Source organism: Clarias gariepinus, chromosome 15 (genome assembly GCF_024256425.1).
Source record: "Clarias gariepinus isolate MV-2021 ecotype Netherlands chromosome 15, CGAR_prim_01v2, whole genome shotgun sequence".
NCBI classification, from domain to species: Eukaryota; Metazoa; Chordata; class Actinopteri; order Siluriformes; family Clariidae; genus Clarias; species Clarias gariepinus.
Window position 1 is genome coordinate 26,754,184 of NC_071114.1, and position 72,089 is coordinate 26,826,272.

Genomic DNA, 72,089 nt, shown 5'->3' on the forward strand with positions numbered 1-72,089 from the left:
CGCTATCAAATATTATATTAGAACATAAATTCATAGGCTTATTATTATCAAATATGATATTACTATTATAATAAACCCTAGGCATGAGACAGCCATCAAAACCATTAATACAAATTCTTGTATAATGTTTATTTTGTAACACATTAATTTTTAGGGGTTTGTCATAAATATACAAATAAATATTTATATATAATAAAAATAAATATTTTTTATAATTGTAAGGACCTGTGAAAATGTAATACGGAGAATTGCATATTTTGTTTTTGTAATTCCATTGTGCTGTATTTTTTTTAAGATGTTACTGTATTGTATACTGGGACTACATTACCCAGAATGCCTTGGTAAGAGTTGCCGCGTTTTTGTTATAATGTGTTGGCCAATAATTTTCATCCATGTTGATTGGTTTGCTAATGAGACGTGAATGGACCAATGAGAAGATGAGTGACTAAATATTGGGGGAAGTTTTTTTCTTTGGGGGGGGAAAGCAGGAAAGAAAAAAAAAGAAAAAGAGAGGAAGAGAGCGCGGAAGGAGAGCGCGAGAGCAACGTGCGGAGATTCGGAGCAGTTTTCTCTTTCTGAAGAGTGTTGTTTGGAGTTTTTGCTGCTTTATTCCACTGCCGGACGGGAAACCCGACCACAGAGGAGAGTGACCGATACGCCAGGACTTGGAAGTGTTCGGCTGCGAGTTTGTCTGCACCGTGACGCTGCGCAAACAGTGAGACGTGCTGAAAGAAATCCCTCCTCGGCAGAACTTGCTCGCGGGCGCCTCGCGGCATTGAGTTTCTACCCTGAACAAGGTTGCGGGTGACTTACATCTACACTGATACTGACCCACACGCACACACACCCTCGACTTGGTTGCGAGAACGTACTGTGGTAACGTTTTTTTCCCTTGGTACGGCCAAAAGTGCACCAACGAACGGGCCCCAACGTCCTGCGCCGAGCAACTGGTTCTTTTATTATTTTCTCTCCATGTTTTCCTGGCGCTGCAGTGAAGGGTAAATGTAAATTTACAGTTTAACTGTACTCTGCTCTTTATTTCTTTTTATTTATTATTATTTTGTTTACTTAGGTTACCTAACAAATTTTGGTAGTTTTCCCTGGGTTTAATAAATTGCCCTGGTTATGTATATGTATTGTTGAATGTGTTTTATTGGGGATGTGATAATCTGTTTTTTTTCTTCTTAGTATTCTGGGGAAATATGGTATATACTGAATAGCTTCATTTCAGTTTAATATTTCCACAGTGGAGGCACCGCGCTACTCTTTCTGTTAGATGCATATTTAAAATTTTGTTTGAGCGGGTAAATAGGGAATTGCAGCCACCGTTATTAAGAACTTGGAACCCAGGATCTTGTTTGGATTAACTTTAATTAATGTATAGTTGAGTGTACACCCTTTGGTGGCTGAAAGGGGGGGGTTACATTTTGGAGGCACCGCTGGGATCTTTATCTCCTGTTTACCCAAATTCAGTCCTTTCTCTGATTTATTTAATTCCATATTGAGGTCTGTTCATTTTATTTTAAATTGTCTTTGGTGTGTAATATGGATATTAGTCAGGCAGTCGAGTGGACCCGGGAAGAAAATGTGGATTTGGCTCGTGCCATTGTGATTAGTGGAGTACCACTGGATGTTAGTGATGGCGTGCTTAGCCGTGTTTTGAATACTGTGAAAGTCTTTGGTCAAACACGTATCTGTGGACGGCGGGGTGATGTGACTGGAAGGCAACTTTTCATTTTAGTGGAGTCTTCTGCTGAGTTGGCGCCAAGCCTTGGTGTACCTCCTGAAGTTGGGATTGAGGGTGAAGTCGGGCCTTGGCCTGTTCATGTAGTGAGTAGCCTGGTAACCCCTAACCCGGCTGTCGTTGCAGGTGATGATTTTGAGGCCAAGCTGCTGGCATTGTTACAGCAGGAAGGTAAATCTATGGGTGATGTGAGGGCTGTTGTGGGAGATAAGTCTACCAAGCCTGTCGTTAATGTTGATTTAGTGGATGCCATAGGCAAGCTAGTAGATCGCTGCACTCAGTCATCTAATGATGGACCAAGCTATAGAAAACTGAGGTTGTTTTCTGGTTTAAAGCCTGTTCCGCCAGGGGAGGAAGAGTATGATGCCTGGATGGAGCAAGCCACTCAGATGGTCAGTGAATGGCAATGCGCCGATGCGGCAAAACGACAACGCATTGTTGAGAGTTTGCGAGGGCCTGCTGCAGACATTGTGAGGTTCCTCAAAGTTGGTAATCCTTCTGCTACAGCTACTGAATACTTATGTGCTCTTGACACAGCTTATGGATCTACTGAAAGCGGAGCAGATCTTATGGCCATATTTCGTCACACTTTTCAGGACGATGGTGAAAAACTTTCTGCTTATTTGTATAGATTGGACAAACTTCTCCATCGGGCTCTCCTGAAGGGTGGCATTGATACTGTGGGTGTAAATCGTGCACGAATGGAACAACTGTTTAAAGGGGCACTCCCCAGTGACATGGTGGCTTTGCGGGTGCGTGTGACTCACACTTTACAAGACCCACCTTCTTTCTCCCAGCTGATGCGGGAGGTGAGAGAGGAAGAGCATTGGTTAAGTGCTAGAACAAATGCAAAAGTCTCAGTCGCCATGACTGCTGTTCCGTCAGTTCCGTCCGGTCCTGTGATGTCTGAATTGGACAGCTTAAGGAAGGAAGTTAAGGAGCTTGCAACTCAGATGAAGCTTTTGAGTGCAGCTCCAGTGATTTCCCCAGCCGATCGTGTCGCCCAGAATGCTGGTAATCTGGGAGCTGTGAACCCTATTCCAGAGGGTCTCCAGAGGGTTAAAATGCCACAGTTTTCATTGTCTTCTAGTTTGCCTGGCATTTTCTGCTACAAGTGTGGGGAGGATGGCCATACAAAGCGAAATTGTGCAAATTCTGAGAATCTTAGATTGGTAAATCAGAAGCTCATTAAAGGGGCTAGGCCGCAGGGAAACTGGCTGGGAGCTCAGTGAGGGAACGGCATGGGGCTCCCAATAAAAGAACGCGTTCCATTCATTGTACGTCCTCAATTAAAGTCAGTCCTCCGCAGTTACCTGTTGGATTGGTGGGACCTTCAGCTCAGGTGCCTGTTCAGATAGAGGGGATTTATGCTAAAGCTCTTCTCGATAGTGGCTCTCAGGTTACCATTTTGTACCGTAGTTTTTATGATGCCTATCTGAAACATTTGCCCATACAGCCTTTGGAGAATCTAGAAATTTGGGGTCTAAGTTCACATAGATACCCGTATGATGGATATTTGTCACTCAAGCTTGAGTTTACGGAAGCTGTTGCAGGCGTGCATCAGGTGGTGGACACGTTAGCTCTTGTGTGTCCTGACCCGCTGGCTAAAGGTGGAATAGCTATTCTGGTGGGTACAAACACACAGTTAGTGAAGAAGTTGTTTGAGTGTTGTCAGGAACATGGAGGAGAGGGGTTTATCAGTACTCTCCAGGTACATCCTCTGATCCGAGAAGCTTTTGAGTCTTGTAAAGCATCAGTGGTTGCACCTAAAGATCTGGAGAAGCATGGAACTGTGTGGTACACTAAGCGTAAACCAGCCATCTTAAAACCAGGACAGGTGTTGCAGGTGCCAGGGTTGCCCAAGTTCCCAGGGCCCATTAAGGATTCTTTAGTGCTCGTAGATCAAGTGTGTGCCGATGATGATGTGTCTTCATTAGAGTTGCAGGTGAGACCTGAGGTTCATCCAGTTGCTGCTGTTTTCAGTCGGCACATAACTGTCACAATGCAGAATATTTCCTCCAGAGATGTTGTGGTGAAGCGTGGCAGTCCTCTTGCTCACATATTCCCGGTGGATGTGGTGTCACAGATTCCCCTCTCTGGTAGCATGAGAAGTGTAGGCGAGCTTTCTCCTGCAGCTTTTGATTTTGGAGCCTCGCCCATGCCAGAGGAGGCTAAACTGCGCTTGTGTGAGAAAATGATGCAGAGAAAGGAAGTGTTTTCTTGTCATGAGTGGGATTTGGGCTGTTCAAAGAGCACTTTGCATGAAATTAGGTTGACAGATCCTCGCCCTTTTCGGGAGAGATCTCGTCGCTTGGCTCCTGCTGATTGGGAGGACGTTCGTCAACATTTACAAGATCTTCAGAGAAATGGCATTATCGCTGAATCCAGGAGTCCATATGCATCACCCATTGTTGTTGTGCGTAAGAAGTCAGGAAAGGTCAGAATGTGTGTTGACTATCGGACGCTCAATCAGCGGACGATCCCTGATCAGTACACTGTGCCTCGGATTGAAGATGCCCTTCATTGTCTCTCTGGTAGCAAGTGGTTTACGGTTTTAGATTTGAGGAGTGGTTACTATCAGGTTCCTATGAGTGATGCTGATAAGGAGAAAACCGCATTCATTTGCCCTTTAGGGTTTTACCAGTTCGAACGCATGCCTCAGGGTATCTGCGGAGCACCTGCCACCTTTCAGAGAGTCATGGAGAGGACAGTGGGAGACATGAATTTTTTGGAGGCTTTAGTGTACTTGGATGATCTGATTGTGTTTGGGCATACTCTGGAGGAGCACGAAGAGCGGCTTTTGAAGGTCTTGGATAGATTGAGAGCTGAAGGTCTCAAAATATCTTTAGACAAGTGCCAGTTTGGTCAGGCATCTGTGAACTATGTTGGGCACATTGTCTCCCAAGATGGAGTAGCCACTGACCCCTCCAAGATAGAGGCTGTTGTTTCTTGGCCCCGACCCCAAACTGTGACTGAGCTCAGATCATTCCTGGGTTTTTGCGGGTACTACCGCCGTTTTGTGAAGGGTTTTTCGACACTGTGCCGACCTTTGAATGAGCTGCTGAAAGGCTCGTTGCGCCCTGGGGTGAAACCCTCTGAGCCTTTTGGTTCCCAGTGGAGTGAGCAGTGTGAGGCTGCATTTCAGGAGCTTAAAGGAAAGCTGACTCAGGCACCTGTACTCGCTTTTGCTGATGCCCAAAAACCATATGTGTTACATGTTGATGCCAGTTATGATGGGTTAGGTGGTGTTCTGTATCAGGAGCATGATGGTGACTTGCGTCCTGTTGCTTTTGTTAGCCGCAGTCTCTCTCCATCGGAGAGGAATTATCCAGCTCACAAACTGGAATTTTTGGCTCTGAAGTGGGCGATTGTGGACCGCTTGCATGATTACCTCTATGGTGTAAATTTTGAGGTGAGAACTGACAACAATCCCCTCACATACATTACGAAGTCAGCAAAGTTGGATGCTACTGGTCACCGTTGGCTGTCTGCATTGTCCACCTACACATTCAGTCTGAAGTACAGGCCAGGGCGGAAAAATGTTGATGCTGATGCACTGTCTAGGCGTCCTCATTCCAGTCATCCTTCAGATGATGAGTGGTTAGAAATTCCTGCACCAGGTGTGCGAGCTCTTTGTCAGGCTGTGTCTGTTAAGGGGGTGGGTTCTGGTTCTCCATGCTTCGTAGAGATGGTTGGTTGCAATGTGTCTGCTGTCCCTGAAGCATACTGTCATGCTACTACACTAGTGACTGAGCAGTTACCTGTGTTTAACATTGATGAGATTCAAGATGCTCAGAAGAAAGATCCGTACATAGGTGAGATATGGGAAGTGATCAGTCAAAAGAGACCTGTTAACAGCATCCGACTGGGGAATGCAGAAACTCGAGTCCTGAAAAGGGAGTGGGAAAAATTGTCTGTTGACAAGGGGCTGCTATATCGGACAGTAAAGTTTGGTGACCGTCAGGTCCGACAATTGGTGCTGCCTAAACAGTTTCACCACTTTGTTCTGAAGTCACTACATGATGATATTGGCCATTTGGGGTTTGACAAGTCCTACAGTTTGGTTCGTGACAGGTTTTTCTGGCCTCGAATGAAGCTTGATGTTGAGAAATACTGTAAGACTTGTGAACGCTGCATTAAAAGAAAAACACTGCCTCAAAAAGCTGCTCCCCTTTCACACATGCAGAGTTCGGGACCCTTAGACTTAGTCTGTATAGATTTTCTTTCTATAGAGCCTGATTCGCGGAATGTCGGCAATGTGTTGGTCGTCACTGACCATTTTACTCGCTACGCCCAAGCGTTTCCCACACCAGACCAAAAAGCTTGCACAGTGGCAAAGACCCTATGGGACAAGTATTTCATACATTATGGTTTGCCTTCTCGCATACACTCAGACCAGGGCAGGGATTTTGAGAGTAAGCTGGTGACTGAGATGTTGACAGTGCTGGGGGTGAAGAAGTCTAGGACATCTCCGTATCATCCTCAGGGTGATCCACAACCTGAGAGGTTCAACAGAACTCTGTTAGACATGTTGGGTACTCTTGATTCATTGCAGAAATCAAAATGGAGCCAGCACATTACCCATCTGGTACATGCATATAACTGTACTCCTAATGAAGCCACCGGGTATTCACCATATTACTTAATGTTTGGTAGGGAAGCCCGGCTCCCCATAGACGTTTGTTTTGGTGCATCCGCAGATGACACCTCCTCATCCTCGCACCTAAAATATGTGACAAGGTTGAAGCAGTCATTGCATGCAGCGTATCAGTTAGCCAAAGCATCTGCTGACAAGATGAATCAAAGCAATAAGGAAAGGTATGACCAGAAGGTTCGCTATCATAGGTTAAGCCCAGGAGATCGGGTCTTAATTCGCAATTTGGGTCTGACAGGTAAGCACAAGCTTGCGGACAGATGGGGCTCTTGTCCTTATATAGTTGACAGTCAACTGTCTGACCTCCCTGTGTACAGATTGAAGTCTATGGATAGTCCTGGACGGGTCAAGGTGATGCATCGTAACCATATTTTGCCTTTGGCACAGGATGTGAGACTGAGTCCTGTGGTTGAGCATACAGATGTTCCCCGACCCCGAGCTATAAGGCCTAGGAAGGAAAAAGGGAAATGTCAGGTTTCTGAACCGGAACCACTTCATCCTCAGGTGAATGCTCAAAATGACGGTGATGTTTCAGAGTCAGAGTCTGAGTTTGGGTGTTATGTTGAGGACCAGCCTCCCCCTCAGCCCAACAAGGCTGTGCCCAGTACCTCCATTCCATGTCACTTACCCACTCCTGCACAAACTGATCATATAGAGACTGAAATCCCTGTTGATTTGCCAGAGACTGTAGAGATTGTAGAGGATTCTGTACCTGTAAATCAGGATGTGTGCATTTCTGATGGTCAACCTGTAGCTAGCACGGTATCTTCCTCAGAAGTTGTACGCAGGTCGAACAGAGAGAGAAAACCCCCTGCTCGTCTAACTTTTGATGAACCCGGTGGGCCAGCTAAGGATTATTTAGTAGGTTCTAAATGTTGTGGCGTTCATCTCATGACTGCTACGAATTTCAGTTTCCCTGCCAAGTATAATAGGTCACATGCTTGGTGGTGTAATTTCCATGCACTTTGTAATACATGCATGCAGAAGGGTTTCTCCTGTCCCTTGCCTTACATCCATTGTCCTGGGTAAATGTCAGATTGTGATTTGTTTAGATGTCTATTTTTTTTATTTGTTTATTTCTCTTTCCTCTATCCCTCAGCCTGGGGGCATGCTGTTATTTGGTGGGGGGAGAGTGTAAGGACCTGTGAAAATGTAATACGGAGAATTGCATATTTTGTTTTTGTAATTCCATTGTGCTGTATTTTTTTTAAGATGTTACTGTATTGTATACTGGGACTACATTACCCAGAATGCCTTGGTAAGAGTTGCCGCGTTTTTGTTATAATGTGTTGGCCAATAATTTTCATCCATGTTGATTGGTTTGCTAATGAGACGTGAATGGACCAATGAGAAGATGAGTGACTAAATATTGGGGGAAGTTTTTTTCTTTGGGGGGGGAAAGCAGGAAAGAAAAAAAAAGAAAAAGAGAGGAAGAGAGCGCGGAAGGAGAGCGCGAGAGCAACGTGCGGAGATTCGGAGCAGTTTTCTCTTTCTGAAGAGTGTTGTTTGGAGTTTTTGCTGCTTTATTCCACTGCCGGACGGGAAACCCGACCACAGAGGAGAGTGACCGATACGCCAGGACTTGGAAGTGTTCGGCTGCGAGTTTGTCTGCACCGTGACGCTGCGCAAACAGTGAGACGTGCTGAAAGAAATCCCTCCTCGGCAGAACTTGCTCGCGGGCGCCTCGCGGCATTGAGTTTCTACCCTGAACAAGGTTGCGGGTGACTTACATCTACACTGATACTGACCCACACGCACACACACCCTCGACTTGGTTGCGAGAACGTACTGTGGTAACGTTTTTTTCCCTTGGTACGGCCAAAAGTGCACCAACGAACGGGCCCCAACGTCCTGCGCCGAGCAACTGGTTCTTTTATTATTTTCTCTCCATGTTTTCCTGGCGCTGCAGTGAAGGGTAAATGTAAATTTACAGTTTAACTGTACTCTGCTCTTTATTTCTTTTTATTTATTATTATTTTGTTTACTTAGGTTACCTAACAAATTTTGGTAGTTTTCCCTGGGTTTAATAAATTGCCCTGGTTATGTATATGTATTGTTGAATGTGTTTTATTGGGGATGTGATAATCTGTTTTTTTTCTTCTTAGTATTCTGGGGAAATATGGTATATACTGAATAGCTTCATTTCAGTTTAATATTTCCACAGTGGAGGCACCGCGCTACTCTTTCTGTTAGATGCATATTTAAAATTTTGTTTGAGCGGGTAAATAGGGAATTGCAGCCACCGTTATTAAGAACTTGGAACCCAGGATCTTGTTTGGATTAACTTTAATTAATGTATAGTTGAGTGTACACCCTTTGGTGGCTGAAAGGGGGGGGTTACATAATGAAAAATTGGACAAAACTCATTTTAATTTTAAAATAAACAACATAAAAGTATACATGTTGTTCGTGTTTCTATTTTTTCATATACAACATATTTATTTTATATTGCTTATTTTATTTTATTGTCTCATGTAATTTGTAAATTGTAAAACATTAACCTATGAATTTATGTTCAAATATAATATTTGATAGCAATTATGTTGGGGGGCAATCCATGGCATTAGTATTAGAATATATTGTATTAGTTCAAACCTGGTGTGTTAATTTAAGCTGTTATACAGAGACTCTGAGAGCTGAGCATTATACCAGAAGCAAAGTACATACAGTAAGATGTAGCAACAACTCATACATGTTACATTTTATACATACATTCTATAGTTTTAAACTATGTACTTAATTACAAACTAAATAAAAAAACAATGAAATTTATGCAGATGAAAATAAAATAACAATACGAACTAATGATGCAGCTTCAGCCATGAATTCAAACTAGAAGCGAAGGACTGTGGAGCTAATCAGATCAAATCTGCCTGTCTCCAGTTCCTGATTGGCTGATATTGCCCCTATTCCAGTCTTTGTTTGGCTGGAAAAGTTGCAGAGTTCTAACAGAGTTCTACTGTAGTTCTGCATTTTTATCTATTGTTATGGCAAAACAAACTAGGAATATGACAACTGCAGAAATATCCACACCACTAGCTAATAATGTTTTTCAGTGACAATGTCAGACGAACCATTCTGACTTTACATTTAGAGCCAGACCAGAGGCGATTCTAGGTTCAGAGCTTTGGGGGTGCTGAGCACCCAGAGAGCTGCCCAGCAAGGCAAGATACACTTTACTCGTCACAATGAGAATTTTTCCCTGCCTCTTTCAGTCCCCACATCCTTAAATGTCTCCAGTTGTCCCGAGTTCTATCTGACTGTCTCCTTTGTGCATTTAAACCCCTGTTTCTCCCTGTCCTTTTCGTCTGTTGTCTTTGTCTCCGTCATCAGTCATCATTTTACCATCTCTGTGCAAGTCTGCAAATTTCTTTATTAAATCCTAAGAGTTTCTCTGTGCCTGGGACTGGGTCCTTGTCAAAAAACATGACATGACTGTTTTGTACATTTTAACAATTTAATTCCAACATTTGGGAGAGCTTAACATTTTCTCAGGTGGTACACACTGTAAAAAGTTTGAGAAACACTGATAAGGCAAGTTTATGTGCTTTTGGAAAACATTTAAAGCTGTTGTACAGAATCTGTGAAATAAACTAGCTTAAAACATTCTTAGTATATATATATATATAAACTGAGCACTCTGCTTCTCTTTACAACTCCTCACTCCACCAGGACCACTGCTTGGCACTTTCTGATAGTACGTAAATGTGGGGGGCAGTCATACAGACTAGACGGTCCAAAAGTTGACCTACCTACTATTGGCTGAGGTTTTGTAGATTTGTGGCTGAACCACATAAAAATATATCATTAATTTTATTCTGCCCAATTAATGATAATAATGTTATGTTGGAATATTGTTAAAGAGGGGCAAAAACTGCTTTAACACAGTTTGTTTTGCAGATTCTGTATAGGAGCTATAATATAGAGAGAACACAACTTCCAGATTGTATGAGTAAAATTAGGATCTTTTTCTGTCAGTTTAACAGTTTCTGTTTTGCCTGTCACTGACTATTCCCTGTTTGTTTTCTTACCTGGTTCTTCCTGACTTTGTACTTTCTCCTCATGGTCTGCTCTTTCCTCTTTCAACTGACAATCATACACAAATAGATTGTATTCAATTAGATAAAGATTTACATTAATATAAAAATACTATTAACATCACTAATAAAAAACTCTTCTCTCAGTGTCCTTTCAATCAAAAGGCAAATAATCAAACCATATGTACATTTAATAAAATATATGACTATTGAAACACTGATCCAACATTATTCTTGATTGACAGATCATGATCTACTTTTACCTGAATGTCCGTCATTTTTTAGGAAAAATTTCCTTATATCCATTATGAACCTGTGCAAAATACACACACACACCAAAAGTTATAAAGTTAATGGGCATCCAAGTAGCTACCTATGCGCGTGCTTAATCTGCGGTTCGGTTCTGGTTTCGGTCTGTTCTCATGAGTTGTGAAGAGAAAGGAACAAATTATAAATGTTGTTCATTTGCTAAATTAAATATCATGAATTTTAATTAATAATCTATCTCTGTATTTTTTCACAGGAATTTGTGACTGAAAAGTGTCCTGTCTGCATCTGACTTCAAGAGTTTTCTGACCAACCATATCTAACTGTCATATTTAAAAGTCATAACGTACAGTTATAAAGTACAAAACGTTTCTGTCGGTCTTTAATTTTTTCTATGATTAATACTTATTCGTGTTGTTTTATGTTTTGTACATCTTTTCAAATTAAGACCTCATTTGTAAGTTGCTGCTGGTGTAAAATAAAAATCTCCATTTTATCCCGTTTGTCTTATGCTTGAAATTTAAATTTACTTGAGTTGGATCAACTTAATTTACAACTGAAAAATTTGTTGTACCAACCCTATTCATTTATGTTAACAGTATTAAATTATGTTGGACGCAGCTGTAGTAAATAAGTTAAAGGAACCTAATAAAATTAATTTGACTGATTATTTTTTTTTATAAAATTACATTAAACATTTTAATAATGTAAGCAATAAGAAATTGTTAGACTTTTTAATGATAATGGTGTATCATAGACATAATTCAATTACCCTACAATTGCACAATCAATTACTATTACAGTAAATGATAAAGATTATGGTAAATCAACATAATTCTTTTACACAAGTTTAACATGAATGAAATACTTTGGTTTAGCAGGCAAAAATTGTGTAATTTGGCTACATTTTGATGATGTGGGACAGATGTACACATTTAAATCAAATAAATTCAAAGGATTATTTTTCTCAGTGTACTGGACAGAATTTAATGAAACTTTTACAGTACTTAGATATCTAACTGAAGTTTATCATGCATTATAAGTGAAATATAAATATTAAGTTAAAGCACTGATACGTGCCGGATTTAGAAGACAGGCATAATTAGTCACTGCACCTCATTGGAGCGCAAAAAAGATACATAAATTTCATGCACCAATCATTATTATCAAGGGTGACAAAATATTGATTATTACTCAATAATGTTGTTGTTGGGCTTTTGGCTGCTTCCATTAAGGGGTTGCCACAGTGGACCATCCGATCCACACAGAACTTAGGACAGGTTCACGCCAGATTTCCTTCCTGATGCAACCCTCCCATTTTATCTGGGCTTGGGACTAGCACCGCATTCAGTGACTGGGGTTTGGGTATTGAGTGGGAACTGAACCTGGGCCTTCCCCATGGCAGGTGACAATCCTACTACTAAGCATTTTAATAAATGTCACCAAACATTGTGTTCTTTTCTGCACCATTTTAAATCCTCTGCATGTCTGGAGTTTGACAGGGTTAAAAATCTTTGAGCTCGCATATCGCTCCACCCATGACCACGCGGACGACATGACTTCCATGACGAATTTCAAATTGCTCAGTAAATGATTTATAATCATCCTTTAATTGATTAATTATTTATACAATTCGGGTATTACTGTAGGTATTGGGTGATATTTTGATAGGATAACCAGTGCTTGCTTTAAGATCTACTAACATTATGATCTAATGAGAGGTCACAATTACAACGCAGAAAAGTGATTTTGATCTGTATGACTGATTTGCATGACTGTCAAGCTGACCAATCAGGGCAGAGCTTGACAGAAGTGCTGTGTTTCCATAGCCTTGTAGTGCCCTGTGAAGTGGACTGCGCAGGGTGTTCAGCCCTCTTAAGAATGGTTCATAATTTTACCGGAAGGGGACATGCAAAAGTCATTATACTGTAAGTGCTTGTGCTTGCTGGAGCCCAAAAAATGATACATCGATTTCAAGCATCAATCATTACTATTAAGGATGGCATGATATTGATATCACTCAATAATAGTCATTATGTATGTAATCTACATATATTTTAAGCAATATGTTAATATTACTTTGCCTATTAATCTACATAATAATAACCTCTAATTAATCTACATAATATTAATCTCTAATTAATCTCTAATACAACACCTATTTTGTTGGCTTGAGAAACGAGCAACTTGATATATGATACCAAATATCATGGAGTTTTATGTGGCATATGCGCTTCTTGCGAGCTGTGTTTCTGTTAGTGTGTGTGTGTGTGTCTGTGTGTGTGTGAGAGAGAGAGAGAGAGAGAGAGAGAGAGAGAGAGAGTGTCGTCCCACACAGTAGCACAAACACAAAACAAAACGGAAACACCTATCTTTTTTCAAAAGTAAAGCGCAGGTTAATTAAATTTTTTTTTACTTATATTTTGTATTAATTATTTTTATAGATTTATTTTTTTGGGTTGGGTCTCAGTTTTCATTATTTCTTATGAGGGAAATTTGCTGTAACAAGCACACTTCTGGAATGAATTATGCTTGCAATCCAAGGTTCCACTGTACTTTTTTTCAGTAGTTTGATAGTAGCAGCAACAAGTATTCAAGATGCTTAGGTGACAAGTGTAACTCACAGAGGAAGTGATGTCTGCATTTGTGACGTTGCAGGCTGTTCCGGAAGGATTAATTTTGGCCAAGCAATTTCCACATAAGCACCTGAAGTGCACTGTGGAATGGAACACAGCACCAACTTAAGGGACAGAGCATAATTTCATGAAAAGGGCAAACACAATTCGAAACACAAAGATCAATATCATACAGGCACATGTTGACTCCCACACCTTAGATGTTTAGGCAAAAATATGTCATAAATCACAAAGATCATCCACACAAAACAACCATCATTACATCAAAAATACTATATAGAAAACAGTAATATATAAACTTGCCCAAGTTGTATTTTAGACATTTATTGCTTCAGGACCTTTGTATTTAATGTTGGATCATTTTATGCTTCTCATTATTAGAGACAGCTTATTAATTTTTATACCAGCTACAGAGTCCACTTTAGTTTATTAACTTGTGTAAGATAAGGATGTTATTAATGATGCGCCATTATCCATGAAGTACATGTGGATCGAGTTAATTTTAGTTTAACTTAAACCACCGACCAGAATTTTTTCTAACCTGGATTATTATTATTATTGTTGTTGTTGTTGTTGTTTGTTTAATCTTTGTCAGCTATTTCACTTCCTCTGTGTATCCATCCATGAGAGGATTGGCTTATTTGAATTAATTGCTGCCACTTAATTGGACAAACTACTGACTGCAGTCTGCTAAAATACCAACTGACAGAAGCCTGTGGTCTCTCTCACCTCCAAACTTGCATTCCATGTAACTTCCACTGAATTTGTGAGTAGTTTAGAAAAATGTGAATGAGGACTTCGTGACTTGAGTACCCGCTGGAATTTAGAGAAGTTAAATTTTCGGAAATTTGTTACAATAATCCACTGTTTTTGGAGCACTTGGTAGTAGTGATGGCTAGATGAATCCCCTTATACTGTAGGTGTCAAGGCTTCCCCCAGCCAATAGTTTCAACAACAGGTTCATTCATGAGGCTTTATTCAAGGGCTCATTGTACTGCCATCTAGTGGACAAAGTTTGTGTAGCAACTAGATCGTAACATTGCAAGCAGCACAGTTAATATGTACAGTACATGCAGCTGCACTGTTCAAGGAAATGTTTATTTATGCACATATTAGACATCTCTGAATCTTTGAAAATTAACTAAAGAGTGCACGAGCCCTTAAGCCATAAGCGCCAAACGAGTCGGTCACGCGATTCCGGCAAACGCGGAGGCTTCGTTTGTCATTGGTCACGCTACTCTCAGGAAACTCTCACCTCCAGGCGAGGTTTTATTTGGACACGCCCCATTTTGCTCGATACAAGCTTCGGAGCTTCTGTGTCATAGGCTGTGTTACATTCCGAAGTGTACTTTACAGAGTACTTCAGGCCGAATGGAACGCACCTGCAGTAACATCACTACTTGGTAGTCTTAATGAGGAGTCCTAACCCTTTGTTTTCTCTTTTCAGTTGGAGGGAAAGTAGGTAATGTTAACAATAATCAGAGAACTGAAAGTTGTTAGAAGTTGAAAATTTATTATATATTAATTGTTGAATATTATATTACATTTAAAACATTATTTTACATTACATTTCTAATAAGATCATATTTACAAATATGGGTATAATTAAAAATGTATTCAAATAAATGTATACTTTTATTATTTTTAAAGCATGGAATTGGCATGGGAATAGAATCCCATGTAGTTTTAAGCTGTGATCAAAGTAATGGTGGAACCAATGGGATCTAATTGTGTTTGAATAAAGTCGTAAATTTTTGTTGGGGTAAAGCAATTAATAAGTTAACTTTCGATAATGCAGCATAGTGGTAGTGGTCAACTTTAACTCTTCTCGCAAGTACTTTGGCTGATTGAACCTAAATAGTTTTTGTTGATTTAACTTGATTTAATTCAGTTGCAGCCACAGCAAAAGGTCTGCTTCTTGCTCAGAGACAAATTGCTTATTTTTATAAGTAGCTCACTCATTTATGGCAATATTTGTTAGTTTGTTTACAATAGCTTGCTGCATAGTGCACTGATTAAGCAATTAGTGAACTAATCTCTGGAAAGTTCCTAGAAGTTTCTTGCAAGTGAAAAAAAAAATAGTGTGGATGTTTCTGTGATGGTCTTATTCCTAGTTAAATTTGCTACAACATTAGACATGAAACTTCGGACTCTTTGTTATGGAGAAAATCTCCATTGATGTGGCAGGACTAAGCTGTTCTATGTTCTTCTTCCATGCTGTTTGTAATACAACAGATTTAGTTTGACGCCATTTACATTCTAAGGGTGACTAACCATTTAAAGCATGGCGAAAGCACATGTGCTTGTCGTTAACAAAAGATAAAAAGATAAATAACAGAATCCTTATCTTGTGAGTAAGCTTCATTTGATAGTGTAATTCAGTTCCTGCTCCAGCACTGGTATATAGTACATATACTACTTTGCCAAAAGTATTTGCTTGTCTGCCTTTACATGCATATGAGAAACAGCTTAAACAACTTGAGAAACAGCCAATTCTTAATCCATTGGGTTTAATATGATGTTGGCTATAACAGCTTTAACTCTTCTCGGAAGGCTTTCCACAAGGTTTATTTTTATTTTTATGGGAATTTTTTACCATTCTTCCAGAAGTGCATTTGTGAGGTCAGACACTGATGTTGGATGAGAAGCCCTGGCTCACAGTCTCTGCTCTAATTCATCCCAAAGGTGTTCTATCAGGTTGAGGTCATGACTCTGTGCAGGCCAGTCAATTTCTTCCCCACCAAACTTGCTCATCCATGTCTTTGTGCACCAGTGCAGTCATGTTGGAACTGGTGTTGGGTTATTTTTTAGGAGTTGGGCTCGGACACTCGCATGGCAGTAGAAAGAAAACTTGAGGGAACCCATAACTCCTTTGGGTTATAATAGATAACAGGTACTGATCTGCAGTCATACAGTGTGTTAGATAGCTGAAAGTTTAATATAACAGAAGATGTCCAAGTTAACATGGAGTCCAGTTCAGTTCGGCACAAGCATGGCACCAGGATGAGTCAGACAGGTGCAGAGGGCAGAGAGGGTCTGGATTGCTGGGAGCTCGGGAGCAGCGTGTGGATTAACAACACTATACAACACTCCCTCTCATTTTAATCAAAACTAAAATGTTGTGCTATCTTGTCTGCTGCAATACTACATTATACTCTTGACTGCAATGGTTTGCATAAGAAAAAGAAAAAGCAAGTGTATTTATTTATTATTTATTTTTCAACCTGCTCTTCACTGTGTGAAAAGTAAAATTACTATTGTAATTTTTATTATGTTAATTATTGTAAAAAAAAATTATCTCCTCAGGACAAATGAAGATGAAGATGGTTATAAAAAGCACAAAAGATGCATTTTCTATTTGTAGTCAGGGATGTTTACCAGAAGACCACTAGGGAGAGACATTACATTATTACTGTATTATTATTATTATTAGTTAAGTTAAGCCTTTATTTGTCACATATACAATACAGCCTAGTGAAATTCCTTCTTCGCATATCCCAGCGTAACTGGGGTCAGAGCGCAGGGTCAGGGCCTTGCTCAAGGGTCCAACAGTGGCAATCTGGTAAAACTGGGGGATCAAACCACCGATCTTCCGATCAGTAACTCAGTGCCTTATCCCTCTGAGCCACCACTGCCCCTAATAATAATAATAATTATTATTATTATTATTATTATTATTATGCCAAGATACAATCACCTTATCATTTTCTTTTCTCTTTCTTTTTTATTTCTATTCCATAATTTTAAGCCCTTAATACAGTATATACAGTATATATATGGAAATATCTTTTGTCTGCAACTGAGAGTAAAAATCAAATTTAATCATTTATTTTGTGTTAATATTAGGCTGACTTCTGTATATTGCTGATATTGTTGCAATTGGTCAGGACAAAATACTTCAATCAAAACGACAACGATTGTGACATCCTGCCTTGTGCAACACAGCATCTTAAAGCTACATGCAAAAGTGTGCTTACCATAAAAAACTAAAAAAGATAGAATGCAAAGTTGACAAGTCCTCTGCACCTGTGTAAGACAGCATTTTAAAGCTACATGCAAAAGTGTGCACACCCTTAAACAAAATCAGTGACTGCAAACTTGACAAGTTGTCTATACTAATTCTGAGAAAAGAACTACAGTGTAGGAAAAACACACAGATGTCTCCATGTTTACCTTTTGTTAAAAACGATCTATTTAAGTAACCGATGAGTGATACATATTTATATTCTTTAAAACAGCAAATTGTATAGTCAGGGTACAGAATTACCAAGCAAATACTTATGATTGAACTAAAGCAAATACTACGATACAATAAAGTCATAAAAAATTGAAGTTGTGCTACCGTACTTTCTTACTGTTGATTCTTGGAGAAGATATTTAAATGTGTTGTCATGTACTAAACTTAATGTCAAGACTTTCGTGACATTCCAGCTTGGAGTTCTGAGATGATGTTGAATCCCCCCTCCCCCTCTTTTTTTTCTCTCCAAAAGTCAGATACGTTATGAGCTTAAGTTAAACACAATATTTGCTAGCAATATATATATATATATATATATATATATATATATATATATATATATGAAAAGTACATAAAGATGCCTATCTAATTGAATGCTTTTATAAAGATTGTGTTTATATACATGAATCACAGTCTGTTTTATTATGAACAGTCTCAAATTTAATACTGCACCTTTAATTCACCAGAAAAGGGGCACTGCAGGGAAAAAATTAATTAAGGAACTTTAATGATGATTAGTTTGTACAGCTGAACTAACATGAATGCTGTAGGTGTACAATCACATAAGCCTGACTGTCAGCAAGGATAAGATCAGTGTTAAGGATAAAATCAATAAGTTGTGAGATGGCATGGCAGCAGCACTGGGCAAGACTGAGTAGCCATAATCAGTCCTGCAGGGGTTTTTCACCTGCTCCAAAGCAATGGGGACGTCATTCGGAGCCGTGTGGTTCAGGTTGTCTCGTACCTGTTATGGCAAACAATGGGTCAGTAGGATTGGGATTGGGAATTTATCAATAAATTGTATTCAAGTTTACATGAATTTTTCATTTATTTACCGTATGTGTTCGGTTAAGAGCACAACAAGTAAAATGCCTTTTCACATGTTTTTCTCCTCTAATCACATTCTAATCACATGTGATACAAAATGTAAAGTGTGTGTGTGTGTGTTTGTGTGTGTTTATGGAAGAATTTTAAGCTTAAACATTAGAAACCATTAGCATTAATTTCTTAATGGCTGTTTTTACTCTACGTGCAGACATACAGTAACGCCTCCAGAGGGCACTGTTTCATTTTTTTTAACCCTTGACCATAAAAGAGCTTTAAATTTGCCCTAAAAGTATCATATTATATGGTGTAAAATGCCTTTTCTGTACGATCCAATATAAAGTAGACATATTTAAGGGGCTAAACACTTGTCCCATCAAGACCTCACTAATGTAAAAACAAAAACAAACAAACACGTACTTAGAATTTTACTCCAGACGGGCCCACATTTTTCGTTAACCAATACCACTTCCTATGTAGGCAGATATTTACCCTTTTGGACTTTGGAAAATCTTGGAGTTTTATTTCTTTTAATAAAACCAGAGCCATTGTGTAAATGAAACCGATTCAAATGATCATTAAACAAGTTCATTGTTGACAATAATAAAAATCTGTATATTATTACACTATTAACCATGTTAAGTTATTTATTACTGTCAGAATAAAATTCACAAATTTTAAACAAACAATTAAAAATAAACATACAAAATACAAACAAATAAAACAAATAATATACACACATTTATTATTTTATTTTAATGTTTAGTTTGTGATAAGGTATTTGCTTTTTGGCAGTATAGTTCCTTTATTATGTGCAGCAGCACACAAAATCAGAGCAGAGCTTACTGACAGCCTTAATACTTAGGCCTTGTTCTTGGGCCTAAAATTTTTTGATAAACGATTGTGCTCTGAACGTCCTAGACGTTTATGTTGCGTTTTGTAGTGGCGCTTGATTGACTTCTACACCGGCGTTTGTTTGTCTCTGTCTAACGTCAGCCTGCAGCCCAAATTGTACTTTGTGTGGGGCAGTGTGTTGGAACCTGGATATGAAATCCCGCCGCTACTGGGTTCACTCTCTGACTTCACAACGTCGGAATAAAGGAAGTTTTTTTGTGGTATATAAAAAAATGCTAAGTATGTATGTAAGTAAATGCTAATGGTAGAAATGTAAGTTTCCTGACAAACGCACGTCACCAAAGCCCGTGTGAACACTCTCATTGACTCCTATGTGTAGAAAACACTCGCCGCTTGATCCGCGCTCACTGGACGCTACGAACGCAAGAAAAACGCTCGATTTTAACGCCTGTGTGAACAAGGCCTTATCCATACACTGTGATTTCAGCCTAGTTTTAACACTTACAGTAGGAGGTGAAGCACAATACAGTAGGGTGCTCTTTCTCACCACCACAAAGTTCGGTGTTCCACACGGTTAGGTTTTTGACCCATTGCTATTTCTCTTTACATGCTTCCCCGGGGCAACATAATTTGTAAGTATGGTATTAGTTTCCACTGTTATGATGAGGACAGTTATATGTCTTAGCAAAGGCAGATGAAAGACACTAACTAAATAAAGTTGAGGAATGTATGAAATTATTCACTGGATGCTAACAACTTCCTTCTGCTTAATTCTGACAAGACAGAAGTAGTTGCACTAAGTTAGAATGCAGTTAGAAGTAACCTTTTCGATCACACAGTAACACTGGAGGCCTTTCTGTTTCATCATGTGCAGCAGTCTTTCTTTTGAAACTCATTTAGGTTGTCTGGGTGTTTAACTGGGTGCATAAACAAGCTTCAGTTAGCCCAGAATGCAGAGTCCTCACTTGATCAACGAAAGTTATAAGCACATCACCCCATCTTATCCACACTGCATTGACTCGAATTGATTTTAAAATACCTTTGATCAATAAAGAACTGAATTAACTAACGCCATTCAAGTGAATTGCTGGTGTTTTATGATTCACCATGCCTTCATTAATCAAAAGATGCAGCTGCTTGTCAGTATCTCATATTATGAAAAATTCTATGATAAGCTCCAAAGTTATGGAATAGTCTTCTAATTAATGTTTGGGACTCAGACACAGTCTCAGTGTTTAAGTCTAGGCTGAGAACCTACTTATTTAGCCAAGCTTTTTGTAAATAAATTTGTCTTAGTTAAAGGAGCAGATGTTGGACGTAGAGCATTATGATGCTTGGATATTTAGATGCTGTCTTCACCACTCTCATTGATCTCACAGGTTTGTTGACAGTGGAGTGACTGGTTGCTTTACATCCCAGGGAGACCTCATGGCTGTGTTTCTTTCTGGTTCTCCTTTTTAGTTATGCTGTCAGTTAGTCCCGCTGAAGTCCCTACTTGTAGTAAATATATATTCACTCCATACATTATGTAACTGTGACCTGTATCCTAATCTCCTTTAAGCTACACACTCCTGATGTGTTCAAGACCCTGAAAATGAATGTCTAGACCATCTAGCCGCCCACAACTACACACTACATGTCATTACTGCATTATAAAACTGCTTGTGTCTGTCCTGATTTCAAAGTTGGCCTACAGAATTAAAACACAGACTCACATGGAAGTGAACATTACAATATTTGCTTTAAAATATTTTCATCACTTCTCCTGAATAAAAGCTTAAAACCAACAGCAACACCGCTTGACATTACAGGAACTTGGCTAAGAGTTTTTGCCACATCCTCTGTAAAGTCCTAACCTTGCTTCAAGTTGTTTCTACATGTTCGGGCCATCAAAGGAGTTCCTGAGTAGTCATGTGTTTCCGAGGTGAAGCACGCAATGCGATCATGTTCCTGCCGTACTGAGAAAACTTTGTACTCTGATGATATTAGATATAAGTGTTAACTTCATTAGGGTAGTGGGGGAGTATATAGAGAAATAAAGATAGATTTTACTTTTATAACTTTGTTCTATATATTTTGCATATTCAAAAGTCCCAGGTTGACTTGAACACCTGTTGTAGCAGAAACTTCTATTCTATTCTATTGAAAATGTTGTTAGTGAACATTTCATTCACATTTCCTGTTGGGAATCAACAACATACAGAACAGAGTTTGATCTCTCTTTTTTTTTGGTAGGTCTATAGTTTTGTACGCAGGCAGCAGTGATTTATGCAAGTGCCAGTAGCAATGCTGCTAGCAGATGCAGGACAGTAGGAATGTGAGTGTGTGGTTGCTCTGTTCTTACCATTTCAACAGCTTTAAACACTCTAATCAGGTTCCTTCCAAGTGCATCTTTGACCTCATCAGCTGTCCAACCACGTCTCAACAGTTCTGCTACCAGATCGGGATACTTGGAAACATCTTCCAGACCAGTTGGTACCCTGCTCCAAAACATGTATATATATATATATATATATATATATATATATATATATATATATATATATATATATGTGTGTGTGTGTGTGTGTGTGTGTTTGTGTGTGTGTAAGAGAGAGAGAGACAGAAAGAGAGAGAGAAAGAGATAAATGACTATAGAAACAATAAAACTGTATCTAACAGTAAAGAACAGATCGTTTATATAAAACCGTGATTTGATGTTGTTGTCATATTTTAACGAAGGACGAACAAATAATGAAGCTTCAGACCAAGTCAATTCTTATCTAGATAAAGAATCCTTACATCGTCATATATTAAAACCGCTAATCTTTTCATCAAGTGTTGCAGATCATGGCTGCATATTGAAGCTGGTGTTTTGATCATTTTGTCAAAAGTGTAACTAGAACTAATTGTTTTTCATAGTTAGATGTACATTTGACACTTAATAATAATTAATATTGATTCTAAGCTCGTGTTAAATGTACAGTGTCAAACTTGTTTTATTTTTTGTTTTCATATGGAAGGCTCTGTTGAAACGTAAAAACTACAATGCTCTGGCCTTTTTTACTCACTGTGCATCATGTAAAGTGACCTACAACCCCGCATTTATATTTGCACCTGAAAAAGATACTCACTCGAATTTCGCTGTAATAAATAATGGAAACTAAATCTTCTCATTCCGTAGCTCAAAAAATAAAAAAATAAAAATCATTAATACAAAATATTAAGTAAAAATAAAACAAATTAATCTGCACTTTACCTATAAAAAAAGTAAAAATAAATCCTGACAGATAAATGTTTCCGCTTATGCGCGCAGGCGATGTGTGTGTGTCTGTGTGTGTTTGTGTATGTGTGTGAAGCTAAAGTAAGAGGAGAGGAGGAATCAGCTTCTCCCCTCTTTGTGTCTTACACAGTAACACTTTCCCCGCTCTTATTTGTGTTTCACAAACACACACACACACATTAACAAAAAGACTGCTTTATCGGAAAAATTAGCAAGGAACATTGTTAACAACTCTCGAGTAAGTGCAAGCTAACGGAATCACTGCTGTAAAGTAAAAAGAAAAAACGAATGAACCTGCACTTTACCTTTAAAAACAAAGCAGTGTTTCTGTGTGGAGCAAAGAGTGTGTGTGTGAGGAGGAGGGGGGAGGTGTGTGAAGGCGAGAGGAGGAGGGTGTGTGTGAAGGGGCACGGTGTCAAATTGCACGCGCACACTCACACATAACGGCATGCTGGCACAGAGAGAAAAGAAAAGGGATCTTAAACCTCTCTAAAAAGGCTTTCTTTTGCTTTACTACATGCACACATGTTATAATAAACAGTACACGCATGCTGTACACACACGCAAACGAACACAAAATAAAAGATGGTTCACGCACACACACGTGGTCACAGTGTTATAGTAAACAGTACACGCATGCACAGTATTATATTCATAAAAAAGTTACATTTCAATTTACTCATGAATAGTGTGCTTCAACCAGTGTGTGACAATGTTTCACAGTCTGAATATTTCAGCTGATGGTGAGAATAACACATGGTTCCTATTTTTGGTTCATTTAAATCTAGGGCACAGCTCAGAATAGGACCTCAAAAGGAAACTCCTGACGCATGTTTACCTGGTAACACCATCATAATCACCACCAAAACCCACTACGCTGGAACCAGCTACTTTCTTGATGTGGTCAAAGTGATCTTTGCAGAGAAAGAAACAGGAAGTGGTGTTAAACCTTACAAAAAAGTTCAATAAGTTCAAACCTCATTGTGTGTCTGACTCACCTGCCACATGTGAGAGGTTTGCTTGTTTGCTACATGTGACATAGTCATTATAGAAATTTACCATAACAATTCCGTTATTGTTTTTCTGGAATAATGACAAAAAAAAAACAGATGCAATTTTAGTTACACCACAATGACAAGCTTTTGTAAAGTTCAGCGTACTGTAATTGATAATTGCAAAGAACTGCCAGAAACAATGTAGTTAAACAATAACTATAAAATCCTTCCTATAAAAACTTTTTGCAGGTAGATGAATTTTATTACTTTTGCTGTGTCAGACAAAGTGATTACATGCAAGCTGATAAAATCTTTTATGTCCCAAGTTTAATGTCTTTTACCACTTTTATGAGGATGTCATCAGGGACATTTCTCTTGTGAGGACAGATGCTGTAGGCAGAAGAATGGCTAAACATGATGGGGGCCTTGGTGATCTCCAGCACTTGGTTCATCACCTGTTCTGACACATGAGCCAGGTCCACCAGCATGCCCAACCGGTTCATTTCGAGTATCAGTTGCTGTGAAAAGTAAAAAAAAAAAAAAATCTTTACATGTGAGAGTAATAAAAAAAAAAAAAGCAATAAGCTTTACTTATGACAAACCCTCTACATACAGTATGATGGATCTATCAAAGAGGAAACAGAAGTGGATTGTAGTAAAACTAAAAGCTGCACCAAAAACAAAAGTATATTTTACATAAATAAAAGAAAGGTTTTGTCTGTACATTGGTCAGAACTCCTCCTTTAGTGATATCTCATGTTTTAATGATTCATTAACAAAAATGCACTACAAAATGTAAGAATAAAATATAAAGTTTAATATAAAAATTCTTCTTCTTCTTATTATTATTATTATTATAAAACAATTTTAATAAATTTTATCAGTAAGTGTATGTGCAGATCAATGGCTGGTTTGACAGATGTTCAGGATGGTGTGCTAACCTTGCCAAAGTCACTTAAGCCATTGTGCTCCTTGGGATCTGAATCTGTATCTACCAGCCAGTTATCTGCCCTGGGAGATACAGTAAAACATAATTTCTTAAGATTAATGCTTTCTCATAATCATAATGCAAACGGTAACGTGGTTGTGTTTTAGGGAAGAAGTCAACTTAAATCCATGGATAGTATTGGTTAACTCACAATATACGTATTTATAGTTTAGATAAAAACAAACCTAATAAATTATAGGTTTGAGGTCCAGTGGCTCACCAGGGTGTGTTGCAGCTGTGTGTAAGGGTCAGATAACGGACTCCCAGATGATACATGGTGCGCAAAGTTCCCATACTGCTGTCTATGGAGTGACCTCCTTCTACCCCGATCAGGCTTGCTGTCTTATTGTTGGCAAAGGCATCTAATATGTCTGGAATCGAAAAACAAATATACTTTTAATAATTTTTTTGGTCTTTAATATTGAAGACCAATGATACAAAGTTACTACTTAGTAAGTAGTTAATACTACTTAGATAAGGACCGGAATGTTATGTTACCTTGACTGCTGGAAGCAAACATGAAATCCTCTGGGTATTTGTTGCACATTCTATGAATAACATCGATCTGTTCCAGGGTTTGTCTAACTGCATCTTTATACTGACTGTCACATGGGACATATGCAGCCCAGAACTGCAGAACAAAAGCAGACATGTACGTGTACTGCATACAGTATAGTTGCAAAAAGAGGGTAAGCACAACACTGTAGTACAATTACTGCACCTTTTCTTCAAGACCAGAAAGTTTTTTCTCTTACTTAATACTTTCTATCTAAAAATCAATCGTTACTTTCTATTTAGTACATGTCTATAGTCCTATATTTGTAAAATCATAATTCCTTAGCATCAGAGGTTGAAGAATGATATTGAATGTGACATCTGATTCCATTAGCATTCACCAGTTATTGTCCTGCTTGCGGAAATGTGAGTAATAATGAATAAATATGTGGTATAGTAGCTTGACCAAAGGTGGAAAGAGTACAAACATAACAACATGATTAAAACACTGCTAGAATTGTAAAATTCCATTGAGTAAAAGTTAACGGGGTGTTCAACTAACTCATCTCGACTTGTCTAGTAAAAAAATCTGTAAGTAATTACTTTCTACTTTATGTTAATTCAGGTATGTTTCTAGGCACAAAGTAAGATTTAGACCACTTAGATTTATTTTAACACGACTAAAGATTAAAGTGGCATCTTAAGTTTAAGCTTTTATAGTGCAAAACACAATGGATCACTTAGCTAGCTAACGGATTATCTGGACATGTTTCAGCAAGTTGGATGTTGGGCTTTACCAAGCTGTCACCTTTAAAGCATTTCCAACTTAAGACACCTGATATATTTGATATTTGACTTAAGAAATGATATATTGGGTCTTGAAAGTAAGTTATTTAAAATAAAAATTAACTGTGATTAAAATAAATGTAGCAGAGTTAAATATTTTGTTTTTAATATAAAAACATATGATTGACATATTTAAAAAAAAAAAAAAAACTTTTTTTTTTTTACAGAGAACAAAGTACTTTAATCAGTGTACTAATATTTTCCCACTTTCCATACCTGGACTTAGCTAATGTTTTCCTATGTTACTTTGTTTTGTCCCTTGGATAAAACAGGCACATCAAATTCTAATTTAAATTTGATTTGTCACAAACATGATCATACACATATTGACATGCAGTGTAATGCTTATATGGTTCTCTATTACTTAAAAATGAACTACACATTAAAATGTTATGCTTACAAACCCGGATTAAGCTAAAGATAGAATTTACACTTTTAAAAAATAAATCAAATGAAATTAAACTAGAAATCCAAAATTTTAATTACACAGGAACAAATTTACCGAAATGAAAGTGTAAAGTGTGTGAAGGATAAAAAGTACAAAAATACTTTTACAAGTTCATTTACTTTTTCATTAATGCAAAATACGTTTAAAAGTTACCATGAGAATTTTAAGACTTCATGTTTAATGAGCAATTTTTATGTTTATTTAGTTGAGTAGTGGCTCTTTTATTTAAACAATAGCTAAAGTACACTCTAAAAAACGATTTTGGTGGGTGGTAAATACTACCCTTGCAAATAGTCTACCATTTACCTATTATTTTAGTCAGCAAGTTTAATTATATAATAATAAGTAAAATTCACCCACACTATCTAATTATTTATAGTAATAACTGCAACCTAAAAAAACATTGTAATATATACCCCAAACATTGGCTCTGTTGTAAGCATGAGCTATTTGAGGCACATGTTCATTTGTCAAGCTTCTGGGCTAAAGGTAAGATATCTTTGTAACATGCTGTCTATTTATCATATCATGAAAGCAAAGGGTAACATTTATTCTTATCTCTCATAAAATTTGTGGTCATTGTTCTATGCTTGACAAGGAGTTCACTTTTGTAGCTTTCTTTAGGCAATCATTTGTCATAAGCTAGCTTAGCTAATGTTAATGTACAGGAGGAAAAAGTATTTTTTCCCGCATTAGTTGGATATTAGTGGTACGGAAAAAAACGTGATTTCAAACATTTTACCAGGACTATTATTTTGACTCTAATTTTATGCCTGTAAAGTAATAAAGCACAATCTGTTTTAAGTTACTGAAACATTAGCTAGTAAGATAGCCAACTTTTATAGCTAGCTAGTGACTGCCAAAGTCTAGGCTAACTGACAAAAAAGATAAAAAATAACTTTAATTACAGAAAGCTAACGTTAAATATTAGTATTTGTGTTTTTTGCTGGTAAAACAAGAAGTTTGGAGTTGAGCTTTAGCTACAGCATTTAAAATATACACTTGCCTGATATTAAAGTTGTGTTTGAGAAATGTTTGTCACTCAAACAAATTTTTGAGTTGGAAAAATTATATGCATATAAACTTAATTGTAGTTAATTTTTTACGTTTGATATTGAGTTAAACATAGTGTTTAAATCTAGAACATGTGTTTTCTAAATTATGTTTATAATCCATTTCTTCATTAAAAAGCTGCAATTTATATTGATACAAACTATTTAAAATTAGGACAGTCACAACATTTTCTTTTTGTAACATGGATATAATTTACTTTAAGATGTGCTTTTATGAGCTATAATTAGGTTAATGCCATATATGTGTCAATAATAAAGAATTGTTATAATCCTATGTTAAAATGTTAAATGAAATATTACAACTTGAAATGTTTATACCAGTGTGCATGTGTCTGTTTGTAGGATTTGGACTTTCCTGTGTGTATGAATTGGACTCAATAGTCTGCATGAGGTGAATTTGTCTGCCTTTGACTGTTTAGGTAAACTTAGCTAAACTCCACACTGAATGGAATAGAGTGCTTTCTTGCTTCAGTCAATTTTAATTTTATTTGTATAGCGCTTTTAACAATTGATATTGTCGCAAAGCAGCTTTACACAATCAAAAGAATGTTGGGGACAGTTACCCAAGTCTAAGTACAGTTATTCAGTGTTATTCTCTTATTTAGCTATTTTTTATAAAAGACAGTTTTGTACCTCGTTTCTTTGTTATTTGATTATTTAATAAAAAAAACATATATATATATATATATATATATATATATATATATATATATATAACCATAATCTACTGTGTCGGGTCAACTTTTTAAATGAATTTAAACTTTCCTGACTAAATTATGGCTAGTTAGTCATAAACTACATATAGAATCTACCCCAAAAATGTGAGGTAACAATTTGCACTCAGTTTGTTTGGGTACATTTCACCCCATATTTTTCATAAAAAAAACCTAAATAAATTAGCTATATAACATAGCTATCACATAATGTTACTTAATTTTAATAAGTAATTCATTATGTGATGCAATGAGTAAACTTTACCTAATTTCAATTTGCATGTTATAGCTAATTTATTTAGGTACTTTTTACAAAAAATATGGGGTGAAATGTACCCAAACAAACTGAGTGCAAATTGTAACCTCACATTTTTTGGGTAGATTATATAGGTAGTTTTTTTACAGTGTACTTATATTCCTATTGTACATGAGTACTTACATACCTGTGCTGATAAGTGTCCCCTTTTGATTTTTTCGATGTTGGTGTGTGTGGAACCGAGTGTGTGCAGGTCCTTAGTGTTTAGCTCATTGTTAAACTGCAGCCTCAGTTGCCATGGCAAATCATTGTGTCTGGGGGATATCAAAACATACATTTGGATTATATTATAGCATCTATAAGAATAAACTTTTGAACACATTTGACTTTGGACTATATGGGTATGTGACTATGTTCATTAATGCCTGCTTATGGTAAAAAATAATTGGTCTTGAGCTTTTCTTACCCATCTATGAGTGGTGTCTCAGACATCAGTTTCAGTGCTTCATCCTTGTATATGTCACCTCTGGAGGTAATTGTAAAAGCCAAGAGGAAGAAACATATGTCCCTGATGCACCTCATTTCGTTCAACTACTTCTGTGTTCTACTCTACCACTGATTTCCCAATTTCTCGTTCTCTCTCTCTCTGTCAGTTACACAGACACACAGTGGATATGAGATCATCATCAGGGTTATAGACTTTTTATTTACTTTGGGTTAATATGTAAAGTGAATTTTAGCTGTGACAGTAATACATTTATTATGAGATAAACTTGTCAAATTGCCCTATAAAAAAGCATTTATATTTTGTACTTATGGTCTCCTAGCCTTCTAACATCCTGTTAATGTTCAACTAGCCTTCTAAATAGACTCATTATTATAAGTTAGATTCATAATACAGTGTAACTTTGGATTACGAGCATAATTTGTTTCGGAAGCAGGCTTGTATTCCAAAACACTAAATGAATCAAATAAAAATTTCACAAAAGAATAATGGAAACGCCTCTGGTTACTTTGCTGTAACCCTGTTCCCTGAAAAAGCGGGAACGAGATGCTGCATGGAAACGCTATGGGAACATCTTTTTTAGAGGTGAAATGTGACCACACGCCTCGTAGGCTAGGGCAATAGCATCTCTCACCCAATGTGACAGCGTTTGTCTACTTGCGGCCCCCATAGCATGTGAAAAGCTGCTCTGATTTACGCCACTGACTACTGCGGTGGATATAAATCTGAAAAGCAAGTACTGGACACAGTAAGTGAAGTCTTTCCTGCTCCGGAGTTGTAAAATGCAGAGGACAAAACGCTTTGAGAACAACTGGGTGCATGGTCGAGAACGGAACTTTCGGAGGGTAGTTCGGGTGAGGATGCAGAATAGCTTTGACTAGCCCAGGGGCATGGGGGATGAGGAAACTGACAAAGCCTGCAGATTTCCAATTCTCTTCAAAGAAGTATTAGCCATAAGAAAAACCATCTTGAGAGTCAAAAGCCTGGCGTGCGCTGACTCTAGTGGTTCAAAAGGGGTGTAAATCAGACCTTCGAGCACAATAGCCAAGTCCCAAAAAGGGACTGTCGCTCTAGTGGGCGGCCTCAACCGTTTAGCTCCACGAATAAAACAAGCAACTAAAGGGTGCTTTCCCACAGAAACCCTGTCGGTCAGAGCATGACAACCCGAAATAGCAGCTACGTAAATTCTGAGAGTACTAGGGCATAAGCCCAAGGACACCTTTTCTAAAAGCACTAAAACAATTCGGCAGTGGACTGGGTCTACATGTTTTGCCATGCTCCAACTTTCAAATACACTCCATTTGAGGACATAAGTTCTTCTAGTGGAGGGAGCCCGGGCCAGGGATTAAATATTGTCCCCTGCGCCTGAGACAGAAGATCCCTCCTCACTAGAATCACCCACGGTGAGCCGTCGAGGAAGGATATTAGATCCGAGAACCACACTCTGGTCGGCCAATGGGGTGCTATCAATAAGAGGCGAAACCCTGTTGACGAACCCTCACCAGGACTCCCGGGAGCAGAGCTATCAGGGGAAACGCATAAAGGCGTAATCTGGGCCACGTATGGGCTATGGCGTCCAGACCCAGGGGAGCTGGAAGAGTCAGAGAGTAATAAAGGGGACATTATGCTGTCTCTTGGGAGGCAAAGAGGTCCACCACTGCTACATAAAATCTTTTTCAGATTTGACTGACTATTTCGGGGTGGAGTTTCCATTCTTTGTGTGTCACAGCTTGTCTGGACAGCAAATCTGCTCCCACATTCATATGCCCTAGAATGTAAATCGCCCTAGGGGACAGTAACTTGTCCTTCTGCCCAATGCAGAACCTGGTGCGCTAGCTTGTTCAAGCGGTGCAAGCGCAGTCCGCCCTGGCAATTTATATACGAGACTACTGTAGTGTTGTCCACCCGCACTAGGACATGGTAGCCTCTTAATTAATGTGCCACGCAAAAAGATGACCTCTCCAGCTCCCTTGTGCTGGACAGCCATCTAAGACCACACCCACAGCTTGGTTAGACGGGGGGGTGTTAGATGTTCGGCATCCTGAAACATAGCAGTAAATGACAGAAAAACTGAGATTTCGTTGGAGACCGGTGTTGCCAGGGAGAACACTTAATACTTGAAAGGAATTCTACGTGCTGGGGGGGGGGGTGCCCCCCCGGTCCTGAATGAATAAGCTTAAGGGCTTCTTCTTCATGACTTCTTTGAGGCAGATTGTGAGGCGCGGCCACCGCACCCCAGTCTTTACGGGGGGTGCCTGGCTCATAACATTCTCCTTCTGTGCTTCACACCTCACGAGAGTCAGACCCCCGAAGGCTTGTTCATGTAATTTCGCATCCCGAAACCTAACGGAATTAACGGCATCGCCAAACAGGCCATTAGACGAGATGGGGGCATCAAGAAGGATTGCACGATCCTTATGGAATGGCTGATAGCACGGGCCGTCTTCTTTGTTGCACGAAGAGACAGATCTGTGGCTCGGCGTAGTTCCAAGAATGCCCTATCATCAAGAGCCCCGCCAGTGCTCAAGACTTTCAGCAGGTCAGCCTGATAAGCCTGCAAAACCGCCATGGTGTGCAGTGCAGCACCAGCTTGACCTGCTGCCTGAAAAGCTTTTCCTACCAGGGAAGATAAAAGTCTACACGGCTTGGAAAGAAGTGTTGGCTTTTTCACGGAGGATGATGTTCCATGGGGGAGAAAGCCCGTAAGCGTCTCTTCTATCTGGGGCATCATTGTATAACCCTGCGCTTCCGCATCAACAATATACAAATAAATCGAAGTCGATGGCACAAAAACATGGGATGAATAAGGTTTACTCCATGAATGAGTTAATTTATCGTGGAGGTCGCTAAAGAAGGGGAGACAGGACGTCGTTGAAACTCTGCCCCCCAGCCATCCGACAGAAACTCTTGCGACCAGTTGATAAGCAGCCGCTCGACTGCGCACATTACTACTTCGAGTAACTCCTCATACGCTCTGTCATCACTAGAGGAGCGCTCTGAGGTGGCTATGGCCATCTCCGCAGAAGCGAGAAAGGATGTCCCTCCTGCCAATTCACAAGAAGCTTGAGAAGCGGACAAAGAAATTACGCGATCCGGCGAGAGTGCGAGAGAAAGGAGGGAAGTCTCGTGCATGTCTGCCAGATCTACATGTGAACCCCAGAAATGCGCTGCGGCTTGCGGCTTCTCTTTAAAAAAGGTGAGCCGCGCAAGATGCACTTTAATCGGGGGGAGGTGCTCACACTTTTCTTGAAGCCGAAAAGAGCGTGATTTTTCCCCAAACACTCGAAACAGAAAGTGTGGAGATTGCCCTCCGAAAGAGGTTTATTACACAGAGGCACACATCTCTCTTGAAACTCCACCATATCGGTGAATTGAACACTTTCTTAATTTTGCTTGTTCACACACACACGCAAACACACAAAGCAGTCCTGAAGAGAAAAAGATCTAAGGAATGTTTTCGGTCCACTCCTATTTATAAACTGCAGGTGCACTTCATCAGATGACATCACCTGACCCAGGTTATATAAGCCAAAATTTGGCGTGTTTGATACACACATGCTTCACAACCGGCAACACAAAAAGATGTTCCCATAATGTTTCGACGCAGCATTGAGTGTCGTTTTTGAAAGGAAACTTAAATTATTCGTTCCACAGCCCAAAAAAATAAGAACACAAAAATAATGAATAAAAAATATAAAGTTAAAAAACTTTACCTAAGTTAAAATTAATCCCGACAGATAAGTGTTTTCTTTTATGTGTGCAGGAATAACGTATGTGTGTGTGTGTGTATGTTTGTGTGTGAAGCTAAAGTAAGAGGAGACTCTTACTTTCAGCCCCTCCAAAGTTCATCTCACACAGTAAACCTCACACACACACACACACACACACACACACACACACACACACACAGACATTAACGGAAAGACTATTTTGTCAGAAAATTAGCAAGGAACATCGCTATTGACACTCATGTGAGCGCATACTAACGGAATCACTGCTGTAAAGGTAAACAAACAAACAAACGAACCTGAATTTACCTTTAAAAAGAATTGCAACAGCGCAGTGAAGTGTGTGTGTGTTTGTGTGTGTGAAGCAGAGAGGGGGTGCACTAAAGGCGAGAGAGAGTGTGTGTGGACTGGCACAGTGTCAAATTATGCACGCACACACGTGTTATAAGAAACAGTAAAATATATAAAATAAAATATATTTTACACACACACACACGTGGTCACAGTGTTATAGTAAACAGTACACGCGTGCACAGATGTTGATCATACCAGTAAGAGATGCACACTAAGACCCAGCAGGGGAGACGATTACCCACAATTCCGCAGCGCAAGGGAGAGAAAAACCATTGGCTCAGTTGTGATCACGTGATGCTCGGCGTCAAAACAAGAAGCGCATGCATGATAGATGATACTCGGTGCTCGTAAACTAAGACTTGCTCGTCAAATTTTTTTTCAAACCTTTGCTCGTCTTGCTGAACACTCGTGAACTGCGTTACTCGCAATCCGAGGTTTCACTGTACATATTTCTTAGTTGCTGTAACATTCAAACTCTTGTAATAGGTACTAGAAAAAAGCTTCAGACTGTGATTATTGTATTATACATACAGGTTATATATAGTGGCAAGAAAAAGTAGGTGAACCTTTGGGAATTTCATGTTTATTTGCATTAATTTAACATTAGATATGATCTGATCTTCGTTTAAGTCAATGGTTCAAGTTCAAGTAGGCTTTATTGTCACTTTAACCATATACAGTTAGTACACAGTGAAACGAAACAACATTCCTCCATGCAACATAAATTTACAACATAAATTAACAGAGAAACTAAACCAGGTAACTAAGTGGCATAGTTAGCTGGCTAGCAGAGACAAGACAGATAGTCTGTAATGTAATCTACAGGTTTTACAGACAACATAAAGTGCACGTGCAAATGTGCAAACGAGCAACAGCAACAAATATTGACAAATATAATGTGCCTAACATAATAACCCAATAACGCAAAAACTTCTGATTTTTCATGTCTGTATTTAATAAGCATATTTAATAAACAACGTTTAACAAAATGGTAGTGTAAGCGGTGGTGAAATTGCTCTGTCATTGTCCTGTTGCGTCATCCAACTTCTATAGAGTTTCAGCTGATTTTCTTACCAAATAGTTCAATCTTAATTTCATCTGTGCACAAATCATTTTGCCAAGACCACTGTGGGGTGTCAAAGTGCTCTTTTGCAGACTATAGGTGTGCAGCAACTTTCTTTTCGGTAAGCAGCGGCTTCGTTTGTGGTATCCTGCCATGGACACCCTTCTTGTTCAATGTTTTACTTACTGTGGACTCAGATGTTAGCCAGTTTCATTGATGTCTTTAAATCTTTGGCTGTTTCTCTGGGTTGTTTCTTTACCTCATTGATGAGTCTTTGGTGTGCTCTTCTGGGCATTTTAACTGTGCGGCCACTTAGCTACACTGCCAAGATGTCTCCATTTGTCTCAACGGTAGACTGGTGAATTCTTTGAAATCACTTTGTACCCCTTTACAAGCTTTATGTAAATCAACGATTTTTGATCATAGATCCTCTGAAATCTCTTTTTGGTAAGGCATGAATCATATTAATAATGAATTAATGCATAAAAGCATACTTTTTCTGGCCAGTTTATTTGCCTTCCAAAATACTTTAATCAAAAAAAGTTAAAGAACAAAAAGATCTTAATGTGACCTATTACAACCATGGGTGCAAATTCTTAATGTTTCCAAGAATTTATAAATGTAAATTTTACAGATACTGCAAAAATGTAGAACTCACAAAATGTGAGCATTATTATTATTACTTTTTTTTTAATTATTATCAAAGATTTAAGATTAAGTTCTTCAGGGGTAGATGGATGGGAAGGGTTTGTAGGGTTTGCAATCTGAAATGTGAAATTAATAGAAATATATAGTTGAAGGGAAATTTAACCCCTCTTCCGGGGTGCTGTATTATGGCTGACCATGTGCTCTGATCCCAGCTTGCCAACAAGAAAAAAAAAATTGTGTTAAAACGTAATGTGACAATAAAAGGCCAACAAAGGTAACAACACTATAACTTACTGAAATGTACAAATATGTTGTAAAAACACCTACCATGTACTTAGTATAGTGTTGAGTCAATAAATGCCTTATGTCCTTATTGCATCAGGATATAATAAAGTGCATACCTCTTAGTCATAGATGAGAAACCATTAGTAATGCTAATAATAAAGTAATATCAAAATTTTAACTGACTCTTTGGTTTGACCTAATGAGAAGACTATGTTGATGTTCTTATAACCACTCTTTACAACAATAATTAGCAGAAAAGCATTTAAAAGAGCACAATGCATCAAATCTAGGAGCAGATCAGCTAGAACACCAGAAAACCACATCAAGTTTCACCATCTTTGTCAGCAAAAAACAGGAATCTCAGTTCAGTGGACACAGGTGCATCCAAACTGAACAGATCAGCAAATGTGGTTGGGTCTGATGAATCCAGCTATGATGTGGGAAACAGGATTTTCAGCATAAATGTTTAACCCGTCAAATCTGGCTTAAGTTAACAAAAAAAAAGCGGTAAAAAAAAAATCTTAAAGTTCAAAGTAGGAACAGAGCATGATCATAACTTTCTAACATCTTATATCAAAATGAAAATTTGCAAGTTTCTTTAAACACTTAGCATTTCCTGTAAAATTTATCTACCACCTGATTTCAACATGATGAGAAAAGATGTCACAAACGTCATCATAACATCAGCCCAAGCTAACAGTCATTATGCTATGATTGTTGGTGATTCATTCTGGGACTGCAAAACACTTTGCAAATATTTTTATAACAGTATAACTTTTATGTTATGCATAAATTGTATAAAGAAATAAAGACAATGTTTTTCTATATTACATAATGACATTCTTTATGCCAAATGAGGAGTTCATAATTAATTTTGGCAACAATGTTCAGATTTCCTGAAATAAATTAACATTTAATGTATGAGGGATGTGAGAAATTTCTGGTAAATAAAGCTATAAAACAAATTGACATCACAGAAGACTTGAAGACAAAGTAAAACAAAAGTAAAGCCCACTACAGTCATTCATGTGAGCATTTATCTAAAACTTGTCATCAACGCACGCATCTGCTTGCACATTACAGGAACTGGGTTGGGAGGCCGACGTGAAGCAGGGGTCTGATCATAGCTCCAGATAAATGTTCTAATAATATAAATTCAACAACATACTTGACCAAATAAATGAACAAGCACAGGGCTATGGATGATGAAGTAGGACATTTATATATATATATATTTTTTTTTTAACACCTTTCTGACAGTTTTAGTACTCAGACAGCAGCCTTGTGACATCATCACAGCTATGGTGATATTCTCTACAACAGCACAACATTTGAGTGTTACAGTTAAAAATTACATCTCCAAATTCAGACAGTTGTCCCATATAGGACAAAACTCTCATTTTACTAGTTTTGCACTCGGGAAATACAAAATCTCCTAGTCCTTGTATGTGAAACAAAGCATGATTGTTGTGCTAAAATATGGATTCATCTGTCCATCAATGCAAAGGACAATCATCTATGCATAATATACAACAATACTGAAATAATTGACCAAAGTAAACCCTGGGACAAATCTTTATTAAAAGTAGATTTTTACGTCAGTAGATATAAACCTTGAATAGTGGCTTAAGACCTTAAGATCATCAGTCTATTCGATCCTGGTATCAAAAAACAATTGTTCATTGAGTCACTATTGTCTTTCCTAAAGATGGGTTTCAAGTAAACCTCAAAGCTAGCCAACTTTGGTAGTGTAACCTTTACTGTATATGTCATCTATAAATCGCATAAACAAATGGATGATGTTTTACTATATGACATAATAAAATTGCTTAACGATCTGTGGCCTTTGCTTAATTGCTTAATGATCTGAGAACAAAAAATTCTGGACTTTTGCCCAGAATTTCCTGGAACAAATTAACTTTATAACCACATTACATAACTGAGACATAATACTTTGGTATTTAGCAAACCTTGCCCATAGTACATTGTGGAACTCAATGTACTGTTTAGATGTGTTTTAGCTGTGTTTTAGGAAACAGGAATTTTAAAATATGAATATAACAAAGGCTAACTGAATGCCATGAGAACCTTAAGAACCGTAATAAAAACATAACTACTTGCAGAACTAAACCCAGGCATGCACTCTAAACTAGCAGATGTACAGAAATACACACATATACAGCTCTTAAAAAAAATCAGTTTCTAAGGTTTTTTTTTTTTTTTTACATTTGCATGTATTGGTAAGATGAACAGTTTTGTGTCAACTGCCAACAATATTTCTCCTAAATTCAAAATATATTTAAATGTTATATACAGTTGTGTTCAAAATAATAGCAGTGTGTTATATAAAAGCTCCATATCCATATAATAACTTTTCATTTAAATCACACAAATGCATTGGGCACCCTGCACATTCTATTCTGCATTACAACATGAAGAAAAATGTGCTAGTGGATTATTCAACATATTATTATTATATGTTGAAACACCCATTTCAAGGGCATTTTCTCTTCGGCATAAGGCAACATGACCTCTTTAAGTATTCTAATGAACTCAAATTGATCCATGATCCCTGAAATGTAATAAATAGGCCCAACACCCTAGTACAAGAAGCATCCCCATATCATGATGCTTGGCCTCTTCTTTGGTGAACCTCTTCAGCACATTTTTTTTTTTTTTTTTAACAATGGGACGTCTTGCTGATAGCTTGGCTTCACATAGCTGTCTTCTAATAGTAACAGTACTCACAGGTAACTTTAGATGTTTTTTGACCATGCTGGAACTGATCATTGGCTGGGTCTTTGCCAGTTTTGTTATTCTTTGATCCATTCGAATGGTAGTTTTCCGTTTTCTTCCACATGTTTCTGGTTTTGATCTCCCCTTTAAAGCATTTGATATAATTTTAGCAGAGCAGGCTATCATTTTCTGCACTTCTTTGTATGTTTTTTCCATCTCCAATTAACTTTTGAATCAATGTATGCTGTTGTTCTGACCAATGTCTGAAACGACCTGTTTTACTCTGATTTTTAGAAAGAAATGCACAACATTTTCAGCATTTACCCTTAAATAGGGGGCAACTTGTTTTTCACAAAATAATTTCCCTCTCCAATTGAACTCCACACTGCTATTATTTTAAACATGCCCCATTTCAATTAATGATTAAATTACAAAGAATCAGGTGCATCCAGTCATGACTGTTGGGTCTGTTGGTTTTCTATTACTCCACTATACCTACAAATAAAATATTTACCATGAAGAAATAGAATTTCTTCCAAAAACAATTAACTGATTACTGACGTTAAACTGCTATTACTTTTAACACAACTGTAGATGTAAAGAATGTAATTTAGAATGTATATTTAAAGGAAAAGGCATCATCACATAAAATAACCATCAGGCAGTATTTGCAGAGCTTTAATAACTCAAATAAACCATAATGTAAACAAATTTTGTTAATGTTTTGCCAAAATAAAATTAAGAAATCAGTATTTGGTGGAATAACTCTGGCTGAATGACTTACAGCTTTCATGCGTTTTGGCTCTCCACCAGTTTTTCACATTGCCGTTGGGTAACTTTAGACCACTCTTTTTTGCAAAAAAGCGATCACTTTGATCACAGTGTAAAACCAAAGCGATCACTTTGGTTTTACACTGGGACTGATGTCACTTGCAAGAGCTCTCTAAACCTTGATGACTAACTATTATATATCCTGGTACACTGAAAACTTTAATTCAATCTTATTTGTACTGCACAATGGACATTGTCACAAAACAGCAATGCAGTATTAAAAAAATACAAATAAGTTAGAAATATGTGAGGAAAAATAAATCAAATTATAATGATATGATCAGATCAGCCAGAAGCAGTGGTAACAAGGAAAAACCCAGTAAGATGACAAGGAAATAATTTTTTGTCTGCTTACCTTAAAAAATGAGAAAGGTAAACACAGGCATGTGTTCTCAGCTGCCACTTACCCAGAGAGTATAATGATGCGTCTGAGAAGGTGTCACGTGTGTTGTGTGTGGACATAAACATTAACAAACTCAAACCATGGAACTATGAATGAAACCAAAACAGCAGTACCATGACTGACTAACAAGACAGGAACTATGGTAACCGGCATGACGCAGAAAACACTGATTATTCACAACAGTTTATCGAAACAGAACAGATGCAAGACCCAGACCAACTAAACACACGACTATTTATGCATAACTAATGAGCTACCTCGGTTCAGGTGAGCGTTTCCATCCAGTGTATTCTGGGAAATGTAGTTCCACATTAACAAAAATACAAAAGACACAAAGAAGAGTCTCTGGGCACACGGCGCCCTCTACGGGTATTCCCTGACATTAATTCAATTAAATTCAATTCAATTTTATTTATATAGCGCTTTTAACAATGGTCATTGTCCCAAAGCAGCTTCACAAAAAAAAAAAGTAAAGATTTTTTTTTTTTTTTTTTTAAGAAAAGAAAATATTTGGAAGTGTGTATGTGTGAGAAAAATGCGTCTAGATAATAATTAAATGAATGAATGATGAATGAAATGTCTCTGATGAGCAAGCCAAGGGTGACGGCGACAGTGGCAAGGAAAAACTCCCTGAGATGGCAATAGGAAGAAACCTTGAGAGGAACCAGACTCAACAGGGAACCCATCCTCATCTGGGTGATAACAGATAGAAATAACATCAAGTGTGTTGTGCAGGTGAAAGTTCAATATATCAGAAGTTGTGTAGATTCAGTTCAGCAGTAGGTGCAGAGGGCAGATGGGGTCAGATCACTGGAAGCACAGGAGCAGGATGTGTAGCTCCAGCCATCATAAAGCAGAATCTAGCTGGAGCAGGTCCTTCTCAGGATGCCTTAGAAACCTTGCAGGGTTGGCCTTTGTCTACTGAAGCTGGCACAATCTCCAGATGTCTCAGGATGGGTAGAAAAATACAGAAAAGATGGAGAGAATTAGCGTAGTTGCCATTCAGGATAGGTGTACTGGAGTATGAGGTTATGGGATGAGTTACGCGTATGCCAGATTAAAGAGATGCGTCTTGAGTCTACTTTTGAATTGGGAAACCGTGTCTGCTCCCCGAACAGTGTCTGGAAGGCTATTCCAAAGCTTTGGAGCCAAATATGAAAATGCCCTGCCCCCTTTTGTAGATTTTAAAATTCTGGGAATTACCAGAAGTCCGGAATTTTGTGATCTTAAGGGACGTGGTGGATTATAGCGTATCAAAAGACTGGTTAGGTATGAGGGAGCTAAACCATTTAAAGCCTTGTATGTAAGTAGTACTATTTTGTAATTAATTCTAAATTGAACAGGTAGCCAGTGCAGGGATGATAATATAGGTGTTATATGATCATATTTTCTGGATCTAGTGAGAACCCTGGCGGCTGCATTTTGGACTAACTGTAGCTTGTTTATTGAGGATGCAGGACAACCACCTAGTAATGCATTACAATAGTCCAGTCTGGAGGTCATGAATGCATGAACTAGCTTTTCTGCATCAGATACGGATAGGATACTCCTAAGTTTGGCAATATTTCTAAGATGGAAAAAGGCTGTTTTTGTGATATTGGAAATATGATTTTCAAAAGACAAGTTACTGTCTAATATCACACCCAGGTCTTTTACTGTTGAGCTAGTAGTAACAGTACATCCTTCTAAACGCAGGCTGAATTGTGAAAGCTGTTGTGTGCTGGTTTTTGGGCCGATGAGCAATATCTCTGTCTTATCTGAATTTAGTAAAAGAAAGTTATTGGTCATCCAATCTTTTATGTCCTGGACACACTCTGTTAATCTAGACAACTTGGGTATTTCATCTGGTTTTGTTGAGATGTATAATTGGGTATCATCAGCATAACAATGGAAACTAATCCCATGCCTTCTAATGATGTTTCCCAGGGGAAGCATGTAAATTGAGAACAGGAGAGGTCCTAAAACTGACCCTTGTGGGACCCCATATTTCACTGGCATTACATCAGACGGTACTCCATTTAGATCTACAAAATGGTATCGATCAGACAGGTATGATCTAAACCATTTTAATGCCTGCCCCTGAATACCTATATGATTTTGTAGGCGGTGTATGAGAATATTATGATCTATGGTGTCGAATGCAGCACTTAGATCATGTAAGACTAGTATTGAGATGCAGCCTTGGTCTGAAGCTAAAAACAAGTCGTTTGCAATCTTAACTAGTGCAGTTTCTGTACTATGATGGGGCCTGAAACCTGACTGAAATTCTTCTAGGATGTTGTTTTCCTGCAAGAATGTGCATATTTGAGCTGATACTACTTTTTCTAATATTTTTGATATGAACGGAAGGTTTGAAATCGGTCTATAATTTGTTATTTCATTCGCGTCCAAATTAGATTTTTTAAGAAGCGGCTTAATAACTGCCAGCTTCAAAGGTTTAGGGACGTGACCTAGATATAATGAAGAATTAATAATGTTTAGAAGTGGCTCTCCAACTGTAAGCATCACTTCTTTTAAAAATCTGGTTGGTATTGGGTCTAACAGGCACGTTGTTGATTTAGCTGAGACATTACCCCCCCTCAAAGGGCCAAAGGAGGTCCAGGGCACCCTCCCTAAGGTCCTATGTTAGTCCTCCCAGCGAGGCTACAAAGTAAGTCCCCTGGGCAGGGTGGCAGGGGGAGCAAGACAGGATACCTACAGCCGAGCAGTGGAGCGAGCACTGGGTCGTCGAAGCCGGGCGGCTAAGCGAGCATTGGGTTGTCGAAGCGAGGCGGGGCGAGCAGTGGATCCAGTAGTACAGCAGGGCTCTCTGGCAGGTCTGGGCCTCCACTGAGGCTAACTGGAGAGCCTGGGCCTCCACTGAGGCTAACTGGAGAGCCTGGGCCTCCACTGAGGCTAACTGGAGAGCCTGGGCCTCCACTGAGGCTAACTGGAGAGCCTGGGCCTCCACTGAGGCTAACTGGAGAGCCTGGGCCTCCACTGAGGCTAACTGGAGAGCCTGGGCCTCCACTGAGGCTAACTGGAGAGCCTGGGCCTCCATTGAGGCTAACTGGAGAGTCTGGGCCTCCACTGAGGCTAAGTGGAGAGTCTGGGCCTTCACTGAGGCTAATTGGAGCCTGGGTGCTGGACTTTGCATCACCTGCTTCTCTGTCAAGCTGGGCGAGCTGATTCTGGAACATTGCACCCACCTCCAGCAGGGATTGCATGAGATTAAGATCATTTGTAGCCTGGCACACGTTGATCTGCTCGATGAGCTCAGCTGCTAGCTGTTGAAGCTCTAACCGCCGCCATTCATACTCATCACTCTCCACCCTCTAATGACACGCAGACTCGGGTTCCTCCTCACCCTGGTCACCGCCTTGTATTGACCTCCTGGTCCGTTTCTCTTGGTCGGTGCGGGAAGCCACATCGCCCCGAGCTCTGTCGTCCTATGTCCTTGGGGGCACGCATCGTATCGCAAGCCACGACCCTTTCCAGCTCAGCTGCGTTGCGAACTCACCGTCTCCAGTCTCTCTCTGAGGTGATCCGCAGGATCTTGCTTCACTCGCTCCTGCCTGCTCCATGTTGTTACACCAGATGGCAAGCCGACTGCTTACAAAGTCTGCTTGCCCCAGGTTCACAGTTACAGCCCCCCCAACAATTAATATTTAGTATGAAGTCCTTTATTCTTCAAAACCTGCTGGGCATAAGAGTCAAAAAGATGTCTATAGTGCTTCATTGCTTCCTGAAGTTACAAAAGTTTCTTGCCTGCTTCTCACTTCCTCTCCATTGTCCAAAGCTTTTCTATAAGGTTTGGTCAGGAGACGACCCAGGCCACGGCTCCAGAAGCTGAACACCATAGTCACAATATCAGTCTTCACTGGCTTTTCAGTTCATTAGCACAACTCTTCAGTCACTGAGGCTGACTGCACATGAACCAGTCTCAGAAAAATGTGTCTGTCTGTATGATCTGTATGTCTTTCCAGCCAGATTTTATCACATAGAACCGACTGGAGAGAATTTAATAAAACTAATAAAACTTGCCAGTCCTTTGGTATTTGCCTTAAGTCTAATCATAAATGAAATCTAAATGTTGAGTGTTTATGTTGAATAAACATATTATGTTGAATGTTGACAATTAAAGTTATGAGTAGTTTTGGGGCATGCTCCTGGGGTTAATAGTCCTTGGGGATAGATTGTGGTATGGGAGGGCACCACAGAACCTCTACCTTGGAGAACACTTCCTTGTCGTCCCAGTAGTGAGCTAAAAGGTCTACTGGAGCAAGTAGAGTTGGAGCTGGGGTTGGGTGACCTTTAAGCAGCTCTGGGCACACTGAGGCCCATAGCTGGAGATGGATTGGGACGGCCGTTCAATGCAGAGGTTGTGTTGCTGGAACCAAGGGAACCCCAGCACTCTTTTCAGTTCTGGTACCTGGGTTACCAGGAACAAAATTCACTCAAAGTGGTGTCTAAGCTGTAGCACCAACTGAGGCCATCTGCTGGGTCACAGGCCCTGACTTAATTGGCCTTAAAATTAAATTGGGAAAAGAAAATTGTCCACCGTGCTTGTTTTGGGTTGAGTCTCTTTGCCTCCTTCAAATACTATAGGTTCTTGGGATCAGTCAAGACAAAGAACTGGTGCATAGCTCCCTCTAGCCAATGTCTCCATTCGTCCTGGGCCATCTTAATAGCCAGCAGCTCTCGATCTTCAATATTATAATTTCTTTCGGTTGGGGTGAATTTCCTGGAGAAGAATGCAACAGGATAGCGCTTTATGGGTTTCCCCTGTTGCTGGGACAAGATGGCTCCCACACCATTGGTTGAGGCGTGCACTTCGAATGGGAGTTCGGGGTTTGAATGTACGAGAATGGGGGCCAAAGTGAATTCTTATTTTAACTGTTGAAAGGCTACGGTAGCTTCTGGACTCTGGGTTTTCCTCTGAGCAGGAAGGTTAAAGCACTGTAAAGCTCTAAGCCATGGGTGGATAAAACCCAGCTCTGAGATCTCGCACCGCTGCCTACAATACGGGACAGTGTCGGGGGACCTGGAATCATACAAGGCTGTGAAAGAGGCAAAGCAGCGCTACGGAAGGAAACTAGAGTCACAACTCCAACAGAGTGACTCTAGGAGCCTGTGGCAGGGACTAAGAACAACAACGGACTATAAAGCACCAATAACCGGCATGACGAACGGGGATGCGACTCTGGCAGACGAGCTGAACACATTCTATGCTCGCTTTGAGGCTGCAGCTAAAGATGCTAGTGATGCTACAGCTAGCGGCGCTAACAGCTACAGACAGGAACACACTGCCAGCACCGGAAGCGCGTTCATCATCACCGGGCACGACGTGAGGAGAGCCTTTAAAAGAGTGAACACTAGTAAAGCAGCAGGACCAGACGGCATCTCAGGCTGTATCCTCAGAGCCTGCGCAGACCAGCTAGCATCTGTGTTCACGGTGATATTCAACATCTCTTTATCTCGGTCGGTGATCCCCACATGCTTCAAAGAGTCCATCATTGTTCCTGTCCTGAAGAAAACCACATCCTGTTTCTCTCAATGACTATCAACCTGTAGCCCTCACCTCAGTAGTAATGAAGTGCTTTGAGCGGCTGGTCACACACACTGGACCTACTACAATTTGCATACCGTCTAAACCGCTCCACAGATGATGGCATCTCACATCTTCTCCACATATCACTCACTCACCTGGACACTCAGAAAGGGAATTATGTTAAAATGCTCTTCATCGACTACAGCTCTGCATTTAATACAATAATTCCCTCCACATTCACCACCAAGCTGGAGCACCTGGGACTCAGCCATTACTGTGTCAGTGGATCTCCAACTTCACAACTGGCAGACCGCAGGCAGTAAGGATGGGCGGACATGTCTCAGCCTCCATCACTCTCAGCACTGGAGCCACCCAGGGTTGTGTTCTGAGCCCCCTGCTGTACTCTTTGTACACCTATGACCCCCTATATTTTTGTGCTTTTATGTTGTATTTCCCTGTTTTGTCATTATGTAGATGCACATGCTATTTAATTTTTGTGTCAACTCTTATTAAACGTATTATTCGTAAAACTAATTTCGTGTTTTTTGGTTATTTGTTTATGCTCTTTTATTTAGAAATGTGTGTGCAACTGCACATGCACATGTTGCATGTGTATCCAACACCTGTTTCGTCTGGGATTACATCATGTCTGAGTCACTCTGGGGTTTCTATTTTTATGTACGTTGGTTACACACTGTAAAATGAGCGCCATTACCCATCCCCTATGACGTTGGCTATACACTTTACACTGAGCATTATTACCCATCTTCTTTCTGCTATTGATTACGACCTGTCTAACCTCTTATTACACTAAGATCAATATTCTGTTGATTACTATTATAATTTAGCCACATTGCTGAATGCACAAGTATATTTAACTAAAATATGCTTACAGACGATTACCCATAATCCCACAGCATGAGAGAGAAAAACCATTGCCTTAGTTGTAATCACGTGACACTCGGCAGACAAAGCGCATGTGTACTATTCATATGTCAACATCTACCTCGTTCATCAAGTTAAAATTTATTTTAAAATTTGGCTTACTGTATCTTAAAAAACGCTCACAGACCAAGTTACTTGCATTCCAAGGTTCCACTGTCCATTGTCATTCCCTGGTTTCGGGAATAAGGTTAATTATTTTTGTAATAATAAGTATACTAGTCTATGATTTTTGCAGAAAAAAACTGATAATATTTGCACAACCATGCATTTAAGCTCAAAACAGTTTTATTGTGTAGTGCTTAAAAAATACAAACGCCTGTTGTCTGTGACATCACGTGGTTTGGAGGAAACACATGATAATCTGTGGCCCTCCCAACTGAGTCTTAGTCATAGTAGCTTAATGTGGGAGCCCCCTAGTGACTGGGAGCTGTTGGATATGACTACTGTAAATTGGAGAGAAAATTGGGAAAAAATCCAAGAAAATATATATTTAAAAAAATACAAAAGCCAAAAAAAAAAATTAAGAAAAGCATTAAAACAGCAATAAACAGGGCAAAATTTCAACAAGTATCTAAAAAATATATAAACCATTTTACCATGGCATTAAAAAAAATACTGACCAACAAGGACAAATGTGTAATGGAGAGCGTGAGAAAGAGGTAAAGATGCGAGTGCAGGCAGGTGATGGGTGGAGAAATGTTTCGAGAGTTGTGTGTGAAAAATATCAGTGAGATTTCAGAGGAAGATGTAAGAGAGTTTTCAGACTGGCCATGCTAGGGTTAGAGACAGTTACTGAGGAAGAGATAAGAGTCAGAGCTGGAGGTAGAAGAGCTGAAGAAGTTGAGGTTCTCATTGAAAGTGACACAGTTGGACAGGATTAGGAACGAATACAGCTCATGTTGGACGTTTGAGAAACAAAGTTAGGGAGGCCAGATTAGGATTGTTTGGACATGTTCAGAAGAGGAAAAGTAAGTATATTTGTAGGAAAATGTTCGACATGGAGGTGCCAGGCAGGAGGCAAAAAGTAAGGGCCAAGTGAAGGTAATTGTAATAAATGAAACTTTACAGTATATTCAATAGGCAATATATGAAGCTAGTAGGTGCAAGTGATGAGGATGCAGAAGATAGGAATAGGTGGAGAGAGATGATGAATTTAACATTGTAGGATGTTTTTTTGCTAGGGTTCTTCCTTCCGTACTCCTCCAGCAGTTCTAGGTTGCTGTCTAATTTTTTCCCAAATCTTGTCAATCTGGCCTTTGCTAAAGCCTTTTTTTCTCACTTGTTGACTGTGTACAATGAAACAAATCATAAAACAAAATATCAACAGTTAGTACATTTTAAAATAATATTAATTCATAAGTGATATCAGTCATACACAATATGTTTAAATTAACATTACTGCAACTGGCCTTAAATATGATGTATGAGAATGTTGTTGCGGAGAATGAGGTGCCTCAGGATGTTTGCCAACAATAGAGAAGCCATGATGGGTTTTTTTCTCAGTGCATATAATTAGACCTAATAAACTACGTTTTCATTTTCAAGATGTAGAAAACTTCCCGGTGGCATGGTGGTGTAGTGGTTAGCGCTGTCGCCTTGCACCTCCAGAGTCAAGGTTTGATTCCCGGCCAGGCTTGATTCCCGTCTCTGTGTGCATGGAGTTTGCATGTTTTCCCCATGCTTGGTGTAGGTACTCCGGTTCCCTCCCACAGTCCAAAGATATGCAGGTTAGGTTTATTGGCGTTTCCAAATTGCTTATGATGTGTGTGACCTGCGCTGGATCGGCACTCTGTCCATGGTGTACCCTGCCTCGTGTCCTAAGCCTCCTGGGATAGGCTCCAGATCTCTGCGACCCTGAACACAGAATAAAGCGGTATAGATGATGAGTAATAAAAACCTTTCCGTTTTGGCAATGAGAATTAAAATGTGTTAACATTCTGACAACAGAATATTTAATATTTTATTGGAGAGATATAAAAACATTATCCTACCTGGTAGACCTCTTGAAGTACCTGATTAATTGAGCACATGGGACAATCAAACATTTTTAATTCTATGTGTGTTTAAACAGTCCTTTAAAAATGTTGCGGAGGATGACACCAGGCACGAACACATTGTGCAAGGAGGAGAGTGTTGTCTTTATTTTTATGCTTTTGAATATTACAAAATCACACATATACATATTTAAAATCATTAGTGCCTTGGTGTTTTAATGGTTTCGTGAGAATCACCCAGCTACAGTACGACCCGGAAGTGTCACCCGCATCAAGCTGCTCATATATTTGATCGAAGCGCTACCAGATCCCAAAGCCTCCTTAAACATATCAATCACTTACTTGCCGTTTCACTACTTCCTGCACCGAGCCCGCAGGAGCCCGCAGGAGCTGTTCCCTGGAGTGGGGTTTGACCACTGCGTCACGAGATGGAATACTGAATGCACGAGCCCTGGTGCAGGTTTTCAGAGGGGGTCAGTGAAATTTGAGTGTGCTGAACCTTTCGGGAAGGTTTATTCAAATTCAAATTCAAATTTTATTTGTCACATACACAGTCACACACAGTATGATATGCAGTGAAGTGCTTATATGACTGCCAGTGACCTTAAAAGAAAAAAATAGTAAAAGCTTATACATAAGAAATAATAGGAATAAAAGAAATATTTAAAAAAAAATAAAAATAACTAGTAAAATATGCTGTACAAAGTAAAATAAGAAATGAAAGAAATACTTTAAAAATAAAATTAACTAGTATGCTGTACAAAGTAAAATATACTGTAATAAGAGAAATACGTTAGAAAAATAAGATTAACTAGTGCAAATGTACTGTACAAAGTAAAAGTAAAATAAACTTTACAAATAATAACAAGATATCTATCAAAAAGCAAAATATATTTCATATATATATATATATATATATATATATATATATATATATATATATATATATATTCATCAAATATAAAAATATAGAAAAGAAAATAGAAATTTGTCAAAACCAAATTTAGAATTTTTAAATGGTTTATTTTCTTTGCAGTACTCTCTCTCTCTCTCTTGTTAGTCTTTTGCATTCACCGAGGAGCATCTTACGCTCCAGTTTCCGGGGGCTTAAACGGTCACGCTGCCAGGTTTTTCATATGGCGTCGTCGCCTAGCAACCACGCGTGAGAGTGACAGCTGTAGTTTCCCCCTGCGGATGTGGGAACCGTTCTGAACAGCGCAGTGCGTTACTTCGCGGACCTACGTTGTTACAGTAAGATACTCAAACGTGCTCAAATGTTCTTTCTTTGTGCTTTTTTTTTTTTTTAGTAAGTAAGACCGAAAGTCCTGCCATACAGAAGTATAGGCAGGCATATACAACCTTCATATATCACAAGTTTACTGATTCCATTAAAGCTGATCACTTTTTAGCTATAATTTTTTCCACATTAACGACGTTCCAGTTAACGACGGGTACTAACGATAATGCTCTAATTGCTGATGAGAAAGTATACTAGGACTAATTAATAGTAACGCGCGCGCGCACACACACACACACACACACACACACTCTGCTTACATGAACTTTTGTTGTGCAATTTGTTGTTTTTTCACCTTGGACCAGGAAAAGAATGAGTAGTCTGTCTGATATTTTGTTCTTGCATGTCTAGCGGTTTTCACACGTATAAATAAGCGACCTTTATTCAAGGGGGAAGGAAACATGTCATTTCTATTTCAGTTTGATTCTGATCTTGTCTTGTTTTTCACCTCAGCACTATTTTTACTATTTTACTCTGTTGAAAACCCTCAGAATTTATTTTAAAAGGTCGGATTTTTAGTCTCCTTCAGCACAAAAATGGAGTAAATATTTCAAAATAAGCTTCCTTATTGTGATGACGAGTGTAACAGTTCAGACATAAAATGTATTCCTTCTTTCTAAAGCATTCAGAAATCGAAATACTGTCATTTCCCTAAGTTTCTATTTTATTTTTATTATTTTTTTATGCAGTTTACTTATTGTTTTATCACTGTGAACCATGTGGGCTTTACCAAATGCAAATCAATTATGCCATGTCTGGTACTTTACAAGTCATTGTTATTCATCAACATACTGTACACAAAATAATATAAAGAAAATCAGGCAGAAATGTTTGGTGTTTTTGAATTTGCATGTTCTTCCCATGTTTGGTGGGGTCCCTCTGGCTACTCTGGATTCCTACCATGGTCCAAAGACATGCAGATTAGGCTAAATGTTGTTCACAACTTGCCTGTAGTGTGTGAAGGAGTGTGTGTATGTGTGTGCCCTGCGATGGATTGGCACCCTGTCCAGGGTGTACCCTGCCTCATGCCCTAAGTCTCCTGGGATAGGCTCCAGGCTCTTGCGACCCTGTATACATGATTAACCGGTGAGTGAGTGTAATAAATTAATTTTAAAATTTTATTTAAATTTGAATACACAATCATACAGTACATAGTACGATATGCAGTGAAATGCTTAAACGATCTTAAAAATGAATAAACAATTAACAGGAAATAAAGAGTGGATTAAAATAAGAATAAGTTTAGTTATAAAAACATAGCTGTAGAAAATAGAACAAAATAAAAAGATATATAAGAACTATAAAAAAAAATTATCTATACAATGTGAGAAAAAAATATATAAAGATGAATTTGAATGGAATATGCTTTATGTTTTAGACCTGTCAAAGCATATTATAAGTAGAAAAATATTTGTGAAAAACAAAACAATCCTCTGTCATTTCTTTGGCCCATTCAGCTGTAGTAACACCTGAGAGGATTTCCTACAGCAACACACATATTCAAATGTAATGCCAGAAATAACACACAATATTTTCCTTCATGCTCAGTGCTTTCATATTAACTTATATTAAGTTTCCTGTTACTTCTGCACACATTGGTGGTGATACAGCTTACACATCTATTTGATTTTGACTATGTATCAGAGAAGACAAAGTGGGTCATCATGATAAGAACAGTTTACCAAGATAATGTTTTTTTTTTTTCGTTCTAGTAAAAAGACTGTATAGTTTTCAAGAAGCATGAGTAAAGATGAAGACCTTTTAAACAAGGCAGTTATATATATATATCTGGCCTGTCATCATGCAGTGTCAGCAACCTCCTGTTGTTTGTCATGAAACTTGAAGGCCCCACAGGATATATATATATATACACACACACACAGTACAGTTTGTGTATATATGTATGTATATATGTATAATCTCCAGAGGTTTCTCATGACCTGCCTCCTGTGAGCCAAGTTGTTTTAGCACTAAATTTTTTTTTGTTTTTTAATCATTAGAATAACTTGCAACTAGTTAAAAAGAACAGAAGTAAAACAGGCAAAAATTCAAGGTGAAGACATTTCTTATGTAATTTAATGTTACTACCTACTCTTGCAACATAGTAACACTGGTGACTTATTTCATAAATGTTGAATAACCAAATCAACAATTATGTATTAGTTTTTCAATTTAGGTCGTGTTGTTGAGCAATTATGTGGGTTGCTTTCCTAAGAGAAGCAGTACAATATAAAACCAGCACATGATTTTCTGCATCACCTCCTGACCAATGAGAATTAAGAACTTTAACCACATGTGTGCATGTTATTTAAAACTTTTTAAGAGACTTTTAAACAGTGGATTAATTGGATTTGCCTTTAGAGAAATATACTGTAAATCCCCCAGCACTAAAAGGTGAAATTGTTGGTTTCTCAGGTAATTCCCAGTTATGTATATATCCTTTTCAAGTTTCAGGTTAAACTCTGCTCTCTTTTCTCTTCCCACTCAGGAAAGTATTTAAGGGCTGCCTTGACTCAAACTTCCTCTCAGAGACGCTTGCACACATTGACAGACACTGACTCAGAGAGACATGGCTCGGCTAGATGTTACAGAGACATTTCATGGCATCAACTTTCCTGGACACATGCATACACAGGAATCTCTTCGCTATGCTACTAACTTCAAATTTCAGGATACAGACATCTTGATCGTCACCTATCCCAAATCAGGCAGGTTGAAACTAAAACTTTAATGTGTGTGTGTGTGTGTGTGTGTTTGTGATTATGTTTTCATTTTTTTTATTTTAGATTTAAACATATTATTTCCACTCTCTGTCATGTTTCTTCTTCTTTCTCGTTATTGCAGGGACGACATGGATGCAAGAAGTTGTCACACTGGTATCATGCAAAGGAGATCCAATAAAATCTCAAACACAGCCTAACTTCTTTCGAGCTCCCTGGATTGAGCAGTGTTACAGCCACGATGTTCTGAAGAGGTTCCAAGGTTCTCGGGTCCTCACCACTCATCTGCCATACAAACTGCTAGCTAATGCACTCCAAGACTCCAAAGCAAAGGTAACTTAAGCCTCCTGAAATATATTTATTGTTTTTTGAACAAATCTGTTCTCTTTGTGTTCAATCAATGTGGGTCAACAAGTTAAATTCAGGCACAACCTCACCTTGCTCTTTAATTTACTAGGTGTGACTTCTGTTTAATTACACTGGTCCCTCCTGCCAAGCTTGTTATGTAAGCCAGGGTTACCTGTTTTACAATCAATGGATCTACGTCTGGAATAATTTGGGGATGAAAAGATGAGGCTAGTTTAAAACTACTTTGTGACTACCATGGCTTGTGTTTTATAGCAAATAAATCAATTTATATATATAAAATAAACAGGTTATCACAAACAATGGAAACATTCTAAGTATCTATGATGTACAAACCCATTTCTTTTAAATATATTGCAGTGGAGAGGCAAAAGTGGACTATGCCTTTGTATGGCTTTGACCAGATATTATGTGCACTAGGGCAACCTACAGTACTTCTTAACACAAAGGCTGTGAAAGAAAGCTTATCCTGTTTTTGTGTGCTATTGGGATGTAGCTGGGTTTTGGCATTTTGTTGAGACCTGTCAATCCTGTTCTGTAATCAAGGTTAGGTCTTTCCATAATCTCAGGGAGTAACCACATCGTACCTTGTTTTATTGCATAGCTAAATTTGCTGTGTTAGTATTTAATGCACAGACTTCAATCCAAATTCCACTCTTCTAGATTCTTAATCAAGAAGGTGTTTATTATACCAAAAAAAGAAAACAAAAACAATGATATACTCCATTCAACTAACAGATTTGATAAGAACGTTTTTTAAAGAATTTATGATATACATGTACAGTAAATTCATCATTTCATATACTGTTGATTGATTGAAATAGGCCAGGTTTAGACCCCAGAACCACAAGCCTGCCACTGTTAGGCCATTGAGGAAGGCCCTTAACCCTCAACTGTTCACATGTGTAATGTGATATATATGTAAGTTGCTCTGGATAAGGGAAATGGCATAAATGTGAGTGTAATCTAAATGTCAAACAAAGGGCAAATCAAGACACGAGGTTAATGGATGCGCCTACAGTATAAAACCAGCTCAAACTAGTTTGTTCTCCTGTGTAAACACCAGAATCTAAGTCCTTAAGAATATGATAAAAAGAAAAGTATCAAATATGCATGTGTCCTCCATGTAACCTACAGTAGGAGCCACCTCAAATAGTTGGGGCCATATGAATGGCGTGCCCTTTGGATTGCGTTTTCTCTCCTCCCTCTCCTGCATGTCAAGATTTCACAGTAAATTTAGTCTAGTAGTAGTAGATTTCACAGTAAACATGCTTATTCAAATTCAAATCAATTGATTTGAATTATTCAAATTTAAATCAAATTCAAATTTTATTTGTCACATACACAGTCATACACAGTATGATATGCAGTGAAATGCTTATACAACCACCAGTGACCTTAAAAAAACATCAACTTATGCGTAAGAAATAAATATGGATAAAGAGAAATACTAAAGAAAATAAGTTTAACTAGTAAAATAAACTGTACAAATAAGGGCATAATTAAAATATTACAAAATATAGAAGAAAAAAAAAGTATATATATATAAAATTTGAAAGTGGCAATAATTTTGTGCAAATATGCATAAAAAGTGACTTATTAAAGTGTCTTGTGCAATGTTCCAGAATGAAAATATAAATATGTAGTGCAAGTGTGTATGAATGTGTCCATGATTGTCCAGTCAATGTTGGGAGTATTAAAAAAAAGGTTATTAGTCCTGTGTGGTGGTGTGATTGAGAGACCTTATCGTCTGCGGGAAGAAGCTCCTCCTCAGTCTCTCTGTGTTGGCCTTCAGGGAGGAATCGCTTCCCAGACCGCAACAGAAAAAACAGTCCATTGTTGGGATGGCTGAGGTCCTTCACAATCTTCCTGGCTTTGGTCCAGTAGATCCTTTGTTCCTGTAGATCGAGTGCAGGAGGAGCTTGGTGCGGATAATGCGCTCAGCTGATCACACCACCGTCTTTAGAGCTCCTCTGTCCTGCATGGTGCTGTTTCCAAACCAGGTTGTGATGTTTCCCATCAGGATGCTCTCTGTGGTACAGGAGAAGAAATTCCTGAGCACCTTAGAGCCCAGTCTGAAGTCTCTCAAGCGTCTGAGGTGGTAGAGACGCTGTCGGGCCCTTTTCACCACGATGTTGATGTGACAGGACCATGACAGGTCCTGGGTGATGTGAACACCGAGGTATCGGTAGCTGTCCACTCTCTCCACTGGGCTGTTGATGATGGGGGTCTGGTAGTTCCTCTCCTGCTTTGTACTAAAGTCCACTATCAGCTCCTTTGTCTTGCTGACGTATTCAAGCCCTATTTATTTATTTACCTGGTGCCACCACTGGTGAATTTAACAACCCACCACCAACTGCACTACAGAGATGAAGATGGCAGCTTAATGGACCTTATTCGGGGTAAGTAGTGACTTTTTTAAATAAAATTTGCTTGGGGTACTTACAGTACTGTCAGTGTCACAACCTCACTAAAGACTCTAAAGCGCTAAAGCTTCGAAAATACTATTCATGTCACTATTACAAAGGCTGCACTACTCAAAAAACTTATAAGAAGAGTGTTTGTGCTCTCTGAAACTCTGAAAATGTCTCTAGAATCTGACTGAGTGTTGTCTGAATTAAGATAAATTCAGAATTCATTTATTATTTGGGAAAGAGTTAATCTGCAGGTTATTTCTGTGACTGGAATATAATGTGATAAGTCCATGAGAGACACAAGCTAGATTTACAGCAGGCTAGATTTACAGGAGCTAGCGAGCTAAACGCTCATAACTGGGTTTACATTTTCGCCACTTTGGCCATGACTTTGCGCAGGAGCGCGAGTGCTTATTTAACGAAAGGTAGATAAAAACCCAGAAGTGTTTATCAGTTAAGGAGTAGGGGGGCTTACTTAGTAAGTTATAGTTTGGCTTCAGAGATGGACTAATGCTCATATACGAGTGTTGTATCGCTTAACTTGTTTGTATAAAAAAGCGCATTAAGTATATTCTAAGTTAATTTAATGCAGATGATAATACAGACAGACCGTGGCTAACGCTAACAACGTTTAATGGTTAACATTAGCACAGGCAGTTTATTTACATTCCAGAATTCCCAAAACAGTATTTTACACACTCTGTGGTAAAAAGGTTTATTAATATATTTTATTTTTATAAAAACTAGATATTCTGTCAAGTTTATTTATCTTTGTCTTCACTAAATTCTCCTGTTCTCTTTAAGCAGGGCTCCGCTGTGGAGGATTGGGGTCAGACGGGTGACTCCTGGCCTTTTGGAGATACTGGAGGAGCCTGAAAAAGCTGTTTGAGGGAGCTGTAGGAGGGATGACGTCACAGTGCAACAGATTTAGAATGATGTTTGGTCAGGTCTATATTTTGAACATAGAATTGCAAAACGTCTGATACTTTGAGGGAAACAAAGACTTAAACTGTTCCATCTTTGATAATTTTTAAAAATGGATATTTTAATATAAAAGAACCAGATAGAGACTGATAAGCAGCTGGTGTTATCCAGGTATTTTACTGACCTTTAGGCAAAATACAACCTATTTTATACAAATTACTGTTTTAACTTTGACTCGTTTTGAAAGAATAAATATTTTTTATCGCAATGTGTTTGTGTTAAAGCCAACTGAGAAATGCAGGAGCGTACACAGACACACCTCTCCATCCACAAATGCTTACATGTGTTGATTAAACCTACTGTATGAACACAGCTGTTGAGAAGCAGTCCTAAACACAAGCGCATGGTCTATTTTTGTTCTTAATTAAAATACATCAATATGTTAATAATTTACACTGTGATAACATTGTTTATTTTAATGCATAAGGTAATAAGCAATATTTAAAACAAAACAATTGGAAGGGGATTGGAAGATGAATGAGGACACCTCATTTACAAGACAAAAGACAGTCAGAGGTGTGAGGGTCTGTCTTTGTGTGTGTGTGGCATGGTGTCTAATGACAGGTAGTAAATGATCCCAGGGATCTGGTGTCACAAGATGAGTTAAAATTTCTTTTAGTAACAAGTTTACTGCTGAATTGTTTATTTTGGTATCTAAATCTCAATCATGATTTCTTTGAAGCTTTTTGCTATAATGTTTATTGTTAAAGGTGATTGGGAAAAAAATAATTAAGTACGATTCTGGTCTTTGGATATGTCATCAGCGCTAAGACTTTGGGTATTAGCAAATGGGACGCAAACATTGAACATTATTAACCAGAAATAAAATTTAGTATTTAAACAAAATCCAGTTTGGTGGAGTCAGCCCTGATCCTGCTCTTCCTCGATGGAGAAAAACGAGCCAAAATTCTTGCTCTGTGTTGTTCAGCATATTGTGAATTAATGATGACAGGTAAGACATTAAGGTCAATGATAAATGAGCGCATTGAATCAGGTCCAACTCCTCCCCCTGGTTCTGCTATGTTCTTGTTTCTGGACACAAACCTTTCTGATCATGTATAATTCTTGTAAATTCTGACTTTCACCTGTAAAAGTGTTTGACTTACTTATATTATGCCTTTTAAAACTTTCCAAAATGTATGGTTTCAGGTCATATATGTGGCAAGAAACCCTAAAGATGTGATTGTGTCTTATTACCACTTCCATAACATGGCCAAATTCCTAAAAGACCCAGACACGTTCTCTGAGTTTTTGACTGATTTTCTTGAAGGAAGAGGTTTGCAAACTTTATATGTTTTTAATTACAAGTTAATAAAAAAAAAGTAGTCTTGATTGATACGAATGTCTAAATGTACTCTTTATTTCTTCGTAGTGTACTATGGGTCCTGGTTTGATCATGTCAAAGGATGGACCAGCAATGGGAGAAACTTTGAAAACTTTCTGTATATTACATATGAAGACATGTGGGAGGTAAGATAACCTTTATCGTATTCTTACATTGACGTCTGGAAATTAAAACAGTTGTCCTTTGTGGTTAGTCTGATGAAACCATTAGAGTTGAGCCAGCACTAGCGCATAAAGCTATTGCATTAACACGTTCACATGCAAACATACACCCACAGACACACACGTGCATGAGCGCACATGCAGACACACTTTAAAAAAAAAAAAGGGAAATGCCATTCATGTTTCCTAATTTCGTAATTCGCAGTGTGCCCTAATGACATGGTCTGGATATGACAAACACAAGAAATCTAGTGCAGAACCAAAGTTTAGGAAGACAGCTGTAGAAATTTTTATGATTGGTGGTAGTGCTGTGATCCGTATAAAAAAAATAAATAAAAAAAGAACCAGTTATTAACATGCAAGTCACAGAGAGACCCGGAGACATACAGACAATGGGAAATGCATTTATACTTCCCGATTAAACAAAAGGTTCTACTGTAGCAGACACAAGCTGTTTGTAAGCATACAGTAAGTATTTGTCTAAACAAACACAATAGGAAGCACAGAACACGCACTCCAGGAAGCACAATTATAAAGCCTTACAGTGGTTTAGACCATACCATGGTAAATGTGTGCCATAGTCAAACCTACAGTAAATGCAGTTCGGTAAAATATTAGAATGTGTGACATTTTTGTAGGCCCAGGCATCTTATATATAATAAGATGAGAATTTTATTCTTTTGTCATATTTTTTTTATTTCCTGCATTGTTCTAAAATGTAGAAAAATAAATTCATCTTCAATCTTGTGTCCAGTTTTGACTGGTATTGTACATTAAAGATATGCTCACATACATTGCATATTCTGCAGTGTAGAAGCTGGTATTGAAACTTTAATTAATTCCTTAGCGCCCATCTAATTGTTCTGAATAATTTATACATACGTTTTTTATCAACTGGTAGGCCTTGCTGATCAGAAATTATGTTCTTTGATGATCTTAGCTTCCTCCTCTATAAGAGAATTTAAATTCAGTTTGAGATCACTAGCATATGGAGTTTATCGACACATATAGTAAGTAGTAACATTTCATTGGTTTGGAGCAGGACCTCCATGGTGCCCTGGTGAAAGTGAGCAGATTCCTGCAGTGCCCTCTGCTGGAGGACGAGTTAATCAGCATCCAGAAGAGCTGCAGCTTCAACACCATGAAAGAGAACTCCATGGTGAACTACACCCTGATTCCTCAGGAAATCATGGACCACACCAAGGGCAAGTTCTTAAGAAAAGGTAGGTCTTTCACAAAATATATTATAGTTCTTTAAAACAATTTAAAGCGAACCACCTTTTTGGGAAGTAAAGTGTTAAGAAAGGTCTGCAATAATAACAAATAAATCAAGCTCTCTCTTTTCTCCTTTTTTGCAGGTCAAATCGGAGACTGGGTCAACACTTTCTCCCAGGAGCAAAGTCACAATTTTGATGTAGTTTATGCTTCCCAGATGGCGGACACCATGTTGACATTCGTGTGGGAAACAAAAAAATCCAGCACAAACACAGATCTTACCCCTTACATGACATGAAACAGCACTTTCCACGTTGGGTCATGCTATTTAAGTTTACAGAGTTATCAAGAATGTTGTGGAGAAGCGTAGCAACCACTTTGCACTTTGGACTAAGGACAAAAGAAACTGTATACACTTAAGGAAGTTCATTAAATACATTAGCTAACTGCATAAAATATATTTCTGCTTGAGTGCCATGGCAGACTGCTTTACTGTCTTGCAGTTTAAAGGTCCATAGTTTGATCATGTACTTGGATTACTTTCTGTGTGGGGTGTAACATTTTTTTTACGTGTACTGTTCTTGTGTAGTTCCTCTAGGTGCTCTTCTAGTTTCCTTCCAAATATAAAAGTAGCTGGACTGTTTGCATAAATATAAAAGTAGTTTGACTGTTTGCATAAACACACGGAGACACTATGTAGAAAAATGTTTTTTTTTTTTTAGACCCATGATTTCAGCTCAGAGATTGGTAATATTTGATGTTCTCAACCTATGTAGCCCCATATACCTTATTAGAGCATAAAGCATTACTGCCTTCTTGATATAATAGTTAAAAAATGAATAATGCTATTACAAAAATATTAATATTAAACACTTATTTAATACTTAACAATGTTTATTGTAATAAATAACAATATTATTATCAACACATTCATTGAAATAGGTTTAAACAAGATGAAACCAGATTTTCCCTGGGTCCATAGACTTCATATGAATCCATATTAAACAAGAGACCAGTAGGAGTCAAATGTCTCTGTGCTGTAACAAAAGAATAGCTGTGTTTAAGGTTTCAACTCAAGAAACCAGACACCTTTAACCTTACAACAGTCATTCTGAAGGGGTAGAACAAGACAGGTCACTCTGTATTAATTAAGTTTATTAATCCTTTATTGCTTATAATTAAATAATATATTAAACAGAATTTTTTTTTCTTCAGCTATGCTTAAGTGTAATAATGTTACTAATTACTACTCTATGATTACTGTGGTTTTGATACTTCAGGGTAATCATGATGCTGAGAGGTTTTTACTATGAGATGTCATTATTCCATTACAATGCATGAATGAAAGGTCAAAAAATATATGCCTATATACAATATATACAATATATGCCTTCATCAGTCAGAGGTTAGTAAGAGTAACTTTACAGAGGTGTTTAAATTAGCGAAGGCGATGTCAGATAAAGTAGTATGCTCTGGTCCCATCCCAATGCGACGTGCCGACATAGCTTACAGCAGGTTATGGACGCCCAATTGCTGAATGAAGCTAGGACTGTTAAATATTAGATCTCTCACATCTAAAACAGTTATTGTTAATAAAACTGCCACAAACCAGGAGTTTGATATGTTTAACAGAAACCTTTAATTAAAGAGATCGAGTATGTAGCTCTAAATTAAGCTAGTCCTCCTGGATACACCAGCGTCGCACTAACACATTAAACGTACATTCACAACAAATACCACACAGAGCTTTATCAATAATCAACTTATAGTTATTAACTTTGATTGGATTGCTATCTGATCAGGCGGCTGAATATTAGGGTCAACATTTCGTTATACCTCAGATAATGTAGCTCCATTTAAAAGGAAAATGATTAGAGATAAGAAACTCGCTCCCTGGTATAATGACTACACACACACTTTAAAACAAACCGCTCAAAAATTAGAAATGTACTGTAAATGGCGTCAAACTAAATTGTTAGTATTCCAAACAGCATGGATGGAGAGCATCCTGAACTATAGAAAATCTCTCAGTGCTGCTTGATTATTGTATCTCTCCGCTCCCATAAAAAATAACAAAAATAATTCTAGATTTGTATTTAATACTGTAGCTAAATTAACTAGAAACAAGACCACTGGAGAAATCTCCACAACAACATACAGCAGTGAGGACTTCATGAACTCTTTCAAAAACAAAATCACAAGTATTTGGCAAAAATTCAGGCTTTGAAACCAGACAGTTTAAGTGATACAGATAAACTAACCAGACCACATCAGAACATAGAATACTTTACTCCTTGAAGAGAATGAACTAATTTCACTCATCTCTTGTTCAAAATCGTCAACCTGTGTATTAGATCCTATACCGACATATTTTCTCAAGCAACCAGCAATAACCAGCAATAACAGAACCCCTGTTAAAAATAATTAACTTTTCACTCAGCAGTGGGTATGTTCCCAAATCCTTCAAATTAGCAGTTATTTAACCGCTAATTAAGAAACCTGATCTCGACCCCTGTCAGCTGTCCAATTACAGGCCAATAACAAACCTAGATTTTAGCAGATAGTAGCACAGCAGCTATGTTCATATCTACACAGCACTTGTTAAAGCACTTGTTATTAATATTTTCTACGCTGATGGATAGACAGGCTTTGATCTTTTGCTTCTGTTTCTTGACCACGACTCTGCCCTAATCTCCAGGATAATCACTACCCGGATTAAAGGAGTGTTTTCTGTTCTAAGTTTAATCACCAGAGTTTCAATCTATGATCCGGTCTCACTCTTTGCATCGTATACGACATACGCTCAGTGCCCTTTGATCTCTAAACCCACTGCATGCTGGTGTTAACCTGCGCATTGGATTCGGCAAGTGCATGAGCCCGGATCCTCACACAGCCGCTTTTCTCTCTGTAAGTTGAACACTGCACGCGTGCTGCTTCTCTCATCCCCTATTGATCTTCAGCCCCTATCTACTCACACTGCTGCCCACCTCTTCTTTCGCCCCAATTGCTGATTTTGTGCTTAAGTTTCTCCATTTTCTTTATCTGGCATATTCCTCATTAAAATCATTAAATTCAGTCTGATCTGTTGTGTCTGCTTTTGGGTCCTCCAAGCCTGTGTTGCACGGTCAGTGCCTCGTGACAGATTTTAAAATACTTCTATTGACGTATAAAGCATTAAATGGTCTCGGACCGCAGTATCTGAGTGAACAGCTAGTGTCTTACGATCCGCCACGCCTACTTTGATCAAAGGATGCAGGCTGCTTGTCAGTATCACGTATTATATATGGCCAGCGGTAGCTCAGTGGTTAAGGCATTGGACTACGGTTCGGAAGAACCCAGGTTCAGACATTAGTTTAGGCCTGGAGTTTCCTACACTCTACCTGAGCTTCCAATAACAAACTGGACTCAATTTTAACTTTTAACCATTTTAACATCTCCCGTTATACTTAACTTCCAGTCACACACAGTATGATGCCAATCAATCCCTGCTATCTTTTATCATCCAAATGAGGATGGGTTTCCTGTTGAGTCTGGTTCGTTTTAAGGTTTCTTCCTACTGCCATCTCAGGGAGTTTTTCCTTGCCACTGCCACCGTTGTCCTCGGCTTCCTCATCAGGGACAGTCTTATCATTGTGATTTCATACACATTCACATTTCATACAAACTTCAATAGTTCTTTTGATTGTATAAAGCTGCTTTGCGACAATATCCATTGTTAAAACGCTATACAAATAAAATTTAATTAAATAAAAATATATATATATATTTCAGACTCTTTTTAGCAACAATCCAGAAATTGTGAGAGGAGCTACAATTTTCAGAGGTGAAAAATACAGAGAAACTGTTATTTAATAGAATATTAACTGATTAATGTTCCTTTAAAAGAGGTAATATGTTTATTATACATTTACTAGATGCCCTTATCCTCAGCGAGTTGCATTTATTTACCACAAGCTATACATTTGCTTGAGGGCTGAGGACAAACATTGCTCAAGGGCCCGGCTGATTGGCCTGTGACCTTCTGAGCAGTAGTACCCCTATCATACCCGACCCCACATGACTAGTTTTTCCACTAAGCAACTGAATAATTTAAAATGCTCTTTTACATGTTGACTAGCTAATTTAAGAACCAGTTTTTTTTTAAAGAGTAGCTAGCTAATTAAGCAAACCCATTAACAAAGCTTAATTAGCTAATTTACCAACATTAGTGTTAACTGGGTCTAACACATAGCAGATTTGATGGCATATTCTAAAGGCTAATATTTAAATTTAAGCCGAGATGCAGATGATACATCATCCTGTATAAATCAGAAACTCCAGCAAAAGACATCATGAAATAATGGAAGTACTTTGGAGGTCAAAATGCAAGTTTGTAGTAGGAGTACAAGGGCACAAGGCGGGGTGCACTCTGGACAGAGTGACAAACAATTGCAGGGCACACATTACAGGCAATTTGTTGAACAACAATTAGCCTAAACTGCAGTACCTAGAGGAAACCCACCAAGCAGGTGCAAGTGCAAGGCCACAGTGCAAACCACTAAGCCACAGCGGCACCTTTAAATATCCATCTATATACAGATATATAGAGCACTGGTGGCTCAGTGGTAGGTGTTTTCATCTGTCATGCAGAAGGCCTGGATACGATTCCCAGCCAGTGCCCAAACCCCACCCAGCGGACGCAGTGCCGGTCATACTGTAGCTCGTATTAAAAATGGGAGTACATGTCAGGAAGGGTATTTGGTGTAAAACCTGTACCAAGCTCGTGGACCAATGGCTGTGGCAACACCGTGCTGGGAGCAGCCAAAAGACCAACAACAGAGAGAGAGAGAGAGAGAGAGAGAGAGAAAGAGAGAGATATATAGATAGATAGATAGACAGACAAATTACTTTTTAATTTAAAAAATGAATAAATACACAAAATGGGTAGTAACTGTTCCAGTTCTGCTAATAATAATAAAAAAACGTTCAGCAAATCACAGAAAAATGCAATACTGATGAGCTCATAGACTATTTACTTTCCTTTTCATTAAATAACCATGATCATTTCCTTATGAAAATGTTATATTTCATTCTCTAATGAATCTTTAGTTACATTTTATGAATATATATAAGAAATAACATGTGTGATTGGGTGGTGGGCACAGTGAAAATTAGTGATTAGCTGGTTAGAATAGCCACTCTGATTAGTGATTGGTCCTTATCTTTAAATAAATGCAACTCAGTCAGGCTTTACAAATTCATTAGAATTACCACTAGCCTCATTAAAAATCTACTTAGAAAAATACCATTCAATAAGCTTGCTGAGGTACAGTAAGAAGAAGGCCTCAGTTTTAATGTACTGTAAATGTCTTAAACTTTGCAAATGATAAATATTCGTTATTTAACATAATTTGGCATAATTTTGGTCTTGTGTATTTTAGATGTCAGTGGTCTTGGTTGCTTTTGAACTGTAAATAGCGGTCGGAAATACCCTTAAGAATGAAAGCAAACTTTTTAATATTGTCAATTTCCCTTTCTTTTCATTGTAATTTTTTCTCATTTGAAGGTAACCCAGATACCACACATTTTAGAGGTCTTTCTATTTTACACATTTTTTTAATTTTACAAGGCATTTGAATATTTAGTAATATTTTACTTGAATAAATAGGAAATAATTTACTGTATTGTATTTTTATACATTTTATAAATATTTAAATATGAAGTACTTTCAAGTATACAATATGGGAGGCATTTAACTATTGTAAAACTTTTACTAATAAACATTTTGTTTGTAGATATTTATAAGAATAGGAAGCATTTTTTTCTCAAACATCTATACCCGGTTTTCCCAAAACAAACAAAGCCATTATCACTATAAAACTACAGACATATGAGCACCATTTAGTTTTACAGTGTTTTCTGTCCCTGTTTGCAAGCTGGCCATAATAACACATCTGGACATTCAGAGGATTTTCTTTATCTGATCATAAAAGACTAGCACCAGGGCACCCCCCATACTTCTGAGAATATTTGACCATGTTCCTTTGAAAAAGGCGCTGACCCCTTCATCACGAGCAATCTTCTTCCAGCAGTTCACTGTGCCTGTGTACATAACGTCGGCTGCAATGCATAAAAAAACAGAAACACAACATATTTCTTTTATATGGAAATGAATAAACAAATAAAAAAAGATGTGGAATCCAGATTGGATATGACTGGTATGCAGCGTTTGGTTATATGACACTAAGTTTGACAACCATGTACTAACTTACCCCCTTTAAGTCCTGATTGCATCATCATGCGGCGACGCACTGTATCGAAGGGGTAGGAGATGAATCCAGCAACTACAGTTACACTTTGTGCGATCATCCAGCTCACCAAAAAGTGGATATTCTCTGGATCTGGCATTGTACCTACACAACCGATCACAGCATTTAGTATCTACATATCTAACCCTGCTTTTAAATTTAAACTGCACTCAGAACTCACTCTTAACTGTGTCATAGATTCCGAAGTACGCGGCCCTATAGATGATGATGCCTTGCACGGACACGTTGAAACCTCTGTAAAGACCTCTAGGACCATCAGCCTTAAGTATTTTTCCAAAACAGTCACCCAGTCCGGTAAATTCCCTGTCCGCTCGTGCCTTGCCGATGTCAGCTGCCAGACGTGTGCGACAGAAGTCCAGTGGGTAGACGAAGGTGAGTGACGTGGCACCTGCTGCGCCCCCTGCTGCCAGGTTTCCAGCAAAGTGGCGCAAGAACTGCGTGTTCTGGTCAACACCATTTAGGAAGAACCTCTTGTACCTGTCCTTGAAGGTGAAGTTGAGGGCTTGTGTAGGGATGTATCGAATCACATTTGCAAGGTTGCCTCTCCAGTACGAGAGAATACCCTGCTCTTTGGGGATGCGCACGACACAGTCAATGAAGCCCTTGTACTGCTTCTCGGCTGCAATGTGTTTGCTGGCATGTTGCACCTGTAAGAAAATTCAACAAAGCTTCAAAGCCTTAAGCATGCTTGGCCTTTGCAAATGCTCAACTGGACAAAGAAGAAGACTACTGGTCTTCTGTTTTATAATCAGATAAAACAAAAATTGAATTGTTTGGCCACAGTGATGTAGCCTTTATTTGGTGTAAAAAAGAAGAAGCCTTCAACGCCACTGTCGAACTTGGTGGTGGGACCCTAATGTTTTGGGGGTGGTTTTCAGCCGGTGGACCAGGGAACTTAATCACAGTAAACAGCACCATGAAAAAGTTGGAGCTCATTGCTAAAGATGAATGGGCAAAAATACCAAAAAACCTGCTAAAACCTGGTCAGCAATTATAGGAAGCATTTGATTGCTGTAATAGCCAATAAAGGCTTTTATATTGATTATTGAGAAGGGTAAAAATAATTTTGGACATGCTACTTTTTGTTCAACTGTAAATAAAAGATTAGTAAAAAAAAATTCCACAATGATGCCTCTTATGCATTGTCTTATTATCTTCTGGGAGATGCCTGTGTCATTTTTAATCAAGAAAAAAACTTGCTGGTTGAATAAAAGTAACTTTAAGTCAGAATTTGCCAGGGGTATAAATAATTTCAGGCTTGACTGAATATGTACATAATAATAATAATAATAATAATGATAATACTGTGAATTCTGATGATAATAATAATAATAGCAATGTGTTATGCATGTGTCAGAGAATGATAATTTAAATTTGAAGAATTCTTCAATCTCACTGTTTTTTTTCCGATCCTGTGAATATGACCATTATAACACAGAGTGTATGCATGGAAAAAGATACGGCTGATGTTCATGCATTTTGGCGAGATTTATTAAAACAGAATGCGCAAGCACTTAATTAACCTTAATTAGCATGACCTGTATATTAAATTATTTCGTTGGCTTTAATAGTAGTACTGAAAAATCACGGTTATTACAGTGCATGTTAACAGGTTTTTGTCATATTATAAAAAAATACATTAATTGATTCATGATCTTTTGTAATACTTTGCAGTGATACTACCTTATATTCTGTAATTTAAAAAGGGAACAAGATTCTGCAGTAATAGGATAAAGGTCTCTAGAGGTTCTGCTCCCAAGGTGACAATATCCACTTAGTCACAGTGTTTACATGTACATATCCACTTCAATTTTAGCAAAATTTTATTTTTGTGCCTATTTTGATGCATATGTTTTTGTTCATTTTTTAAATTCCTGATAGTAACCTCTGTACTAATGTAGCAAGTGCTAAGTGGAACGCTCCTTCTGGTTGTTTTTTTCTTTAAGCACTGACTATACTCATTTATCACCTCTATAGCATGCCAACATAAAGGTTGTTTTTTGCTGAATCAGTATCAAAGCCACTCCTCTCGGAAAATAAGACATTAGTGCAGACATTTTTCCCTGTTTTTACATTTTAGTTTCATCTCCCCCACTCATGATATTTACTATACAGTAAGTATTGTGTTGATCAAAATAAGTTACTATACGTTGTGGTACAGTATACTGAATTGACTACAGTAATTTACTATACACTGTGGTATACCTTATCCAGAGCGACTTGCATGTTTAGCTATTATACATCTGAGCAGTTGAGGGTAAGGGCCTTGCTCAATAGCCTAACAATGGCAACTTGGTGACTGTGAGGGTTGAACCGTAGTCCAATGCCTTAACCAATGACTACAGTAATGTATGTTACTATACACATGTGGTATGGCGTATGGCTTCAGTAAGTTACTATAACCTTGTGGTATACCGTATTGGTTACAGTTAGTTACTATACACTGTTGTATACTGTATAGACTACAGTTTACTAAATACTGCGGTATACTGTATTGACTACAGTGAGTTACTGTTATATACTGTTACTCCCATCTCAGGGAATTTTTTCTTGCCACTGTCTCCGTCGTCCTCGGCTTGCTTGTCAGGGACAATCTTATCATTTTGATTCAACACATTTACATTTCATACAAACTTAAATAATTCTTTTGATTGTGTAAAGCTGCTTTGCGATAATGTCAATTGTTTAAAGCGCTATACAAATAAAATTGAATTGATTGAAAAATTGAATTGAATATACTGTATTGACTTAAGTAAGTTAAAATATACAGTGGTATATAGTATTGACTAAGTTGCTATACACTTGTGGTATACCGTATTGATTACAGTGAGTTACTATACACTGTGGTATACCGTATTGATTACAGTGAGTTACTATACACTGTGGTATACCGTATTGATTACAGTGAGTTACTATACACTGTGGTATACCGTATTGACTACAGTGAGTTACTATACACTGTGGTATACCGTATTGACTACAGTGAGTTACTATACACTGTGGTATACCGTATTGACTACAGTTAGTTAATATACACTGTTATATACTGTATTGACTACAGTTAGTTAATATACACTGTTATATACTGTATTGACTACAGTTAGTTAATATACACTGTTATATACTGTATTGACTACAGTTAGTTAATACACACTGTTATTTACTGTATTGACTACAGTTAGTTACTATACACTGTTATATACTGTATTGACTACAGTTAGTTAATACACACTGTTATTTACTGTATTGACTACAGTTAGTTACTATACACTGTTATATACTGTATTGACTACAGTTAGTTAATACACACTGTTATTTACTGTATTGACTACAGTTAGTTACTATACACTTGTGGTATACCGTACTGACCACGGTAAGTTACTAAAAGGTATACTGTGGTGTTTAATATACTAGCTAAATTACTGCAGCAATACAAAAAACAGTTCCGATTAAAAATGTCAATCTGATTGCGACATATGCTGTTTAACTGTACATTTTACTTGCAGTGTCTTGCGTTTCATCTTATTTTTGGACAGGTACATTCATAACCTAATTATTTTCATTGTGTACCTGCATCACCGCCTCACCCAGCGTCTAGAATGCTTTTTTTTTTGCCGTGTCACCCTAGACCCTGCGTAATATACAAAAAAAAATCTAGCCGCGCACCGCTGCTGTAAATATCGCGCGATTCTTTAATAAATAAAATTCAGAATAAATAAACCGAGTGTCAGTGTGAAGTCAGTGCTCTGGAGAAGTCGCTCTGACCTGCAGGAGCAGCTTGACTCTCTCTAGCGGAGCCACAGCAGTCTCCGACACCGCGGCTGCGATACAAACCGCCGCGAAGTCCTTGGCGAAGGACACAGCAGACTCGGTCATGTTTTATCCTGCAAGTATTAATAGTACCGTGTAATAGTACAGTGACGTTAGGCGCCTAGCAAGCCTTTCCACCACAGATCAGCTTACTAGAGGACAGTTTCCAGGTGTGGAGAGAGCGCACGACGCACGGCGCAGGTATTATACTGGTATCACGTGATTATAACCACAGCGATGCAAATCAACAGGTAAGTCGAGAAGGACCTGACTGCTGACGTATCATTGCTCACACACACACACACACACACTTAAATAGATGTGATGAGCAGTGAAACCGGCTCTTTTAACACAGATTGTTGACTCAGCATTTTGACTGCCTGTGGGTGTCCTTTTCAAAATATATAATCTAAAACACACAAGGGACAGCCTGTGATATACAGCTGGCTCCAAAATCCCGAGACTATAGTGAAAATGCTTCCATTTGATATTCTAATCATTTATCACCAAATTTTGTTAAATAAATTAAATTATAAGCAGTAACGTAAAACGTAGAAATATGGCATGTATGTTTACATCACCGACAATGTACACTAGAGAGAGAAGGAAAAAAGGATAACTACAAAACGTTTATGTAAAACTCCATTGTCGTATGTTAGATCCAATGTAGCAGTCTGAGCACGTGATATAAGGGATAAATGTCAGGGTGAACCCCTAGAGGGCGCCTTGTGCTCAGAAACCATTTTTGTATTTTTGAGTTTTTGAACTACGTTTCCCAGAATGCACCTCGGTCAGCTGATGTGACCTGCACCTCGGTCATTTTTGTGACTCGGTTCATTGAATCTAGTTCATCAAAATGAACGAATCTTTTTTTGAGTCATTTATTTATTTCGTTCTTTTGATCAGAAAAAAAAAATAAAATGTTACATTTTCAATAAACAGACCCCGAACACGACTTCATACACACAATTTGGCTATAGTCTCAGTAATTAAAATTTTACAATCCAGCTAAATATGATAATAACATATGATAAACAGAATAAGCAGCTCACCTGTCATATCTTCCGATCCGAACCGTTCGTTCTTTTGTCACGTAACTCCCATAGACTCTATGCAGTGCAGTACACAGAAAACACAGTATTGAATGAACGGTTCTGCTGATGAGTCCCCGAGTCGTTCGTTCCTTTGTCACGTGACTCCCATAGACGCTATGCAGTGAATGGTTTGAAAGGAAATTATCAGGTTTTGTCCGAATATTGATATTATTGTTTATCGTGATCTAATAAAAAAGCATGCAAAACATTGACAGTAAGTGTATCGAGTGTATGTTCTTGTCAATGCTGTATACTTTTGCATTTAATGAAAAAAATATTATGCAAATATAATGTACTTAGAAATGATTTATTTATTTATTTATTTATTTATTATTTATTTATTTTGGAAAATATGTAAACGTGTATTATTTGCATTAGTTGCAAATAATAATACTATTAATAACTAAACATTTGCTTCATAACGTTTGCGTTATATTTTGTAAAAAAAATAGTAAGGGACACAGTCATATAAAATTAAATAACATGGATTTGAATACTTACCTACAAATGATTGGGTCAAACAAATGTCAGCTAAATACTAATATAAAGTGTTGGGGTCAAACCAAGTTCAGTATCCACTAAGTTTAACTGTCACTCAAAGCTATCTCCAAGGGAATCGCCACCCCTCCCCATCCACCCCCACACTTTTACACTAAATGAGGCGCAGTGAAGGGAATCCTCAAAACCTGATTTGACAACCTCAAGAGAATGGCCACAAGAAAAATTTGTGAAATTCGGACACATTTTCTGGCAACTTCAGCCACAGAGGGCAAGCGTAATATATGCAAAAAGACTTTTTCCACCAAAAGAGGAAGTACTTTTAATTTGAGGAGACAGCTGAAATCAATTCACCCAACTGTGTTGTTAGCACAAGTAAGAACAGAGAGTGGCCCTTTTGCAGCTGGAACGGTTTTCAGCAGCATTACTTCAGCCAGACCCTTAACTGACTCATCGACCACGTCCACACCTGCCAATTTACCAGCAGCACCCACCACCATCCAAGAATCAGTTCGGGCACGGTGACCACATCATCAAACCTCAATGGGCAGTTTCATAATAAGACCGATGGACCCATTAAGACAGAGCAAACTTGATGAGGCCTTAGTCAAAATGATTGCTCGTGACTTTCAACCATTTTCAGTTGTTGAGGATAAGGGCTTTAAAGAATTTTCAAATCTCCTGGACCCATTATAAATTCTACCAAGTAGAAAAACATTGTCAAAAACCATACAGCCTAGGTTGTATGACAAGCTAAGGGCAGAAATAATGGATAAACGTGCCTCTGCGGTATGTCTCACAACAGACTGCTGGACTTCTGTGAATGCCACAAGTTATATGGCTGTGACTTGTCATTTCATAGAGGATTTTCAGATGACATCCTATCTTTTAGACTGCTTTGTTTTGACAGAAAGACACACTGCCTCTCACCTGGCAAGAGAGCTGTCCAGAGTTACTAATGAATGGGATGTGGATAAGAAAATTGTAGCTTGTGTAACTGACGGTGGAATTTAACTTATTACATGTTGAAAAGGTTCACTGATCTGAAAGATCCAATCATCTCCACCCTGGCACTCACCAATGCTTCTTTGCCACTATTAACACCAGAGGAATGGGAAATTGCCAAAGAAATTAGTGATATCATTCAGCCCTTTGAGTAGGTCACCACTGAAGTGAGCGGAGAAAAGTAAGTAGTTTAACTTTTTTTGCTTAACATTTATAATAAACATAATTTTAAACTTTCTATTTTTATACAAGATTATATATTTTAATAGAAGAAGCGAATTGCTCGGTCTGTCTGCTGTGCTTCGATAAGCTTTTCTGGTGCAAGGAGAGACTCAGTCACACACGCGTTGTCTGTCAGAAAGGTCTATGTTTAGTAATAGTGAAAGATGGGGTTTTTAATTGTTTGACCAATCGCCTGTGCCATCAACATATGTTACTACAAAGAACATGGTTCTGGTGAGATCCTAAAGAATCAAAGGAGAGGAAGACAGAGAGGTGTCCATCCAGAGCTGAATCACAAGATGTTGGCTTGAGTTAGGAGAGATAGAGAGAGAGAGAGAGAGAGAGACATGAACAGAGAATGAGAAGGTTAGCGTGGGAGCGTTCACACCTTTAAGAACAGATAAAAGAGGAGACAGGAAGATAGCAGCAGTGAAGATTTACCACATTAATATCAGATCTATGAACAGGAGAGTAGAAATAACTTATTTTTATATAAAATAATTAATACAAGTTATTAAAAATTATATTAAATATAATTGTTCATCTTTATAGGCTTGTGACTGTCTCCAAAGTCATTTTGATGACAAGAGGTCTTCAGAAGATTGTTTATCAGGTTTCAGAGAAATCCATCCTGTCTAGAACCTGTTATGAACAGAAGGTTTGGCAAAGATGAATTTATTGAGAAGCTTGCTGATGCTACTTGCTTGAACCCAAGGTTCAAAAAGCAAGCATTGGTCAACCAACAGGCTGCATATGAGACAGTAAAGAGGATCACTACAGCTGCAGCATATGTTGACCCAACTCAGGGTGAAGATGAGACTGCTCCAGATTGTGCTGCAATCGTCACTGCAACAGCCATGTTTTGGGAGGACTTTGACGAAAGGTTAGCAAGCATAAGGCCAATTTCTGCCACCACTTCCCATACTTCAGATACAATGATGGAGATGCGAGCCTATCTTGCAGAGCCACTTTTACCCCGCACATCAGACCCTTAGTCTGTTGAGATAAACCAAAGAGATCTTGTCACTATGAAACCCGGAAACATCAAAGCAAACATTGGAAGAAGAGATCACAGTTTGTTGAGAAGATAAACGTTTGGCGGTCGTGTGGAAAAGGTAAGCAGGAATTAATTCCCATCTTTCTAAATAGAAACGAAATACTGAACATAAATGTCAACCGCTGTTTAGCGATGTTTAGTCACGTTATTTTGGTTTAAGCTATTTCTTGTATTTTTAATCACACTTAAAATACCGACGGTTATATGCGCGTGCTTAATCTGCGGTTCGGTTCTGGGTTC

At 38.3% G+C, this 72,089-nt stretch overlaps 3 protein-coding genes across 3 annotated transcripts; 1 reads left to right on the forward strand and 2 right to left on the reverse strand.

The window, feature by feature from the left end:
• Nucleotides 1-18,066: 18,066 nt before the first annotated feature.
• dpep1 (dipeptidase 1) lies at nt 18,067-29,010 on the reverse strand. The gene is made up of 10 exons (XM_053513532.1): nt 28,798-29,010; nt 28,519-28,645; nt 24,999-25,131; nt 24,721-24,871; nt 24,454-24,523; nt 23,854-24,030; nt 23,516-23,600; nt 23,356-23,431; nt 21,600-21,735; nt 18,067-18,320 (listed from the first exon to the last, which is right to left on the reverse strand). The coding sequence occupies exons 1-10, from the start codon at nt 28,911-28,913 to the stop codon at nt 18,135-18,137; spliced, it is 1,257 nt and encodes a 418-aa protein (XP_053369507.1). The 5' UTR covers nt 28,914-29,010; the 3' UTR covers nt 18,067-18,134.
• Nucleotides 29,011-51,168: 22,158 nt separating this feature from the next.
• Nucleotides 51,169-58,662, forward strand: sult5a1 (sulfotransferase family 5A, member 1). Its single transcript, XM_053513396.1, has 6 exons — nt 51,169-51,358; nt 51,495-51,703; nt 56,284-56,410; nt 56,507-56,604; nt 57,683-57,863; nt 57,999-58,662. The coding sequence occupies exons 1-6, from the start codon at nt 51,220-51,222 to the stop codon at nt 58,151-58,153; spliced, it is 909 nt and encodes a 302-aa protein (XP_053369371.1). The 5' UTR covers nt 51,169-51,219; the 3' UTR covers nt 58,154-58,662.
• Nucleotides 58,663-63,565: 4,903 nt separating this feature from the next.
• Nucleotides 63,566-68,474, reverse strand: LOC128542697 (ADP/ATP translocase 2-like). Its single transcript, XM_053512654.1, has 4 exons — nt 67,929-68,474; nt 64,324-64,810; nt 64,107-64,247; nt 63,566-63,954 (listed from the first exon to the last, which is right to left on the reverse strand). Exons 1-4 carry the CDS (start codon nt 68,037-68,039, stop codon nt 63,797-63,799), a joined length of 897 nt encoding a protein of 298 aa, XP_053368629.1. The 5' UTR covers nt 68,040-68,474; the 3' UTR covers nt 63,566-63,796.
• Between the last annotated feature and the right edge of the window lie 3,615 nt (nt 68,475-72,089).

Excerpts from the sequence above, each read along its gene's own strand:
- sult5a1 (XM_053513396.1), top strand. The coding sequence starts at position 51,220 with ATGGCTCGGCTAGATGTTACAGAGACATTTCATGGCATCAACTTTCCT. Across the intron at positions 51,359-51,494 it reads CGTCACCTATCCCAAATCAG|GGACGACATGGATGCAAGAA; the intron begins GCAGGTTGAAAC and ends TCGTTATTGCAG. Across the intron at positions 56,411-56,506 it reads TGATTTTCTTGAAGGAAGAG|TGTACTATGGGTCCTGGTTT; the intron begins GTTTGCAAACTT and ends ATTTCTTCGTAG.
- dpep1 (XM_053513532.1), bottom strand. The coding sequence starts at position 28,913 with ATGAGGTGCATCAGGGACATATGTTTCTTCCTCTTGGCTTTTACAATT. Across the intron at positions 24,872-24,998 it reads GTTTGCTTCCAGCAGTCAAG|ACATATTAGATGCCTTTGCC; the intron begins GTAACATAACAT and ends TTTCGATTCCAG. Across the intron at positions 21,736-23,355 it reads GATTATGATGGTGTTACCAG|GGTACCAACTGGTCTGGAAG; the intron begins GTAAACATGCGT and ends GTTTTGGAGCAG.
- LOC128542697 (XM_053512654.1), bottom strand. The coding sequence starts at position 68,039 with ATGACCGAGTCTGCTGTGTCCTTCGCCAAGGACTTCGCGGCGGTTTGT. Across the intron at positions 64,248-64,323 it reads AATCTATGACACAGTTAAGA|GTACAATGCCAGATCCAGAG; the intron begins GTGAGTTCTGAG and ends TCGGTTGTGTAG. Across the intron at positions 63,955-64,106 it reads GCAATCAGGACTTAAAGGGG|CCGACGTTATGTACACAGGC; the intron begins GTAAGTTAGTAC and ends TATGCATTGCAG.